The 61,642-nt window shown below is 39.5% G+C and overlaps 4 protein-coding genes across 4 annotated transcripts; 2 read left to right on the forward strand and 2 right to left on the reverse strand.

The window, feature by feature from the left end:
* Window positions 1–1,972: 1,972 nt before the first annotated feature.
* LOC148726667 (uncharacterized) lies at window positions 1,973–3,675 on the forward strand. Its single transcript, XM_088726351.1, has 2 exons — window positions 1,973–2,356; window positions 2,989–3,675. Exons 1-2 carry the CDS (start codon window positions 1,982–1,984, stop codon window positions 3,673–3,675), a joined length of 1,062 nt encoding a protein of 353 aa, XP_088582477.1. The 5' UTR covers window positions 1,973–1,981.
* A 10,349-nt stretch (window positions 3,676–14,024) lies between these two features.
* LOC111344374 (uncharacterized) lies at window positions 14,025–34,013 on the forward strand. The gene is made up of 16 exons (XM_022951601.2): window positions 14,025–14,197; window positions 17,437–17,826; window positions 23,978–24,343; window positions 24,920–25,186; window positions 25,652–25,888; window positions 26,333–26,433; window positions 26,570–26,625; window positions 26,924–27,135; window positions 27,624–27,791; window positions 27,981–28,011; window positions 28,567–28,727; window positions 29,340–29,613; window positions 30,013–30,176; window positions 30,445–30,624; window positions 31,015–31,127; window positions 31,732–34,013. The coding sequence occupies exons 1-16, from the start codon at window positions 14,101–14,103 to the stop codon at window positions 31,900–31,902; spliced, it is 2,988 nt and encodes a 995-aa protein (XP_022807336.2). The 5' UTR covers window positions 14,025–14,100; the 3' UTR covers window positions 31,903–34,013.
* Window positions 34,014–36,606: 2,593 nt separating this feature from the next.
* Window positions 36,607–51,441, reverse strand: LOC111344375 (uncharacterized). Its single transcript, XM_088727888.1, has 8 exons — window positions 51,174–51,441; window positions 49,497–49,615; window positions 47,452–47,510; window positions 46,805–46,998; window positions 45,727–45,828; window positions 44,077–44,112; window positions 43,736–43,834; window positions 36,607–39,408 (listed from the first exon to the last, which is right to left on the reverse strand). The coding sequence occupies exons 1-8, from the start codon at window positions 51,265–51,267 to the stop codon at window positions 39,275–39,277; spliced, it is 837 nt and encodes a 278-aa protein (XP_088584014.1). The 5' UTR covers window positions 51,268–51,441; the 3' UTR covers window positions 36,607–39,274.
* A 3,242-nt stretch (window positions 51,442–54,683) lies between these two features.
* On the reverse strand, window positions 54,684–55,603 carry LOC148726668 (uncharacterized). Its single transcript, XM_088727949.1, has one exon. The coding sequence runs from the start codon at window positions 55,407–55,409 to the stop codon at window positions 54,744–54,746; it is 666 nt and encodes a 221-aa protein (XP_088584075.1). The 5' UTR covers window positions 55,410–55,603; the 3' UTR covers window positions 54,684–54,743.
* Between the last annotated feature and the right edge of the window lie 6,039 nt (window positions 55,604–61,642).

Below are 61,642 nucleotides of genomic sequence, written 5' to 3' on the forward strand. Positions count from 1 at the left end.
GTGCGTTTTGAAACTATGTACATTTCTTAGCCGCCCTATGCAAAACAACAACGTGAAATCGCCAAAATTTGCGTCGTCTGCGAACCGAAACCGCGACGGCAAATCAATTTAATTTCCATTTGGAACTCAACGCTACTTCTATACGTCATGCTGAAGTTGAGCTGTGGCGCCTTATGAGACAGTAAGCTCATGCAGCCATTTTTGAAATTCTGACTAAGAGTAGAAATTAATTTTTGATCGAAGTCTTCCTTGGCGTTGACGTCCTGACTGCTTGAGATCCCTCTTAAGAGCGACTTTCTGTAAATACAACAGATAGGTGTGCAAGATGGAAAAATCGAAATCTCCTAAACTTTGTCACTTTAAAGCCTTTATGAAACTATTGTAGAAAATGTAAGATTCAGTTTCTTGCGATTGATATTTTCCGAAAAAATTTTTTTTTTTTAATTTCACCTCCGAGAGGCCCTTAAACCACCGAAAATTGTGCTTCGCATCCTCGCGTGGTGGAAAGAAACGGAATCGAATACCATGACTATTGCGATATAAGATGATTTTATGACCCTTCCTTTGTATGAAAACGTTGATGTAATTTCAAAAGATTCCAATCCGAATTTTTAATTTTTTTCTCAAAATTACCCTCTAAAACAGTTTCATCGCGACGATAAATTTTGCCATTTTTCAACGGCAAAAAATCTTTCCTGGTACATGGCTTTCGTCGTACAAATGCTATTCCAGAGAAAGAGCAATCCTTTTTCTTTCAACTTATGAGAAAAAATCTGGGGGCAATTCAAACGGCAAGTTTTGAGAACTGAAAATATCAACGGTACTTGCGTGAAATTTACAACTTTTGAACTTGCCGTTGCAATGACGATTGCAAGCAGTACAAGAGTGAACTTGGACAGCAGTTTAAATACTTCGAGAATTCGATCCTTTTCCACTAGTTAAAAAACTAAACAAACGATTATGACCTCGTAGTGGCAATTATCTGAAAGAAAAAGCATTTTTGCGCGAAATTGAGCTGTAAACCTCTTGTCAACATTTCCAGTACCTGCGCGTTTGTTTACTTTGAAGCCTGACTTGAGCCAGTTATCTAAATATGAAAAATATTCACCAAAATGTTCGCATTTCGTCAGAAAGAAGTCATACAAGCAACGATGGAGGAATATGACAAACATTTACTCACCTCTTATACATATATTGTTGAAAAAAGACCAAGATCTCTCAGCTAAACTAGACTGGGTAACATCCTCTTTGACTAAACCCGGGTAGGAGGGTGGGGGTGGGGGGCCTTGGGCTTGGGTCCAAAGCAGACTAAAACATTCCCTAGTAAATCCCGTAATCGCTAAAAAGAAAAGAAAATAGCTGTGTACGGTTTTCGAATAAAAAAAAACCAAAAAAATCAATCTTGGGAAAGGAGCCGATCGATCTCCTGTTGGGAATTAAAATAGTGACGCTGATTCATCTTTACGCAAACCCTCGTGCGAACAGGAAAACAGCGCCAAGGTCTCAGTCCTTTTCCTTCTCAGGAATATCTAAACGATTAAAACATCTACAAATTACTGCTCTTCAACATTTAGAGAGAAGAACAAAGGTTCCACCGCATTCTTCGAAAGGTGTAAATTTGAATGATTTAAGTCATGTCGAGGGCGGACAAGAAGAGCATTTATATGGATTTAATGTACCTAGAAATTTCTTTGAAAGAATTAATCATATTCCATTTCATATTACTGCCAAGGCAGTTCGATCAAATTATTTACGGACTAGGTGTTTGGGGAATTTAACCAAAGTTAACATTCAAAGACAGCAAGAAGGGTTGGTTTTGGACCAACCTTGTTTTGATGGCTATCCTAATGTACATGCTAATGTACACGCTATTCCACAAATCCCTACAGAGACCATCCCTAATTCTTCCAGAGCTCGCTTTGAAATTGATTCTTATACGGTAAAACAACAGTCAGAAAGCACCCATTACGTCCCAAAGTTTATGGTCTGCAATGTTATGTCCCTCGCGCCCAAGATTGATGAAGTACAAGAGTTTCTCCTAAGATCCGATATCTCCTTGCCATTCATTACGGAAACCTGGCTGAAGAAAACTATCCCTGATAGTGCAGTCCATATCCCTGGCTACACGATAATACGGAAGGATAGGATGACAAATAATCATGGAGGTGTCTGCCTTTATCTAAGAGACCGAAGTTTTAAATACCAACGACTTAATGATCTGTCGTGCTGTGCGGATCATGAGATTCTGTGGGTCCACCTAAAACCTGCACGTCTTCCAAGAGGGCTTTCCTGTTTGATAGTGGTTGTATTATATCATCCTCCGGTAGCAAATGACAATTTTGAGCATTTGTTTAAAGTGCACCTACACCCAAAAAATTTTTTTCGCTTAACGAAGTAAGCTTATTATTTTGAGTATTTCTTCGCAAAAATTTTTTTATTTGCTCAAATCATCAATTTTCTATGCCCAGTCAAAATACGGAAAATCGGCCGCCATCTTGCCCCACGACCGAGTTTAAAGAGGAATGGCTCTAGTGGGTAATGTGACGTCAAATCGAGAACACGAAAGTCTGCATTTCACACATTTTCACTTGTTTGGGAAGGTTGTAGTCGATAATTGTCCGAAAATATGCCGACTAAGTGTGTTGTAGAAGGATGTAGCAACGTGCGAAATTTGCAAGAGGGTATCGCGCTTCATACATTCTTCATACAACACACCTAGTCGGCATATTTCGGACAATATCGACGACAATCTTCCCAAACAAGTGAAAATGTGTGAAATGCAGACTTTCGTGTTCTCGATTTGACGTCACATTACCCGCTAGAGCCATTCTTCTTTAAACTTGGTCGTGGGGCAAGATGGCGGCCGATTTTCCGTATTTTGACTGGGCATAGAAAATTAAAGATTTGACCAAATTAAAAAATTTTTGCACAGAAATACTCCAAAAAATAAACTTATTTCGTTAAGCGAAAAAAGAATTTTGGGTCTAGGTGCACTTTAACTCTCTGGCCGCGGCGGAGTCAATTTACCCCAACTGGGCATTCATTATAGCCGGCGATTTCAATCGGCTTGACGTCACACGGCTTAAAAGTCACTTTCAACTAAAACAAATTGTGAAAACACCAACGACAAAGGATGCCATCCTGGACTTAGTACTAACTAATTTGCAAGATTACTACGATAAACCACAAATATATCCACCGTTTGGTCTGTCTGACCACAAGACTATATCTGTCTCAGCTTTGGCGAGAAAATCAGGCTCTGCTCCCGACAAATTCATTCTCAAGCGTAATCTACGACCCAGCCGAAAAGCGAAGATGGGAAGATATCTATCCACTTTAGATTTTCCCTTGTTATTCGGCTCCCTTGAAAGCTGTGATGCTTTACTTGGTGTTTTCGAGAAGGTTATACATACGGGCTTTGACCATTTAATGCTTGTGAGCAAAGTTCGATTAATTACACGTGATGCTCCCTGGATTACACAACACTTGAAAGTTTTGATCCAGAAAAGGCAACAGGCTTTCCACAAAAAAGGTGCAGATTCAGTTCAATTCAAATTTTATAGGAATCTTGTTAAGCAAGAGAGAAAGCTTTGTAGATCAAAGTTTTACGAGTCACGTGTAGTGCATATGAAGAAAGAAGACCCCAAAGCTTGGTGGAAAGAGATGAAACGTTAATTTAAGCGGTGGAAAAATGTTCTCAGGCGATCTCATCGATCATATAAATGCTAAGGAAGTTGAGAACTTACCCCCACATGAATTGGCGAACTCCATAAATAAGCATTCCTCGAGCCTCTTGAAGAGTATCGTCTGTTGTGCCCCATTACTCGTTTGGCACTAGAAAAAAATCTCCCGGAGTTCCTAGAAGTATCCGAAGAACTTGTTTGGAAAACACTATCAAAACTTAATCCATTTAAATCATGTGGTCCTGACAGGATTCCTAATTGGTTACTGCGCGAATACGCCGATCTTTTTGCTTTTCCTGTATGCAAAATTCTCAACGCATCGTTTAAAGAGCAACGTCTACCTCTTTCGGGAAAATTGGCTGATGTAGCCCCGCTTCCTAAGAAAAAAACCGTGCAAATCTGAAAGAAAGATCTTAGACCCATCTCACTCACTCCATGTATCTCGAAGGTGGCAGAGGAGTTCGTGGTACGTGATTACATCATGCCTGCCGTTCTTGATAATCTCGATATGAATCAGTATCGCACAGCACCAAGGTCTTCCACCACCTTCGCTTTACTGGACATGCTTCATGTTTGTTCTGAGGGCACCAACGGGAATGGTGCTACTATAAGAACTATTTTGTTCGATTATCGTAAGGCCTTTGATTTAATTGACCATAGCATTCTTATAAAGAGATTATGTAAGTTAAACGTGCCAAATAGCGCAGTTAATTGGGTTATAGACTTTTTGTCAGACAGATATCAAAGAATCAAACTTAGTGAGGGATGTTTATCTGAGTGGGGATCAGTACCATCGGGCGTCCCCCAGGGAACCAGACTAGGACCTTGGCTTTTCTTAATTATGATCAACGATCTACTAGTCGGAAATGCTCCCTTATGGAAATATGTAGATGACACCACCATCTCCGAGACGGTTGCAAAAGGGGAGCTTAGTAACGCACAGCGTCATACAGATAGAGTAATACAATGGTCCCTGGAAAATAGAGCCTAATTAAACCATGAAAAGTGTAAAGAGATGCGAATATCCTTTTCAAAGTTCCAGCAAGAATTGGAGCCCATTCTCATCAATCGCGATGCTTTAGAAGTGGTAGAAAATGTAAAGCTTTTGGGTCTTAATATCTCAAGTAATTTGACCTAGAATACCCATATTAATGAAATTGTTAAAAAAGCCTCTAAGAGATTATAGATCTTGATTCAACTTAAGAGAGCCAAGGTTGCTCGTAGTGATCTAGGGCTCTTTTATTCTAGTTGTATTGTACAATCATGGACTATGCAGCACCGGCTTTTCACTATAGTTTGCCTAAATATCTAAGCGAGAATTAGAACACGTAAAGAAGAGAGCAATGTCCATGATCTGTCCTGGTCATAGCTATCATGAGGCCCTGGATAATATGAAATTTAAAGAATTAGCCATCCATCACGACGAAATATGTGAGTCACCTTTCGACAAAATTGTCAATGACATCAATCACCGTCTTCAAAAGTTAATACCAGCAGCACATTAAACTATCTACTTGTTAAGGCGTGCGCGACCTTTTAATGTACAACGCTTCAAAACCAGTCGTTTTAAGAATAGTTTTATTATTTTCTCATGTCTTAAAGCGAACTCATTTTAGCTTTCCTTTTATTTAGTCGATCGAACGCTTTTTAATAACTAAGTAGTTCATAGGTAAATTAGTTTAATTTTACTATCTGTATCATGTGAGTAAATACACAATTCAGTTTTTTAACTGCTATGTATTTATGAATAAATAAACTTCAAACTGCACTTCAAACCTCATGGGTTTTGGCTTATCGACCTTCTCAGATACGTCTGTGAAGTCCCCTGAGGAAAACTTGCACTCAAAGCTGAGTGGCTGTGAATGATCCGGAACTAAAAGACCAAATGAAAATGTAATAAAATGACGCAAGTTTCGGCTCCACAAATGTCTCCCGCCTCCCGGTTAGCTCAATGGGTAGAGCGCTGGACTGTTGTGCGGGAGGTCGAGGGTTCGAGCCCCGGCCGGACCAACACTCAGGGTCTTAAAATAATTGAGAAGAATTTGATACCTTTCTATAACATCAAGAAATGGTTAGATATTCTAGTCTTCTCGGATAGGGACGAATAAATGGAGGTCCCGTCTCCTGCAGGGTTGGGGCAGGAGACGTTAATTTCCCACACACGAGATTACTGTGTGATGGATGTCCTCCCCTGGGGTGGGATGGGTGGGATATAGGGCGCACTTAATTTGGAGCCTCGCTCTGTTGTGCGACCCTCACCACACTCTGGTGAAAGTGATTAAATAAATAAAGTTTGTTCTTTTTTTTTTTTGGTTGTTGTTTAGGGTTAATTCCCACGAAGGATAAGTAATAGGTGGTAAACTAGACTGTAGAGCATGAGTATAACTTCAATAAGAGAAAAAGAGTTTCTTTTCTTGTCCACTGTTTTTCTCTTCTTTTAAAAAAATTTCATGCCGTAGACACAGCATGACGGCAGCATAGAACAGTGTACTCGACATTTTTATAACGTCTCTATTCTTTGCAAAATCCCTTATTGTATGGGAAATGTGAGTTTCTGCCGGTCAGAGAAAGCTCAAATCCCCCCACCATCACCCCATTACCTAGTCAAAGAGGATGTCACGCAATCTAGTTTAGCTGCGTGATTTTGGTCTTAGGTTTGGGCTTGGACTTGGGTCCAAAGCAGACAAAAACATTCCCAGGTAAATCCCATAATAAGCTGTGTAGGCTTTTCGAAAAAAACAAACAAACAAACAAACAAAATCGATGTTGGGACAGGAGCCGATCTCCTGTTGGGAATTAAAAACAGACAAAAAAAAAAAAAAAAAAGATGAGAATCCTTCCGTCTCACCAAATCCCAAACCTCAGGTACTTATTACCCGGGAAGAAAACCTTAAGCCTCCGTGATGAAATAAAAAAAATATTCATAGTTAAAAACCAGACTGAGCCAAGGATCTGAAGGATTTTGCCGGCATGGGATCCTGGCAGGTACAATTTTGGCATCGGGCATAATGTTTTATACTTCAGTGAGAATCATGCAAGGTTGATAAAAGTCGAAGGCCTGATTTCCCTCATTAAGCCGTATTTCCGAGTCAATTATACGTTTTTTGGTTCCAAACGTAAAATCAAAGAATGTTGATGTTGGAATGTTCATTTAATTAGTCGGTATAGACCCTAACTGTTACTACAACTGCATGCTACCCGACGTTCTCCAGTAGGGACAAGTAAGGAGCTTTGCGTCGTCCTTTGATGTTCATCACCTCAAAGTCAAAATGTTTGCAAATGGAATGCAGCATGGAAACACTTAGCTGTCGCGATTTACCTGCCTTGTGCGTGTCACATAAGTTGAAAGTGTCGAAAGCAATTGGGTGCCTTAGTCCCACCTCTTCTAACCACAGGCAGCCCAAGCTCACTACTAGAAAAGCGGACGTGACTCTTACCGTGTTGCGCAACGTTTTATATTTATAAAGGTTTGTATGGGATGTTACGGTTTGCCTTAAAAGAGAGAAAAAATTGTCTTGTTTTGAAATAAAATGGGCTTACCTTATTGCTTGGTTGTTTTCTTTGTTGATTCCGAGCGTCTGAGGCCATTTTGAAGCGTTTTCGGCGAGTTAGCGCTATGTTGGTGTTCAACTGCTTAAAGAAAGACAAGGTTGGAACCTATTTTAGAAGTGTCCGTCGCCCGAAGCAAATAATTCCGCCAAAAAATTACCAGCAGTCTCGATTCCTCCAGAAAATCAAAGCAGAGATGTTGCAGTTTCATTTCCATTCACTCGATTCCCAATTCCTCCCACAGATCCTTCACTAGCGATGCTTTTATCTCCAGATCGATCGGCTTTCCAATTTCGAATTTGCCTGCTTGAAGCATTTGCGGCCCGTTGGCCGATCGCACAGTATGTTGGGTAACAAAAATAAGCCCGGCGAGGGTAGCCAGCGACCTGCAGTCGACAAACAAACCAGTTAGCTCCCCTAGTCCCCTCGAGAGGTTTTGTCAAGACCGCACTGTTTTGATCACACATTTCCATTCGATGTTGATTGGTCGGTCAAAACAATGTGGTCTTGACAAAACCTCTCGAGGGGACCCGGGGAGCTAACTGGTTTTTTTGTCGACTGCAGGTCGCTGGCTACCCTCGCCGGGCTTATTTTTGTTACCCAACATACTGTGCGATTGGCCAATGGGCCCGGAAATGTTTCAAGCAGCCAAATTCGAAATTGGAAAGCCGATCGATCTGGAGATAAAAGCATCGCTAGTGAAAGATCTGTGGGAGGAATTGGGAATCGAGTGAATGGAAATGAAACTGCAACATCTCTGCTTTGATTTTCTGGAGGAATCGAGACTGCTGGTAATTTTTTGGCGGAATTATTTGCTTCGGGCGACGGACACTTCTAAAATAGGTTGCGGCCTTGTCTTTCTTTTAGCAGTTGAACACCAACATAGCGCTAATTCGCCGAGAACGCTTCAAAATGGCCTCAGACGTTCGGAATCAACAAAGAAAACAACAAAACAATAAGGTAAGCCCATTTTATTTCAAAACAAGGCATTTTTTCTCTCTTTTAAGGCAAACCGATAACATCCCATACAAACCTTTATAAATATAGAACGTTGCGCAACGTGTTAAGAGTCACGTCCGATTTTCTAGAAGTGAGCTTGGGCTGCCTGTGATTCCAGCGGCAAAAGTTTCCAAATTCCGCTGCATCGATCCGAGAGCCGCTCCGTTTAATTTTACAATCTGGCTAAATTGCTTTCTAGGTACGCGTAATCCTTTTGCCCTTACTACCGGATTCAAATATCAAAGCGCATCTAACCAAATAAAAGACTCTCCTGGGGATCGCTTGGAAAGTTGTGAAGTTTGCCCTATTAATAATTAGTGACTATTATGGAAGACCATAACTGTCTTATGATATATATTTTTTTTTATCCGTGGTGCTCTTCTTATCATCTTCGGTGTTTGTATCATGATATTCGGTGCTCTGGCTGCTATAATCGTTGCCAGTCACCTTCTACTCGGCTCTTTATCTAAGGTACTCGGTACTTTCCAAATTATACTTGGTGTGAAAGCCGAATGGTATTCGCTGAGCCAGTACATTTGGTCATCTAAACTACTCCAAAGCACATGCTCGTATCGTGTTCGTGAGACTGGTCCCCAGAGCCCACCGTAATCGATTGATCACGTGGTCAGCGAGCGGCTCTCGGACGAGAATTGGCGATATCTGCGGTCAGCGAACATGACTTATATACACCAATCACAAAATGTCGACCATGTCGACTATGTCTTTGGTGTTGAAAAAATTGAAAATGGACGGTTTGACAGATCGGTTTGAAGAAGAAAAAATGTCGCCTGACATTGTTTGTACTGCCCCTGCATGAACTCAAGGAACTTGGTGTACAAAATCGGAGCGGCATAAAGACTTTAAGAATAGCCTTTGTAACGTTTGGTGCGGAACAACCGATGAAATTTCCAAGTGCTCTCGGACTTCCTGCTTTCGATATTCCAAAGTCAGTACTTGAATGTTATTTGGAAGAAGACTTCCCTATCTCAGAAATTGCTAATATGATGCATGAAGCCTGAAAGTCAGTAATCACTGTGTCAGTAATCGCTGAAAGTCAGTAATCGCTGTGTAGCATTCAAAGAATCGAGTGATACAAGACAGATGTAGGGGGCCAAAGTGGAAAGTCTAAAAGCAACTGTAGCTATATTCAGTGCAGGCCAAGGCAGGAAATAAGCATGGCAAATGGAGTTAGAGGGTTTCTAGAGTCGAGGGAGAGTGGTGTGGTATTGGAATAGCGAGTTGCTTTTAGACTTAACCCAAAATCAAACTTAGGCACAGGTTCTGTGGGTGCTCGCAAATTTTTTTTTAATATGCAAATCAGGTCAGTAATATATAAAGCAGATTACTGTACTTTAAATCAGGCAAGTAAGTAGTGTACAAGGTATTTCCACAAAGCAAAAAAGGAGACGACTTGAAAGCAACAGAAAACAGATATTTTTCAAAAGCAGCAAAGTAGATGATTGATCGATACACAAAACAGATGAAATCTCAAAAAATATCGATTCTCGCCCAAAGGCTGGTACATTGAAGTTTAACAGTAGTTTCTACGGAGAAAGGAAATAAGGTAATAGCTGTAAAGTATAAGCAGGAGAACTGCAAAGTAGAAAAAAAAAAAGAAAAAAAGGCGGTTAAGAGAAAATTTCGGTAAGGTACTCGCGGCTGCTGGGCCTCGAACACGGACCGTTAGACTATCAATCCAGTGCTTTACTACTGTACCATGAGATTCGCCACGTCTCGCTAGTGAAAACTTTCAATAAAAATAGGTAAGGTGCATTTCAAAATGGGTTAGAGGAGTGATCAAAAGAGCGTGTGTCTGAAACAATTTGGAAATAGAGATTTCATCGAGTGCTCCTCATCCTGGTACCTCAAATACAACAAAAAAATCATTCGAGACAAATTTTCCGATCACTTTTTTATCGTGCTTTAAATATTCACCTCTTCACCCGTATATTAGGATGTGTCAGGAGAGCACGGGTGGCTGCTTTCTTGACTTAAAGATTGCGAAGACATATACGTTCGCCGATGGTACAAACACCAAGTCGAGCTAACTCGCTGTCTGAAGTTGAATTTACGGTGTAAACTTCCACTTTCTCATCATTAAATCTGTCAACTAGAGTTCCCAAATTCAGTTCTCGAGATATATCATCCATAAATTTAATAGATAAAAAATGACCTGTAAGGTTACGGTTTATACGAAGGAGGGAAGAAATTGCTCTTGGCGCGTTATCGGTCTGTACGTCATGTATCGTACATGTTCACTGACCGTAGCCGCTCGCTGACCACGTGATCAATCTCAACGATGGGCTCTGGGGACCAGTCTCACGAATACGATACGAGCATGTGCTTTGGAGTGGTTTAGATGACCAGATATACTGGCTCAGCGAATACCATGTTTCAAAGGCACCGAATATAATGCTCTATGAACCGAATCGCTGAGCACCGAGTAGCAAGTTGTTTGCACCGAGTAGCAAGATGTTCGCACCAAACTAGATGCTAAACTGACCACAAATCAGGTGCAAACTGACTATGGAAAAATTAAGCACAGAGCATGACAAACTAGCTACCGAATATAAAGAAAGCTGCACAGCTAAAATTGATCCAAGCACCGAGTATAAAGCGGTTAGCGGTGAGTATAATGGCTTTCACACCAGGTATAATGCGGAAAGTACCAAGTACCTTAGATAAAGAGCCGAGTATAAGGTGACTGGCACCGATTATAGCCACCAGAACACCGAATATCATGATTCAAGCACCGAAAATGATAAGAAAAGCACCGCGGATAAGAAAACAAAATATCATAAGACAGTTATGGCGTTCCATAGACTTTAAGCAAACCACGACGGCTACGGCAACGAGAACGTGGTAAAACAATAGATCTAATCGGCAGAACAATAGCCCAGCACGTGCGTTTTAAAACTTTCTACATTTCTTAGCCGTCCTTTGCAAAACAACAACGTGAAATCACCAAAATTTGCGTCGTCTGCGAAGCGAAATCGCGGCAGCAAATTATTTAAATTTACATTTGGAACTCAAAGCTACTTTGATGCGTTATGTTGAGTTTGAGGTCTAGCGCCCAATGAGACGGTAAACTCATGCAGCCATTTTGGAAATTCTAACTAAAAGTAGAAACTAGATTTTTAATCGACGTCTTCCGTGGCGTTGCCGTCCTGACTGCTTAAAGTCCCTATTGTCAAACAACACCGTCTTGGGAGTCGTGTGTGTAATTCGAACCGACGCGCTTTGGGGAAATTTGTCAAAATGGTGTAGATTAGAGGTAAACACTCAGTTGGAGAGAAAAGGGCTTCAAAGTCTGAAAATCGACAATGACAACAGTCCCAACAATGGATATGGAAATATTTTGTCGGATCGTAAGCTAAAATCACTAAGGTAGTTTTTAATTTTTTTCGATCCCTCTATTCTTTATAAATATGCACCTTTGTGGACCTCACACACGTCAGAAACGGACTTAAAATGTCAAAAATCAAGTGAGTTTTTTGTACACAGTTGACCGGTAGAACCAGACGCGTTGCACAGAAGGTCGCTAAAACAGCGTTAAAAGGACAGTAAACGACAAAGAAGCAACGGAAAAAAGGAAAGGAGACTAAATACGTTATATTCTTAGCTCTTATTTTCTTCTTTGATTTTTTTCTTAATTTTTTAAATTTTTTCTATTATACAGTTGACTGGTGACACCGCATGCGTTACAAAGCAAGTCGCCAAAACAGCATAAAAACGAACGTTTGGCAACAAAGTGGCTACGGAAAAAAGGTAAGGAGACTCTACATCAATTTTATTCTCCGCGTTTATTATCCTTTGAAATTTTTTCTTATTTTTTTTTAATAATTTTTCCTATTTTTGACGGCCCTCACGAACTCTTGAAATTTGATCTCAATATGTTAGTTATTGCCGTTAATGAATTTTACACTCAAGTCACACACAGTACGCTTGGGCCGCCTGTGTTACAATTTATATGGAATGATCAGATAAAGGACAAAGGAGAATATGATTGTTAAGTGTCATTTTCCAGTCGTGTCCCTTCTCTGATCAAATATATACTTCTGAACTGATTTTGGTTGGTAACTTCCTGAACCAATGTAACTGACTATATTTATTACGTATTTTGCAGCTGAATACATAACATTATGCTTGAAATCGAAAACTCGACCGTTTATTTTCACAAATGTTGCCATAATCGAACCGGTAAGGGAGGTTTTCTGCGAACAGAGGGTGCACTTTAGCAAGTGAAATTACAAGTTATATGAAATACAACAAAAACTTACCGACCGTTTCGAGCTGAGAGTATCCAATGATAACAATTTACGGTAACAAAAACATGCTAGTACGAATACGACAGTTCTCCTTCGAAGACTACATGGTAGCTTCCCCGTATGTTTACGGGAAAATCTAGGCACGCAATGGGAACTACAATATTTGTGCTCCAGATGTTTTCATGGTTTGAAAATGTTTTGAGCAAAGGACAAATTTGAACCTTAATATTTTAACCCTTTTGATTGGTAATAAAGAAATATTTTGTAACAATTAAAAACATAGTTTTCCTTAGCTAAGCGATAAATCTCTTTGGAAGAACGATACTTCGCGAGGAGCTCAAAAATATATCGGCGATATATTACGGCTGTTGGAACAATTGCCCTGCGATATAGCGTTCCAACTGACATTTCGCTCAAATATCGCCCATATATCGCGATAATCGACGGTTATATATATCTTATTAACCAAGCGCGAGGGCCGTACTGGGAGAATATCGGCCCGAGGTCTTGACAGTACGGACCGAGCGCAGCGAGGTCCGTACAAAAAAGACCGAGGGCTGATATTCTTCCAGTACGGTCCCGAGCAAACTTGGTTAATAAGAGATTTCTTATACGACTGAAGTTCAAAGGGACACAGGTAAGGTATCGGGACCATTCGGGACAGTGCCCGGTCCAATACTGGAGAATATTGGACCGGCAATAGGGCATTTTGATTGGTTGATTTTAGTTATTGGCCCTCTGACTGCCCGAGTCGTGTAATAAAACGTGGTTATAGTTTGCATTACTTTTGCACACTTCTGTAGATTCAATCCAAGTATTGCACCAGTTCTGTTGGCCGTACCAAAGTAGATAGGGGTCCGAGATAAAATCAACCCGAGGACAATATGGGCGAAAAGATTAGGAAATCCGGATAATTTTTTTTTTAGTATGTGCCACGAAACAGCCAATTTTCGTTATAGACTTTGGACCTTTTGGACTGCTGATGGTCGCTGATGGTCTTCACAAAAAAAGACACGTGTGTAAAATTAAATCCTGAGTACAAGAATTGATTACAAAAGATTTCCGGTTTCACTCTCATCTCTCTATTGAAAAAGAATGACTTTTCCCTATGATTGCTTAACATGACACAGCTTCGTCTCCCCTTCGCTTTGTCACTCGTCCCAAATCTTCCACCACTTCACTTGGATGTTTTTTGCTCCTTTTCCTTACATTACATATGCAAAAATGATCTTGAAGATCCTCTTTTTTTTAAGTAATTATTTGTACATTTTGAATTTTAGGTACCACAAGAAAGTTGTATCAATACTGCGACGGCTATTCTTGTTAATGAGGCATTCGGTCACGCGAGATATGCTCTGAGTATCATTATATTCTACGTACAGTCTTTGCCAAGCTAGGCTTTCTGCTAAGATGCAGCGGGCGAAAAAGTGGCGGGAATTTAGCTGTTTTCCATGACAACCGCCAAGCATCGTTCGACCAAGCATCTATAAAAGCTAAATCGCTGTGACAGTTGCCTGGCAGCTAAGCTGGCGTAAGGTAAATGTGATACCCTGCACGACATTGAACGTCATTCGTCTTTTCGTCTGGGTTTCCCTCCAAACATGGCTGCGGTTAATATTACTTCGCCCCTTACCAAAATTGGATTAACAAGGTTTGGAGGAATATTTCTCCTGCTGATTCTTCATTTTCAGTTTGTCGGTGAGCTCAAATCTTTCAATACTTTGTTTATCACTTAACACAATTTTCGTATCTGTAAGTGTTTGTGATGCAGGATCCTTTGGCCTTGATATGTTAAACATTCAACGCGGGGATCATGCTACCAACAACGTCTTAGGCGTATAGCTGTTGATAAGGCGAAAAAACAGGCAATTCTGTTGCTTGTGCAGTTTACTCTTACAGGGGATCTTGAATATTCGTAGACCAAATGTACTTGCGATTCATAGTTTCCCGTTAAGTAAGCGGAGATAGATTCCGTCGAGGCTTTGTATATGCCTTAATGCAAGGTCCAATATATTTATTACAACTTGAATTGTTTAAGGCCGAAGAAAATTTTCTCACTTTTAAAACGCTTTTTCCATTAATGATATGATCGTTAAGTCGTAAAGGCTGGTTTCATGTTTATGTTATCGGATTTCACCCGTGAAAGTCATGTTTTTGTGGAGTTGAAATATAACACAAACATACTGGGAGATAATCTGTTTTATTTAACGGAATAAGGAAACCGAGAAAACCAAAGCAGTAGGAGGTAGGAGCCGTGGACTTTGGTAATGCTTGGCGTCCGCATTTGCAAGTGCTTTTCAACCGAATAATCGATGATTCGAAATGACAACAATTTCACGAAACATTTCAGGTTTCGTTGTGCAAATTATAATGCCATCTGTGTATGTATACATTAATTTAGGCGAAGATAAGCGCATACAAGTCATGTATTCTTAAATTGTGCGACCAAGATATGACACAATCCGCTGTCTGTATGGATCAATACAAAATAAAAGAAGGAAAAGCAATGATTTCACACATTAGCGTGTTAAGTCTTGCGTGACTGGCGTTGTGTTACACGTGATTGTTGTCATGCTTTTAGCTTCAACACGACATAGTTTCCATGATCTGTCAGTCTTCTTGTCGCCAATTGGGCGAATTGTTATCGTGCTCAAGATGATATGTACTCTTAATGGCATCGCACGCGATTTTGAAAGACAGAGAATAATGTTTGCTGACGCTTTCACGTTTTTTAAATGTTTATTTATGTTGTGGTTCTGCTTTCAATTAGTGTTTAATTGTTGCCATAAATAGAGGAAAGCTTAAATATCAACCACAGCTTTTCTGTGCTCAGCACTGCAAATACTAAATGAGCCTAAAATATTTTTTTTTCCGTGTTACGAAGAAGAAAATTGATTACGTAACGCACTCTATTTTCTAGCGAGTACCATGCACTCGCCTAAGGGAAGATTCAAGTCGGAAATGGTTCATTGGCTTTTAAGAGCTTGACAACAATGTGTTGATAACGGCTTCAGATTATTGTTTGAGGTTTCCTACTTAATTGGAGATGTAAACTTTGCAATTATTTCTTAGCATCATTGTGGTCGACGTACAATTTACAATTTAGTTCTCCCACATCTTAACGTCGACCACATTGTTGTCCGGAGCGATTATTGTGGCACTTTCTCACAAAAGTGGAATGGGAAGACATTTCGCCGCCAGCAATGTTTTAATGTGTCTGCCGTTATTGTTTAGTTTGAAAAGATCCGAAGCTGTTCTTAATCACACTGATAAGAACTTCTTAAAGGCACAAGGAACTGAATTGCTCTTTGTACTCTTTATAAAACAAGACGCTGTCTATGTAAAAAGTGTTCCTTCTTTCGAATTTTCAGAGCCGCAATGAAATTTTTATGAACTTTTGTTGGCTTCTTCGACGGCCTAAGGGCGAAAGACCATACAGAATACTGAGTGCTCAGAATTTCAGCCTTAATGTCTTTATTTCAACTCAGAGATGTATCAATTTATGCAACGTCACTCTTTAAGTGTGCCTAATCAAAGAAAACCGGCTATTTTAATTTTCTGTTTATAAAAGACTCTTTGTCATTATCTAAGTGTTCTAGAGTCGACTGGTTGCCCCTCAATCGACACACCTTACAGACTAAGATAATCGCACGCGATAAACGTCGAATAACTTGCTTACATTACTCCAGCCGTAACTCTTCAGTTTGAGACAAGTTGAATTCGATGTCGTCACTGTTATTTGTAAAGCAAAGTTTCAATTATATCACACTTGTAAGAAAAAAAAAAAAAAGCCCAGAAAACAACAAAATCGCCAACCGAATCATTCTTCTGTTTAATAAAACTATCGTTGTCACGAACGAGAAGCCGTTTGATTTTGTTTTGATCTTAAAAGTGCAAAATGAGTCCTTGCTGATAAAAAATTTTTACTAAGTGTTTTTCTTATCAACTCCTGTCCATCTTCCAACATTCTTTCAGTAACGGCATTATATTTCTCTTCTTGCGATACCTTTTTTTAAAGTCAATAATTTAAATTTGGGGATTTTTTTAAATTATTTAAAATGAAATAAGTTGCCGAACAGGCAAAACATCTCATATTAGTGTGGGTCTTGTGGTGAGAAGTTAAATTAAATATAGTTCTCAAAATGGAAAATAAAATTATGGACATGCAGTGATGTTACGTAACATCATAAAAATGTCTGGTGTACTTTGGAAAACAAAAGGAAGACAATTGATAGTTCAATAAATTCAGCACCCCTTCGTGAAACAAGACTCATAGAAACCAAAATAAAACATTCTAGAAATCTCATGAACGATTAGTTTAGCATGAGTAACAAGAAGTGACTGAATTTTTGCAAAACATAATGATTTAATATTGTTCAGTGTAAGTCCAATCTTGAAACAATAATTTCTTATGTGATTTTCTTGAGTGAATGAACCGTTATATTTTTCGGAATGTTCTCACTGTAATTGTCAATTAAATCGACCTTTGCTGTTCATGCAGCTGAAACAGTTAAAACGAGTGTTTAGAGGGAAAAGAAAGGATGACTTTGGCACTGAGATATTCATAGGCAATTCTTAATGTATCTGTCAGCTTGGCTAGCATAGCGCTGGGATGTCCTCTGGCTACTTTGCACCCTTAAACCTCCAGGAGTGACCAAGAAAGAATTTCTCCTTACAATATCAATACAATATCAAGCTGACAAGTGACGAGAATACAGTAAAATATCAATTAGGACATTTTTAAGTAATTGATCCAATACCAAATTCTCCGAACTGACTTTGCAAGAATGATAATTGTATTGCAGACAGTAAGAACGATTCAGAACGAATAAGATTGGGAATGAAATGTTTGATTAGGAGGGTAACCCCCTAAGCAAGGTAACCGTTACCCTTCACCGTACAGTGAATTACCAATTTCTTACTTGAAAATGTTGTAGCTACTACAGTGCTATGGACAAAACCAGCCCCAAGTTGGAGCCAAAGGGATTCAAATATCATTAGAACAGTTGATATTAACGTGTTGGAGGGCAGCACCAAGGTTCACCTGAGCTGGAATTACGCCCTGTCAGATGGCTCAGATCTAAGGACAACAACTTTTTCCATTAACGATGGTACTGGTTGGAATGATATTGGAGTTATATACCATTCTGACAATAGCACTACGATATATGACAGAAATAATTACAAGACAAGATTTAATATCAGCGAAGGTGATGTCGCCACCCTGATATTGCAAAAAGTGACTGAAAATGAACGAGCGATTTTCCAATGCAAGCTCTCCACGCAAAGAAACTATTGGACCTACAGGATTCACGTGAATTTTACAAGTAAGTATCAGTTAGGCAATTTTGTGTAAAACTCCAGTCTTGTGCGTCAGTTCATCGTTCTCGTTACTTTTGTTTACTTTCCATTTTATAGCCTTCGTTTCATAAAAGGCAATTTTATTTCTCATAAGTTTTATAATAGCCATCCACAACTATGGCCTTTTGACAAAAATTGATGAAGTGGAACCTCGATTTAAAGAACCTCTGTATAACGAAGTCCTCGGTATAACGAACGATACTTCAGTTTCAGCCCGGCTAAAGTTACAGTAAAATGTATGCCACAGAACCTCGATATAGCGTACCTAATATGACGAACCAATTTCACAAGTCCCTGGGACTTCGTTAAGTCGAGGCTTCACCGTATCCACTTGTGTTATCTGGACTTCACCTCTGTGCTCAACTAGTCCTAACTTAATAAAGGGTGAAAGTTTCTAAAGAAACTGTGATGCTGCTTCGGTGGGGGTAACAGGGTAATTTGGTACATCAACTAAGTTGAAATTGTGAATTGGCCACCCACCGTAAAGAGTTGAAAAACTGACGTTGCGAGCGTTAGCCCTTCGTCAGAGCGAGTGGAGGAATTGTGAGTTGTGTGTGGGTTTATATGCAGAAAGTGGAGCTACGCTATTGGTGGAAGCATGGCGAGGAGAAAAAACACGAATAAATTATTAGAATGAAAAGCATTCGTTGATACCTATAGGATTAAGAGTGCCGATTTGAAAGGTAAACTTTTGTTTAAGAGTTTTGCAGCTTTCTGAGCTACCTAAACGCAAGGAAAGACCGCAGTTTACCATATGTTGCTTAGAATGATTAGGTAAATTAAAGATTCTAGCGACTGGTTTTGATGCGTCCTTTTCATTCCTTTTTGCGTCGTGAAGGTGTTCTCGGAATCGTTCACCTAGTCGTCTTCCTTTTTCGCCGATGTATATCTTTTTGCAATAAGTGCAAGTTATGCAATAGATGACGTTGACGGAGGTGCACGTGAAGTGATCAGTGATCTTGATGGATCGTTTGAGTCTCGATATTTTCTCAGCGTTGTGAATGAAAGGACAAGTTTTGCACGAGCGCATTTAAAAGTACCGGGTTGGTCATTAGTTTGGAATGAAGAAATTGCCTATGTTTTTGTCGCGTTTGAATGAAATGAGTAGAGGTTACGAAAAGATAGTGCCAGTCTCTAGAACGTTTTGAAGTAATTTAAAGTTTTAAAGAATAATGAATTTAACTGAGTGGTTGTGAGGGAGAAACGTGAGAGTGAATGGAATGTGGTCGGAATTTTCCTTCTGTGACGTTTGTAGTGCTGACTGTTGATCAATAAGTTGGGCGCGGTAGTGACCCGCTTGAACGACAGGCACATTGACTCTGAGTTGTGGAAAAAAATCAGATTCATCACTATATAAACGACGAGGTCTTAGAAACTGAGAAAAGGGATGAATGGAATTCTTAACATGAGATGGATGCGAAGATGAATATAACAAGTAACTATGTGAGTCTGTTGGTTTGTAATACACATTAGTACATAAACCGTTACCTTCAATTGAAACTTTGACGTCTAAAAAGAATAAAGAATTCTCGGAAATCTCCCCGGTATATTTTAGAGCCGGGTGAAAGGAATTGACTGCGGTTATGAATTGAGTTAGCTCCTCTCTGGTAGAGGAGGTAGCGCCGATACAGTCGTCGATGTAGCGACCGTAGAGTTCAGGTTTGGGGCCATTGCATTGGCTAAAAAATTAGTAAAAACCAGGAAAGATTTATTACTCGACGTTTCGGGGTCATCATGACTCCATTATCAAGAGACTAGTTTAAAAACATGCAAATAAGGAAAGGTACAAGAATAGCATAAATTAGACTGAACGGCTTAAACAAACACCTTGGCGCGGATGGAATCCGTTTGCACGTTCAGTGTTGGCTTACGCATGCGAATATACAACATTTCATTAACAAGGCAATCAAATTTGCCGTTACATTTCGTGATGACGTTGAATTGCTCGATCAAGCGTTCAGGCATTTCACTATTGTGCTGGAGGTGGTAGTGTTTGTAGATAGAAGATGATTTCCTTTTGTGCCCTTCTACGCGCTCGTGTAAGTGACCACGAGTATAGCCCACATACCCTGCATCACACAGGTTACATTTAAATTCATAAACGATACATTGTTGGTTAACAATAGGGGGCTTAATTTCGTGTTGCTTAAGCTGTTGATCGAGCTTAGGGCTAACGAACACTGGTTGGACAGTCACGCTTAACTTCGAGCTTAGACTGTTCAGTTGTTGTTTAACATGATTAGCTGACGACTGGTCCTTGAAGGGTAACACTAATCTCACAGTCTCCGATGGTACGTCTGGTGATGGACAGGGTTCTGCAGATGAAATCCTTCTCTCAACGAACCGCTTGATTGTAGTTTCAACCAGTGGCTTTGGGTATTTCAAGTTATGAAAAACCCCTCTAAGGCGGTCACATTCCTCGGAGAAGAAAGACCAGTTAGAAGATAATCGATAAGCGCGATCCACCATGGTGTTAACTAGGCTGCGCTTGTACTTAATGTCAACATGACTCTGGAAATGCAGAAGGAGACCCGTGTTGGTTCTTTTGATGTAGACCTTGCTCTCAATCTTTGGTGCACGGTTAAGCAGTTCAGTTCCTAGAAAGGGAAGGGATCCTTCCCGTTCGACTTCCATGGTAAACTGGAGGGAGGGATGGGTAGAGACACCCTTAACTCTACCCATCCCTCCCTCCAGTTTACCATGGAAGTCGAACGGGAAGGATCCCTTCCCTTTCTAGGAACTGAACTGCTTAACCGTGCACCAAAGATTGAGAGCAAGGTCTACATCAAAAGAACCAACACGGGTCTCCTTCTGCATTTCCAGAGTCATGTTGACATTAAGTACAAGCGCAGCCTAGTTAACACCATGGTGGATCGCGCTTATCGATTATCTTCTAACTGGTCTTTCGTCTCCGAGGAATGTGACCGCCTTAGAGGGGTTTTTCATAACTTGAAATACCCAAAGCCACTGGTTGAAACTACAATCAAGCGGTTCGTTGAGAGAAGGATTTCATCTGCAGAACCCTGTCCATCACCAGACGTACCATCGGAGACTGTGAGATTAGTGTTACCCTTCAAGGACCAGTCGTCAGCTAATCATGTTAAACAACAACTGAACAGTCTAAGCTCGAAGTTAAGCGTGACTGTCCAACCAGTGTTCGTTAGCCCTAAGCTCGATCAACAGCTTAAGCAACACGAAATTAAGCCCCCTATTGTTAACCAACAATGTATCGTTTATGAATTTAAATGTAACCTGTGTGATGCAGGGTATGTGGGCTATACTCGTGGTCACTTACACGAGCGCGTAGAAGGGCACAAAAGGAAATCATCTTCTATCTACAAACACTACCACCTCCAGCACAATAGTGAAATGCCTGAACGCTTGATCGAGCAATTCAACGTCATCACGAAATGTAACGGCAAATTTGATTGCCTTGTTAATGAAATGTTGTATATTCGCATGCGTAAGCCAACACTGAACGTGCAAACGGATTCCATCCGCGCCAAGGTGTTTGTTTAAGCCGTTCAGTCTAATTTATGCTATTCTTGTACCTTTCCTTATTTGCATGTTTTTAAACTAGTCTCTTGATAATGGAGTCATGATGACCCCGAAACGTCGAGTAATAAATCTTTCCTGGTTTTTTCTATGCCTTTGCTTTAGCAAATCCCTGCTGATCAAGTGTAAAAAATTAGTGTTCGACAAAACCTACAAAAAGATTGGCATTGCTAGGTCCCATTTTGGTACCCGTGGCTACGCCATGGGTTTGTTTGAAAATGTTGTCCCCGAAGGAAAAACAATTAAGTGTGAGCACTAGTTCAGCGAAGCGAAGTAGTTTTTCAGATTGATAGTAATAATAAATAATAATAATATCGGTTTATTCACATTATATCCACATGAAAGGTGTGGCTCTTTATCTGTGAAGGCCTACGATACTAATATTTGATATTAAAACTAAATTGTAACTACTAACTAAATTGTAATAAAAACTATACGTGAAAGTAAATATGTAGAATGTATTGGTTAGTGGTGATGGTTGGTTGTTTCTGTCTTTACAAGGAAGACAAAGCGCGCGCCTTTAAGAACGCCTTGCAGGGCCTGAAGTATTCTTTGAAATCTTTGCAATTCCTTATATTTGCTGGCAATTCATTAAAAATCATGGCTGCTGAATGCTGAAAGGTTCCTTGTACAAATGGAACATAAAGCCTTGGAGCAACACTGGAACGGAGATGCCTAACGGGTTTAACAACTTGCAAATTTAAATGGGAGGGCCAGTTATCAGAATACAGTGCTTTAAAAATAGTCTTTCGTAGGGAGTAGTCCCTTAGCTCTAGGATAGGTAGCCAGCCAAGATCCAAAATGTTAGATATACTGTTTACATATTAACAAGTGACGAAAGTAGCCATAGCGAACTGGAGCCTTTGTAGTTTAGCTGAGAAGAACTTTGGTAGTGGATAAAAAAACAATGTCATAGTAGCTTATTTTAGACAGAATTAATGTTTTTACCAAATGTTTCCGTAGTTTAAAATTAGTAAAGTTCCTTATTTTTCTTAAGGTTCTCAGAGTCGCATAACAAGATTTAAGTATAGAACTGATATGAAATTCCCATTTACGATTCGAGTCAATGTGTACTTCTAGGAGTTTTGTAACATTTATACGTTCCAGTGGTCTACCAGAGATTACTAATCCCAACTCCAGATTTCCGAGAGAATGTACATGAGCCATCTGTGGAGTTGAGATAAGAATGGCCCTGGTTTTCTTAGAATTCAGGGCCAAGTTTGAATCATTTGACCAGACGCCGAGGCCTTCCAGGGCTGCATTCATGCTTTCCGCTTGAGATATGATCTGCGGTGTAGATTTTGGTTCCTTAACAGTGCGTTGATCAAAAAAATGTTTGAGAGCCAGGAAACCTTCGCCATTAGGAATGACAGTATAAAGAGATATAATGTTCATGGTGAAAAGATGTTTGTCTTTGCCAAGGAAATTAAAGTCGCGAAAAATTTGTAGAGCGTGTTGGCTGTCTTTGATATATGATGGTAAAGTTTTGACGATGGGAGCCATAATTTTGTCTGAATAGCTGGAAATAAGTTCGGTAGGGTAGCTGAAAATTCTCAGTTCAACAAAACGTAGGAAACTGATTTCCAGCTATTTAGACAAAATTATCACTTCACGTGCACCTCCGCCAACGTCATCATGTATTGCATAACTTGCCCTTATTGCATAAAGAAATAATGCATCAGCGAAACAGGAAGACGACTAGGCGACCGATTCTGAAAACACCCTCGCGACGAAGAAAGGAATGACAAGGACGCATCAAAACCAGTCGCTAGACACTTTATATTACCTAATTATTCTAAGCAACAAATGGCAATCTGCGGCCTTTCCTTACACTTAGGTAGCTCGGAAAGCTGCAGAACTGTTGAACAAAAGTTTATCTTTCAAATCGGCACTCCTAATCCCATAGGTATCAACGAACGCTTTTCCATTCTACTAATTTATTCATGTTTTTCTGGTCGCCATGTTTCCACCAATAGCGTAGCTTCACTTTCTGTATACAAACCCACACACAACCCACAATTCCTCATTCGTTCTGACGAAGAGCTAACGCTCGAAACGTCAGCTTTTTAACTCGTTATGGTGACCAATTTACTATTTGAACTTAGTTAATATACCAAATTACCTAGTCTAAGTTATATTGCCACTATGGCCCAACCTTTAAACCCAGTATCGAACTTTGGAAGGATTCGCCATTTTGCATCTTCAGTCAAGACCCTTTTAACTCAAAGTGGCTGGGTAGCCTCAAAAAAAATGTCGTGGGGTCGAGTGATCAGCAAGCTCCGGTTATAGCAGGCATAGCTGTTCGCCTAGTGGGGAGAGTTAACTGAGAAAGTGCTTTGATTCTCTATCCAAAACAACATAAACCAAAAACCAGCTTTAGGACTTTTCTCATAACCGCGCTGGTTAGGAAATGGTCATTATCTCAATTCCTGTAGAGTCAGCGAGTTTTGATTAGGAGTGTGTGTCACTTTAAAAGCAGAGCCATTTACAATCACCGATTGAAGGTGTACGGGTCAGACGAATTAATTTAGAATTGACGATTTTGGTTTACTTTTTGGTCAGAGCGCCATCTGAACTGGGTGGAACGATCGTTGTCGGTTGTTGGTGTTGAACAGCACAACATCACCTTTCAGTGGACTTATATGAAAACACTTGGCATATCTTCAACGTTTCGAGAGGCAAAACTCATTGATCTTAGTCGCGGAGAAACAACCATTTTAGAGAAAGCGGTGACCACTGCGCCACATGTAAATGAAGCGTACAGACCTCGGTTTCACGTGGATTATATACAAGATACTAAAGCGTCCATAACCATTGTTGGTCTACAAAGATCAGACAGGGGAAGATATAGATTTGATGTTAAAACCCACAGGAAGGACATCGACCAACTTAACACGCTCTCCAGTATCATGGAACTCTCAGTGCAGTGTAAGTAATGCCACAAACAAAAGCTGTGTCTGTTCTTGTAAAAGGTAGCTTATATCTCTAGAACCATGGTGTTTTTTTCTTGTTTCCTTGTATAATGCTCATCCCAACCACTGTACATACCTTACAACTTCAGAGGGACAGATTGTCAGTATTTTGATCATCGTTATCATTTTTTCTTTATCACCATCGTAATCGTAATTGTTGTCGTTTTGTCGTCATTGTCACTATCCTCAACATTCTTTCGCTGTTTCAGACAAAAGCCATTTAGGTTGTTTCGCCTTCAATTCTCTTTTGCATCCCTTATGTTTTGGTGAATTCTTTGTCTTCCTCCTACAAAAAGATGAGAACTTTAACATTCAAGTTGATACTTGACGCTTTTACACTATGACTTAAGGATCATTGCATTTATAAGTAGCTTTTGCCAGACACATATAACTTTCTCTTGTGGTGTTTTTTCATTTCTTTTGTTAAATTAGCGCGGTTGCAACTTGTAAAACAATGCGTGGATTTGACTTTCACAATAGGTTACACGTTCTCTCTATACTTTTCCCACTCAGTTAAATGTGTTATTTTTAGATGCGGCGAACTCGACCAATGTTAGCGACCACCAAACTTTGCAAGAAGGATCCTACCTTCAACTATTCTGTCAAGCCTCTGGCAATCCAACCCCAAATATAACATGGACCAAAGTGCTTGAAAACAGTAACGATAGTAGAGTGCTGCATCAAGGAACCAACTGGAATTTAACAAAAATTAACAGAACTTTTTCAGGAATATACAACTGTACAGCTGACAATGGAATTGGAAATCCCATGTGGCGTCTAATAAAAGTCAATGTTACCTGTAAGTGTATCATACCTTGTCACCGCTATATATGGCACCGAGAATTTTAATTTCCACTGTATTTTTCCATCTCCCAAAACGACTGGTAAAGAAAAGTATCCCTAGGTTCACGCTCCAGAAGTATGAGTGATATATATGTTTGAGAGTGTATTTCAAAAACCTTCTGATTTGAGTCTAACCTCAAACTGTATTTCAGAATTTTGTTTAAACTTGGGGAAATTAGTTTGTTACGTTGAAAAGTCAATCGGGTGAAAGAAATTTTTTAAAGAACTCTTGTTAGCGTCCAGGACCGACGTTTTGACCTGGATAGAAAGCATCATTAGTGTAACTGAAAAAGTTGCGTAACATGCTAAAGCTACGAGCAATGTTTAAGACAAGTTCGGTAACGTTGGCAATACTTCCCAGCAGCAGACGCCGGCTGCAAAAGGTTATTTTTAATCCTCTCTGTTTTTTTTTATCACTTAGATCCTACTAAAGTTGTTAAGCTTTTTAGTGAACATCAAGTTGCAGTACAGGGAAGTGTATCTCTTCACTGCGAAGCCGATGGAAATCCTCGGCCTGTTTACACGTGGTCTCCATGTGATCCACAGACCCAAGCATGCCACGAGAGCTCACTAAATATTTCCAACGTTCTCAATGAGGCTGTATACTCCTGCAATGTGGCAAATATTTTGGGTAATGATACAAAAAAGACCAAAGTTGGTAGGTTGAATTTAATGATGCTAACTTGGAGCTTTTCATAGCTTCTTTCGTTTCGACAATTTAAGAACAACTTGATTGGTTTCCTTTTGTATAACTATGACCACTGTACGCAACTTGCCCTTACATGAACTTAAACCTGTTCTTCACATGCAAATAATAACCAACAGTTAAGGAAACTTGAATTATTCCAGACGAAGCATTACCAAAGTATGATGAAATATGTAAGAGTTCACTGAATCACTGTTAGTCATATCTTCCTTTGTGGAAACCTATAAGTCATCATGCTAACCATACCGTGCTGACGAAGCCATGGAAGGCTGCTCAATCTTTCCCGATGTTTTCTGTGAAGACGACCTCGTGAGACTTCTATTGTCGCCCCAGTGATGTCTCCCGTGAAATATCGCAATTTTAGACTAATTTTGCTGGTTTGGTTTTCTTAAACAGTCATAGCGGGCACTGTGATAAATGTGACACTTTTCATCAGTGAACAGTGTCCTCAAGAAACTTTATCTGAGTCCGCGTTGTGGAAGAACCTGAAACAAAAGGTAATTATTGTACCAGGTACGCATGAGACGCAACCATACACGCGAATGAATTTATTTCATCGTCAGAATTGTGCTTCTTAAGTGTCGATACACACATGGGATTCGCACTGTATAATTTTCCTTTCGTGTCTTGTAGATAGAAGACCTATTAACAGATGAAGGACACACAAGCACAGAATTAACAAATTACAGGTATGGACGCTAAACGAATTATTAGCTGGGTAAACTGTTCTGCATGTTTCTTGAAGAAAGGTGTTGATGGGAACTTACTGTGACTACAATGACTAGCATTCCATGCCCTACTCTCTAGAATAGGTGTGCCATTTATTTAAGTCCCCTCAGTCCTGGACATATTACAAAGAAGATACGAGAGACTGGGCCTAAGACCTAAAGTCATTACTCTGAAAAACTAGAACGTCTCAGGATTTACGGCTGGTCTCACAGGTAGACAAACTGTTTGAAATTGTTGTTTTTGTACTAACCCGCCTAGGTGTGGTAGTGTAATTGTTGATTTGGCTTTGGAGTTCAATTCCTCTGTGAAAGAAGAGAAGGTACTTTCAATGCTAAAAGATTCGGCAGAGAATGGAGGACTGAAAGACTTGGGGGTGAAAGCTTCCGAAATAGTAGGTTGGCGACCTGGAAGGCCAACTGAAGCACCTAAAAGCTCAACACAAAGCATTAAAAGTACAGAGAGTAGTACATGTAAGTACCAATGAAAAGCAAGTGTATGACCAGGACTAGTCCTGGACAACAGTTACTGCTGTAAGTTTACGTTATTCCTGACTTTTCACATTTATGTGGTAAGATGGAAATTTTTTAATCACTCTTTAGAATTGATAACGTACAATTACAAATAAATCGATGCTATGGTTATTCGGAGGAGAGCCATCAATTTTTTGGCAATGCAAGCTCCTGACAATTGGCCAGGTTATTGTGAAGTGTAGCCAAGAATATCGATAAAAAGACTGCAGGATGTACGATTTTTTTCTGCCAGTTATTTTTATGGCAAAATAGAAAGCACGACAAACAGCCATTTAACGCCTTGACTAGTTGACTTCTTTCAGCATTTTGATTTGCTTGACTTATGAAGACAAATTCGTTAACAGTTAATCAAAGCTTGTGTATGTATTAAATCGACAAAGGGCACTTTAATAGGAGTCATTTCATTTTTTCTTGCCTCTTTTCCTCAGTATCTGCTATACCTTCCGTATACCCTGCTCAGACGGAAGGTGACGATGGTCTTAAGGATTGGATGATTGCTGTTATTGGCGCTGTTTCCGGTCTTGTCCTCCTTTTCATCGTTATTTTCTTACTTTGTTGGATCAACAAGACTCATAAAAAGAAGAATAGCTCTGGAGGTAAAAAAATGTCAAGTTCTAATATCCCCTTTTATATAACACTGACACACCGTGAACTTCATGTCGAATGTCTTCAGTTCTTTTATGAATGTTAAACGATGTAACCTAGCTAAATCTGATAATAGGGATGGGTCTCATGTCATGTCATGTCAACAAATACTGATGTATTTATTTTTGCTCTCTATTAAGTTGCAAACGTTGACATGTCGACGACATCAAGGTAAATTTTTCTTTTTTGTTTCTATTGCGATACTTTTCATACAAAACAGCGCTTTTAAATCTACTCAGGTTTTTTACAGATGAAGTGAAATTGGTTGCAGTATCTGATCGATCCGTTTGATCGATTCTTAAGACGTGCACCAAATCGCGGTAACTACATCGCTCTTGTCACAAACAACTGCTGCTGTAACTGTCGCTTCTTATTTGAGTAAAAAATGATTACGTTTGTGTAACTCTTAATTAGTGATCAAACATCAAACAGATCGCTAAGAAATGGAAAGTATGACCGGGTCGCAGGGCTAGAGTGAAATTTGCGGCATTAGATGGGTATTTTTCCAAATTTTCGGAGGCAAATTTCATTAGGTTAGGAGGATTACACCGATAAATATGCGCTTTAGACTATGTTAGTATCATGGTGATTTACTTTCTACAAATTGACATTGGCGGTATGCAATGTTGGATATCAATCATTGTGGGTATTTGATACTGTAGAAAGCCTTTTGGTTGGAATCAAACATTCTCCAGGTTTTGTGATTGGACGTTTTTTCCTTTTTAGTTATGTAAAGAGTGGCCCCCATCATTCCGATAAGCCTTACTACAGCAGGGAATCTATTGAAGATGATCCATTCATTGCTGCGTCCACTTATTCCCTGAATTCAGTCGATAGAAGAGACCGGGAGAGAGATTCTAGCGTCAACTATGGATACCAACCAGACGGTAGAAAACTTAGACTTTCAGCAAATACTCTTGCTCTTTGTGATGCCTTGTTCAGCTAACCATAGAGGATTTTCTTGATGATGTTATTTGTGACTGTAATTGACGTAAAATGTTTTCACAGGAGCATGAATCAGATTGCAGTCAGGTGTTATTCCGCTTTCCGAGATGTGAAGCGAGTTTGGCTAGTTTGCTTGTTTCTGTAAATGAGATGTTAACTCACTGAAGTTATCCCCACCTTCTGATCTTCCCTACGTCCAATACTTCGTCAGGTTTGCGTGCCTATTCACGGGCTGTTCAGTAGTGCTCATGTACACAACTACTTTAAGAGGGGTGCTGCATGAAAAACGTTCCGTAGCTTAGAATTCAACACAGTTACCCAGACCATACTTTTAACTCGAACCAGTTGATCCGGTTTCCAATATTCTAAGGGTTTTTTCACCCCTTTTCTTGCCTGCCTAATGTGAACCAAAATTGGTCCGCCTGATCAAGCTTATGAAGTCTCTTCACCAACACTCTCGTAAACACAGAAATCCGGTTGATGCTAATTATCAAATCCAGCAAGCAGCTAAAATTTATGTTTTTATTTATATGTGTACTTTTGATCTTTTTCAGATTCTGATCAGCCGCCAGGTGAAATGCTGCTAAAATCAGGCACCCGCCTCCCCAAGAATGACCGTCTCACTCAAAGTGCCGGGGAGCTTGATGTGACCTCCACATATTTAGCTAAGGGACCACAGCGAGATTGCAGTACACTTCCCTCTCACCACAGACCACCCTCTTATGAGGAAGCTTCGAAACAGAAAGATAGAATAATGATGACAGAACCAAGGCCAAGTAGATCCACAGGCGGCAGGCAGAGGCAACGGCAAAGGCCTTCGGAAGACAGGTCTCATTATCACCATTTACTACATTCATGGGCTTTTTATAAGTACCACCATTCATGCAACTCTCCCATCCAAAACCACTCTATTTTATTGCGACATAATAAGTGGCGCTGTTCCTCCATGCTGTGCTGTTTAGTGCTTTGTTATACTTTGCTCTGTTGTGTTGTGCCCAGCTGAGCTGTGTTGTGCGGTGTCGCGCATTCTTGTGCTTTGCTCCGTTGGGCTGTGGTAGGCTTTACCAGTGTAAGCCAACCTTTTTTACACCGAGACGCCCATTAATCTCTCATCACACCTTTCCACTGGCCTTCTCTCTTTTTCCTTCACAGACTTTAGGACAACATCTAACATTTCTGAGAATCTTTTATGTGCATGTTGAATTGTGATTATTATATTTTACACAGGGCGGGAGAAGCTAGTGTAGCACCAAGTGAAGTGAGGCCCAATCAAGATGAACATAGAGATACCAAAAAGAAAGGACCGCTTGATCCCACGGCAATTTATGCAGTACCAGACAAGAAAAAGAAATTTAGTCAACAAAGTCCTGAATCCCACGGAGCGGCTCTAGGTAAGATAAATTGAAAACAAAAAAAGTATTGAGATTAAATTGAAAATTAAATATCGTAGTAGCGCTGCTAGCATGGCTTTCAATTCAAAGGTGTAAGGTCTTCTTATATGCATTAAAAATTTTACTTAGCTTGATTTCATTTACTTTAACATTCTTTTTTCTTGGGTAATATTACTTAAACATTTTCCTCAAGGAACTCAAGATGTTCTCATGTTGATTGCGAAATCGGATTCATGATCTTTTCCACAATATTTTATTTCTTGGCTAGACCCATCCCAAGCGAATCCTACGAAGAAAGAACCAACCAAAGGACCAATTCTCCAAAATCCTGGAAATTTGGACCTGGATGATTCCTCTTGTGTATGTTCAAGTGAGGGGCCAAGAAACTTAATTATCCCCATCGAAATGTTACCTAGCAACCGCCCAGCCCCCAAAAGAGACGATAAAGGTAGGTAAATAAATGTTGAATCAACTGATGTCGATTGAAGAACTGAAAGAACTGATAGGGTCAAGATTGAAATTCTTGCATCTGGAAAGATCTTGTGATTACCTCTGGTTTCCGCACTTAGGAGATATTTTCCACACCCCATTTTTCTCTCCAAGAGTCTCTTGCGGTCACGTTGAGGGCTCATGACTAACAATGTTCAAATCGTGCAAGTATCACGGGTACTTATGACTCAAGAATGGAGCAGATACATTTAGTACCACTCCTACATTTACAACCATTTCCGACACTGTAACAAAGAAGACTCTGTATTATAACTCACTGAGTGTTATTTTGTTGTTTGCACCTTCACATATGAAAACTTTACTTACAGCTAGTGTTTTGTACACACAGAAAATGGAAAATCAGAACCTTTGTCACAGCCTAATTCGACTTTGGAAAAACTACAGCGTCCACCGAACAGTTCAAGCGGTGCTGCACGTTATATGCCGGAGCGGAGTAAATTGGTAAAGCTCATGGAAAGAGATATTTTCTTTATTCCAAACGTAAATTTGCAACTACATTCTTTAAAATAGTCGAAAAATCTGATCAACTGAGATACGGCCTCTTGATGAACCGTTATGATGCGCTTCACATAGGCACTCTCACGTTTTCCTTAAAAAATTCGAATTGTGACTAACCGGTTTCCAGTAAATGCCCATATTGAAGAATCCTTATCAAACTTGCAAAAAGGCCTAACGCGTTAAAGTCTGCACCAAAAAACGAGGTGTTGATTCTCGAACAAAGAACGATAAAGCTCGGATATATGATGTTCGGATATAAATATACGAGCCAAACAAGAGGAAAGAAAGTTGAACTATTTTTTTCGCCCACTGCACCGTTAACCGTGACCTCAATGTTAGATTCAGGGTGGTATCGTAAGGTGAAATTAAAAGCTAGTCACTCTTTTGGTGAAAAGGTTAAAGAATGGTCGAGAATGGTAATTGCTCATCCCAGTTATTCCTCGATAAAGGGCATAAAAGTAAACGCCTTTTGTATTGCTTTTTAAGGCCAGTTATCATTGACATGTTGTTGTCGTGCATCATAATCACTTTCCCTTTTATACTGTAGCCGTATAGGAATGTCCGTGGACAACTTGTGAGACCAGACGCACTATCACAATCTTCACAAGACTCGCTCGACAAAAAACCGGAAGCACCTCAAAACCAGTGGAAGCCCGTCGGGTCCCAGACCCTTAGCAGGGAATCATCGGATGTTGGTTACGTCACGTACGTGGTCTGATGGCATGGTAATCTGTCTTCCAAACAGGTCTCTATTACTGATTTGAGCCCAAGGCATGTAAACTACATACAAATATCAAGTACAGCTGTTCGCTTCCAACCGAATAAATAATGTGTAGAGCTTTAGAATGGCTTCATTCAAAGAAGGCAACTGACTTTCACATTGCCAGCTTAGAAAATTCCATCTTTGGGACTAAATCACTCAACCGGCCCGATCCCCTGATGATGATACATTTCACTGAGGTAATTGGTGAACTTTGTGCATTCTGAGTGGCTAACCCAACGTAGAATGACAAAGTGATTGTTAACTCTAAACATGTCGAGTATTTGCCGTTACACCGTCGAATATAGCGGCCATCTTAGGGTTTATAACATGTTTTGACTAGTCTAAGAGGGATATAATGCATGTTGACCTTTCCGTAAGTAAAAAATGTCTTTATTCGTAAAAACTGATTTGTGCTGCACATAAAAGCGTTGCAACATCAAAATATATAGTTAAGAAGGAAACCAACTATTGGTTTTCCAAATAAAAAAACGTCAACGGAATAAAGGCAACACACAGTAACTACATCAGTTTGTGATACTTTCGGTTTCTTTCGTACAAACATTTCTGTTTACCATTAGCTTTTTAGTTAATACTAAAATAGAATTCCTAAATATTATTTCTCGGACCGTTTTACACGAATTTGGTACACAGGCGTAGAGAGGTGATTAACTGAACTTCCTTTTTATTGAAGGGAGGGTGGGGGTGGGGGCAGTTGGTATCCGTTTTATAGGCCGCTGTGAAGAGGAGGCACTTGAAAAAAATTCGACCAACTCCCCTTTTTTGTTTGGGGGGGGGGGGGGCAGTTGATATCCGCTTTCGAGGCCGTTGTGGAGAGGAGGCACTTGAAACAAATGCGACTCGCTTTTTATTAGTGAGCAGTTGCAATGTATATTAAAACAGTTTAGTCACCTTGATGTTGGTTAGATATTTTCTCCGCTTTTGGTGTATGTAATTTGTGATATTTATTACATCTACTTGTGATCTTTGCAATCTTTGGCTCTTACCGGTGCAATATATTCACAAATCACACCAATTTATGCAGTGTCGTGCAATTTTGGTCAAAAATCGTACTTGTGATTTCAAATCAAATTCATACTATGCTCGTTTGACTTTGAAACCACACGTATGTTTTCAGACAATATTGCGCTCCACTCAGTTCAATTTTATGAAGTGTTCGATGGAAAATGTTTCAGTGATATTCTGTCATCTGCCGTTTAAGTTGGTTTCAATCACATTGTCAGATATTCATTAGTTTTTTTGTGGGACTATATTGTTAATTAAAAAACTCATTAATAATTCATGAGCTGATTAGCCTATCACACGAGGCAAATCGATCACGTGTATGAACCTTTATAGCCGGTAGAGAATATTCATTCTGAAAAGCCCGGAGAGGGTTTTGATTTCGGTCTCGGGGGAAATCGGGGTACAATTCATAAACAACGAAATCATCACTGAATTATTAATGAAAATATGATTACTGTGATCTTTCTATAAAGATCACGTTCATTATAATACCAAATTATTCCCCAAAAGGCAGCATACAAAAACATTAACCGCAGTAAACAACAAAGTTTATTTTCCTGATAAACTCTTGTTAGAACAGAAATTCGTTCTTTTACGATTTCCCATTCACAAAATTAATTGTACAGTTTTGAATACTCTCAACTTCAACTCTAAATCCTATTTCCTCCAAGTTGGCGTCTTGAATTCTTCTTAAACTTTGGCACTCGCCAAAAATTTTGTAAGCCCACTTTGCGGCATACCGAGTAGCCCTTGGAACACAACTATCCAAGTAACCTTCTCTTCCTTCGCATTTTTTGGTTCTCGAATCACGCGTTTGGGCTACGCCTCGTGTTTTTAAAGCCGATAAAACACTGCTGCGCGGTTTTTAAATAGTACATAGAAATATATATATATTTAAAAGATTTATAGTTAAAAAAATGCTCACCAGATTCTTTTTATTATCTCTTTATCATCTTGAAAAGTGTTATGAAGTGTTTTAGTGAGTTCAGTATGGGTTAGTCATCTGTTTATAAGTAGTAAAAAGTTGCAATTTGAATTCAAAATATGAAGTCATTTGCGATTGATTTCCCGATTGCGACAGTCTTGTTACGATCTGCGTAGGGAACGCAGACCTTTTTTCAGTCCCGTGGGTTTTACGATTTCCTGCGGATATCGATCCGAAGCCAGACCGTATAGCTGTTCATTCATTCATTTATTCATTCATTCATTCATTCATTCATTCATTCATTCATTCATTCATTCATTCATTCATTCATTCATTCATTCATTCATTCATTCATTCATTCCTACATTCATTCATTCATTCAATCTTTATTTAACCACGGTGTTAAAAATTCATCAGGCATAAAACATATTGTTATGTGAAAATAAATAATCTAGGTTACGTTGTTCAACTAAATTGCAGTATAAAAATTATTCAATTATATACAAAGCAATAAGCCTGTTTTCCATGAATGCCGGGCCTTACATGCTATTACAATAACTGTATAAAAGAGACTTAATATTACATAGAGATTCTGCTTGCCTTAATGTTTCAGGAAGACTATTTCACAAAACAGCACCACTGTAGCGAAAATTATTATGGAGATAATTTGTGTGTGGCGGTGGAATAGTTAACTTGTTTACAGAATCTCGAAGAGTGTTTGAAGTAGTGTGAGATCAAGCAATAAATTTCGAACTTAGGTACTCAGGAGCAAAGCCATCAAGAAATTTTAAAACCATAAAGCTTTTTGGATATTTCGCTGAGTACCAAGATTTTTCCAGTTTAAATTTTGGAGCAGGTGTGGTGCATCTGTGTCGTAGCTTGAACAAGTTAGAGCCCGTGCTGCACAAGTTTGGAGATTTTGAAGTTTGTCTGCTAGTTTTACGCCAGAGCTTCCCTAAACAACACTGCAATAATCAAAATGCGGCTAAATCAAGGCTTTGCAGATAAGATGCAGTGTGGCTGGGGGAACAAATTGTCCGACTCCTTTGATAGCTGCAATACCAGAGGCAACTTTTTTAGCCAACTCTCCGATATGACTACCCCATGTACGGTTTGCATCAATGAGTACACCCAGCGATTTTGACTTTGATACCTGGTTTATAGGAGTACCATTGATGTTCAATACGGGAGAAGCTGTTAGGGTGTTTAGCTTTTGTCTCGAGCCGATTAGCATAAATTCAGTCTTAGTCATATTGAGTGTAAGTTTGTTGGCGATTAGCCATTTGCTGATATTTAGTAAGTCTTCGTTCAAGCAGAACTGAATGATATTCACATCTTTATCATCGTAGGTAAGATGCGAATCATCGGCATACATTCTAGGATAAGAGTTAGTTAAGCAATTTGGTAAGTCATTTATGTATAGCAAAAACAATAGAGGACCCAATACAGTCCCTTGGGGGTACCACATTGGAGAGAGCAAGTTTTGGAAAGTGAACCACTAACAGAACATATTTGAGTTCGGTTTTCTAAGTATGATCTAAACCAATTGAAAGCATTTTCTTGAATTCCGTAGGCGCTTAAATTAGAGAGTAATATCGTGTGATCTACTGTATCAAAGGCCTTTTTTAAATCTAAAACTACGACAGCATTAACGTTTCCACGATCAATATCAAAAGCTCAGCTATCGGTCGCCTCTAGTCAAGAGCAGTGACCGTAGAATGGATAGAGCGAAATCCAGATTGACTTTTCGAGAGAATGTCATGTTCAGATAAGTACGCGTATATTTGGTCATATATTATTCCATACCATTTTGTACTGACTGAATCCATGGCCTTGATCTTCAACGGGTATCTAGAGTGGTTATGTGACGTCCAGTGGGTTGATTCGCTTCCGTCTGAATGCCGTGGGAAGATATGTAGATAGATTGCACCCAATTTGATCAAACGACACGAGTTATAAGAGATAGTTCGTTTTGTTCCTAGCTAATGCTGCAGAATCTGGCAAGGGCGACTTGATGAAAGAATTGGACACAATGTAGCAGCTAAAAGAAGTACATTTTCACGTCATCAAACTTCTAAGACGTCTTTCAGATTCTGACATTGCTCACCCACATTAGTGCATCTTAACTCATGTAGAGATGTAAAATATTTCTATCATGTATTTTTACTATAAGAAAATAGTTCTCCTGAAAGGAACTGTTTCGCTGAAAATGAGTGACTTTTGGACAAGTAAAACAGATGTCATTATGGAAATAAATTATTTTTAATCGATGTTTGATAATGTCATTCACTGCAACACTGATGTGTAATTTGTAAGTTTCGATTTGTAAGTTTCTATCTGAGAAATGGCAGCACACGGAACGATTACCAGATTTTAATTTATTTAAGGCTTTTGGTTTCGAGGGAACGAAGGGGACGCTTTAAAGGCAGAAAAAACGAGAAATATTTTATGTTATTAACATTCGATCAATTTTTTATTTGAAAGTTTGATCAACCTGTTGTACTTTTCAAAGCCTTCATTGCTCGCAGTGCGGTAAAAGTGAAGAAACTTAAAAAATTCTCAACTAGAAATCCCCAAACTACTCGCCGAGTCGAAACGAAAACCCCATTCAAATTCACCCCTCTACGCCCTGTACAAAACAGATATTACCAAACAGGTTTTGTCGTTTTGAAGAAAATGGCTGGAGTTATATAAAGCAAGCCAACAACTCGTTCACTGATAACTCTTTATTGCAAGGTTACAACTAACTTCTGTTCTTAACGCTAAGGCCAACTAATATTTAAGACGGAGAAGTTTACTTTAACTCCACTTGTTGCATTGGGTGCATTTGTTATTCATAGGTAGGTGATTTCAGCTGGGCGGAGTACTTAGTCAAAGGAAACCCCAATTTTTATTTAAATGGAGGAAATTTGACTAGGATGCAACCGGTCAGTGAATGGATAAACGGTTTTTCCTAAACCTTTGCGAAAAGAAAGATAAGTTTGGATCAGCTTAAGTATATAAATCTGCCTCTTGAAGACAAAAACGGAGAAGAGAGGATTTAAAATGGTGCCAGGGCTGAAGCAGGAAACAAAGTCTTCATGAGTTCAGAAAATTCGTCTATATGCTAATCGGGGAAACAAGGTGCGATTTTTTCACAGCCAAAAAGAAACCGAGCTTCTATCTATCGGAAGCAAGTGAGCTGAGATCCCCCTATGGTACCAATTACACTGATGCAAGCTACATCATCCCTTTTCGCAGTTTAGAGTAAAACTAAAATTAATTGTTCCTTGCACGAATGTTCGTGCAAAAGTCCAGTTTTCTATTTGCGATCTAGCAGTGGAGTAAATTTTGATCTTATTAAGAAGAGAATCAGCGAACAACTTATTTTTTTTAAAACTATCATGATTAAATGCATTCCTTGCGTGATTATATGTATCCCTTGCCACAGTGTGTGACTGTTAGTTAAAAATAAAATGAATAACATAAGTAAAGCATACCCAACACCCTTAAGTAAACCCCTAAAGTACATGATGAATACTCTCAATTTGTAACCTCTGGCCCCAAATGAACTAGGGTAGTATTTTGTGCTTTTCAGTCGCAGGGAGGGGAGGGCGAGGCGGCGCAAAGTCCGAGTCACACGCAAGGGGAGGAGCGCTTTAGGCGTTAAATTTTCGTGCTCCTTTCCTCCCTCTGTTACTCTCGCTTTACATCCTCCCAGCGCTTGTCTCTGTTCGCCCGTAAAAGACAAAAACTTACACCTGTTTTGCAGTCTACAATTAAACCCTAAAGAATATGTCCATCGATATAACTACTAACCCTAAATAACCCTTCGCTAAGTAAAGGTATGTTTTTCTTCTTTCTTTTATACTCCTACACAGAGATCGAATCTCATGACCATTTGTTTTTTTTTTTTGCAAGGTAACAAAAGAAAATGTTGATAGTCTTTTTGGTCTTGCCTAAGTGAGAAAATTTGAGTAATACCGTCTTTATCATTAGAAAAAATTCTACATTAAGACTACATTATCCTAAATCTTTTTATAGTATTGGCTAAATTTTATGGATATAACTAAAAACTAATTAATATTTATCCGTCTTGAAAAGAACTTCTAGCCAATATAAAAGCAGTCTGCCCGATAGAAAATTACAGTGGATAGGACTTTGTTTTTCAGGATACTCCTTTATTCGAAAGTTATGGTAGCATCTTAAGTACGTTTAGTGTTATCTTTCAATCGATTGCTACATTTAATTTAGTATGTTGGCACTTTTAGGATTCCACTTAGTACGACTAGAAGGTTAGTATTTTTCGCATTTTTAGTTTTTTCTTCTATTGGATTGCTACAGAAGTATCAAGTGAACTTTTAGGATTGTCTTTCGTTGGATTTTAACGGTTAGTTTGGTAGCTTGTCCACTTTTAGTATTTTCTTTCTTTGGATTGTTGCTTTGGTATCTCGTGCACTCTTAAGATTTTCTTTCAATCGATTATACATTAGTTTCCACCCATTATTATCATTATTTTCAATTGATTGTTGCTTAGTGTTTTTCACGTCTTTTAGGATGCTCCTTGATTTGGGAGTTATTATCTCAAATTTTCATGCTTCTCTTACAATCAATTTCTAAATTGGTATCTTGGGCACTTTTAGGATTTCTTTTTACTGTTATCTTGCGTGCATTTGGTCTTGTACTGAATTTCAATCAATTGTTATGTTGATATCATGGACACATTTAGGATTTTCTTTCATTCGATTGTCTGGAACAGTTTTAGGATTCTATTTCATTCCATTTGATGGTTAATCTTTCGCCTACTTTTATGATTTTAAACATAGATCAAAGATACAAACGTCTTTAATCTCGAGAGAATCGTTAATATGTTAGCGAAAGCTACTAGTTAGGAGTTTTATGATGAAAGCTTTAGACAGCTTTCAGGACGCTCGACATTTGACAAGATCCCAGTCGTGATCTTGGCGAACGGCGGGAACGGTGCAGAGTGGTGTGTACAAAGACAAGATATCAATGAATTCAACTATTTTTTCACTGTTTAAGTATTAAGTTATCAAAATATTTTCAAACTTTTGGTTCTATGGGCGAACATCAGTGAAAATGACGATACACTGAGCATTATTTGAAACCTGTAGACTAGTTGGCCTTTTCAAAGATTCTTCTAGATCTAAATTTTTCGTTGGCAAGCAGTTACAATCGTACCTATAACTATGTTATAAAAAAATTAACCACTCTTTCTATCGCCGGCGTAATAAACCTAGCTGGATGTTTTGGAGAATAGGAGAGGAGCTGGTAAACCTCGATCCGGAGGCGAGTGGATCATTAGCTTTTGGAGTGAACTCCAAACATCCAGCGGGGCTCTACACACCGGCAGAATAGTAGAAAGTAGTAATAAATCGCTTACTTATTGTCCGATGCTAAATATTTTGACCCTTCAGGGAACTTAGCGACATCGTCACCTCGAACTCCAATTGCCCTTATCCGAGTTCCATCCGGCTTTTCCCGAGTAATGTCATACGCTTCATTATTTCCGTCTGCAAAAGGCAAAACAGAGGAGAATTTATTAGACTTACAGGATAGTCGCAGAACTTTTTCATGGGCCAAAGGAAACGAAGTTTGGCGTCTGAATCAATTTAACGCTGTTCTTGAAGGAACTGTTACTTCACTTTGTATCGGCTCGGCCATTCGTCCACCTTTCTTGGAGGGGAATTTCGACTGTGGAACGGTTTCAGGATGGCTATGATCCAGCGCCGACTTTTCATGAGCCAAATGCACAGATTAGCATTGCTTAATTTTAGCAGTTTTCCTTGAACAGCATTGTTCAGCGTCTGGATGAAAGGAATTACGTAACAGTTTTGGCTCATTCAAAGTTGGGTTTCTGAACTGGGACAAAGTATACATAATTTATACCCGAGAAAAACTAGGGATTATCAATTGTTAGCCCCCTCGTGATGGTCCCCAATTTTCTAATCATGCGTGCGATGTAATGACATCTGACCTTTAAAAGTTGATCCATGGTGAAAATAAGAGGAAGGCGGATTCTGAGAAGATTGCGGTGTTGTGTTAGTAGGGGTATTAAGAGATCGGTTTTATCTGATGAATTGATAGTGTCAAATGGCTACTAAAAGAGATTCTAAAGCTGACGTTGGGAACATTACCTCTCCATTAAATTTGGGAGAGTGTGTGAGTTGAAGAAAAAACGAAAAAGTTGTTCGTCCATTAGCTCACTTTGTAAGGTCAGCATCCGTTTTCGAAAATAAGATTTGGATCTGCACGCTTTAAAACATCAACACAAACTCCGCAATTGCTTCGTGTATTCGTCCCTGATCACTGACCATTCTCGAAAACCCAGTTCCCTTGAGACTCGTCTTGCAGAACAATAATTGTCGCTTAGAATATCTGCGCATATTTTTGCTCCAGGTGGAGGCTATAGTCGTATTTTTTTAACTCAGGTCGGTTTCTTCAGTTTGATAGAAATATATCACGCGTTAAACAAGTTTTGTTTTATGCACTCATGAGCCGGTTATTGTTAATAAAGTCGGTAGTATAAGCTATCAAAAATATCTCACTCATCTCGCGCTAAGCAAATTGGCTGCTTTAGTTGAAAAGGTCACAAGTGTACACTTACTTGTTTGAGTCTTAACTAACTTGTCGTACCCAGCAATCGACATCTTTTCACGTGCTCGCACTTGACGAAGTTATTAACAATAATAATAATAATAATAATAATAATAACGGTTTATTGCAGTTTATCTACAGAGTAGTTATACATCTGCATAAAAAGAAAAGATAAAAATAAGCATAAACAAAAGAATCAACAGGATAAAATTTATGTACAATAAGTATATTCTAGTCTGTAATCACTACTAATGCGAATCGAAGCTTTAGTTCTTAAAATGCGAGAGAATTCTCTCTTGAATGTATCAAAAACTGAACAAAGTCTTAAATGGGCAAGCAGCTTATTGAAGAGGTCAGCTGCTGAGTCTTGGAATGTTCCCTTGACAAGTGAGATTTGAAAGAGGGAAGCTTTACTTGATCGTGGGTGTCTCTGCATAAAGTGTCTCGTTAGTTTAAGATTTTCAGACCACGAGCCACTGTACAGGGCTCGGTGCACAAGCTTGAGAATGTTGAGCTCAGTATTCTCTAACGTTGGTGGCCAGCCGAGTCTCATTACGTCACTCTCTTTACAAAAACGGTTCAGGAAAAACCCTGTAGCAGCGTTCTGCACCCGCTGAACTTTTTTCTGCAGGAACGCCAGAAGTGGGTACGTCACGCTGTCATTAAAGTTAAGCTTGGATAGAACGAGACTTTGCGCTGAAGATTTCTTGATGTCTTGTGTGGCATATTTTTTATCTTGCGCAAAGTGGACAATACCTTGTAGCACGAAGACGTGACCTGACTCGCATGGTGTGTCCATTTAAGATCTTCCCCCAACCAGGTGCCTAACAACTTAAACTTTTCTGCTCTATCTAAAATTTGGTCCTTCAACCTAAGCGTGGGGGTAGATGTTCCTAGCTCGTGGAAGCGCCACATTTGAGGAGTGGTAACTAGCATCTGCTTGGTCTTTTTCTCGTTCAGCAATTGATTGCACATGCAGGCCCAGGATTCGAGGCTTTGCAAATTCTCATTCATAGCCTGAATGCAGCTATTCAGGTTCTTGGATATGCTATGTAGATTGTGGTGTCACCGGCGTATTGCAGGCAGTTACAACTCTCATGTAAGCAGCCCTTGAGATCGTTGACATACAGTTTAAACAGCACTGGTCGCATGATAGAATCCTGGGGGACTCCAAATCAAACACCCGCCGCGTTGGATTGTTTGTCATTAACCTGAACAAACTGCCTTCGCGAGCAGAGGTAGCATAAGATCCACTACAATGCTTCGTTAGAGACCCCAATGCGATGCAACTTGCGTATCACAACTGAATAATCAACGGAGTCAAACGCCCTATACAAACTCAGCAAAAGCTAAGAGTGTAACCTTACCCTTCTTCATTGCATTTATGATATCTCGAATGCGCAAGAGGACTGTGGAAGTTGAGTGACCTTTACGATAGCTACTGATTCTCCCTCTATAAATCTGACACATCTCCATGTATTCAAGAAGCTGACACAGTACAAACCTTTCATAAACTTTAGAAAGGGCAGGAACAATTGAAATTGGGCTGAAATCATCGTTCTGCACCGGGTTGTCGACTTTTGGGATCGGTGATACACGTGCGATCTTCCAGGCCTCTGGGAAAGAGTGCTCAGAGATGAAGTTATTTAGGACGTGAGTCAGTGGAGAGGCGATGACTTCAGCACTCATTTTGATGTATTTCGCAGGAATCTGGTCAGCTCCTGTTGAACAGTCAGATCTCATAGATTTCAAAGACTTCAGCACTTCACAATAAGTGACAGGTCGAGATGGAATTTAGATGGATCGCTTACATTCCCAAAAGAGTTTGTAAGCTCTGAGAGCATATCCGCACTGATTGTTGCTGAACCAAGCAAACGTTGCGAGGTCGAACTGAAGTGTTTATTGAGTGTGTCTGGGTCAGCTTCAATAGGCTGTGGGCTGGGATTCAGGATTCGATGAATAGTATTTCAAAGTTCTTTTGGTTTCTTGGAAGACAAGGCTTTCTGGAGAAATTCGCTCTTAACTTTCTTGATTTTAGTTCTAATTTTGTTACGTACTTAGCGGAACTTGTCCCATACTGAAGGAGAACTAGTTTGATGCGCTAGATACCTCAATTTATTTCGCTCTTTCTGCATTTCTAGATTTTCATATAGTTAGTAGAGGTTCCCCTCTACTAACTATGATTTTCATCCTCATTTAGCCAGGGTGCAGGTGGACGTGTGATTTTTGTTCGTCGAAGCGGGGCATGTTGGTCGATGCACGATTTCAATAGCGTACTGAACACATGAAGTTTATCGTAGGTATCATCGACACTATACACTAGGTTGAAAGGAAGAGCCGCTAGATCCTCTTTGAAAGAAGCTTCGTCAAACTGCTTCTCGCTACGCAGAAATTTAAAACGCGCTTGAATGCGATTAACCCTGATGTTGATGCATGCATACGGAGATTCATGATCACCTATCGTCTCACAAGGAAGCAGGTCACAATAAGTAATGCGGTTGGGCGCATTACAAATTATGTGGTCGATGAGTGCACGGGACGTGCGGGTTATCCGAGAGGGTTTAATGAAGTGCTGATGCAGATTAAGAGAATCTAACATCCCACGGTATTTACTTGTCTCCAGATTCTCTGGCTGGAGCATGTCAATGTTTGTATCGCCAGTCACCAGTAGGAGACCATCCCATAAAGTATTTAACTGACTAAACAAGTTCTCAGCCTTATCCAATCATGTCTGAAAGGTATGTAGCCGCTCTGAACGATATAGAATACCCAGTAGCATGTCGCTATGTTTATTTCGTCCCGCAATTTCGAGCCAAAGATGTTCTAACTCGCGCGGGTTCTATTATTTCGATATCAGATCGCCGTTTGAAGGATATACCCTCTCTCAGGTAGGCCCCAACACCTCCCCCACGGATAGTATCGCGGTTCCGGAAAACATTTACATAGCCTGAAATGGAGACATACTGCAACAGATGGGGATTGTTTTTTAGCCATGTCTTGCTCATTGTAACGATGTCAAACGGATAAAATTTTATAGTAACAACAAGCTCGTCAAATGTAGAGACCATGCTGAGTATTGAAATGAATAAGCCTGAGCTGTTCTGATCTTTTTTTAGATCTCCTGGGTTTTGATCGTCTTTGGATGTTAGGAACTTGGGTACAAATCAACGGGGTAGGAAACATCAGTGGGTACGAGACGACTGGATACCGTTTACATATAATTGAATGGGGTACTATACTTACGTCTAAAAATCTTTTCTTTTATTTTGGTGTTATCCGGTTTTTCGCACCATAACGTATATTTGTCTTGAAGTGGACGTTTGTCCTCGAAAAACAGACCAGCTACGTACGAAAAGTAAAGTAAAAGGGAATTTATTAGACTAATAGGATCAGACAACTATGTATAATTGTACATACATACTTCATGTTTGTCTTTCTCTCCTTGTCTACTTCCTTCATGTTGTTAAACCTCCCCGATTCCTTTTTCACTTTTGGCCTCTCCCCTTTCCTGTATTCCTTACACTCACGTTTTAGCACCTTAATGTGATTGATCATGACCTGCTAAATTGATTTGCCACACCTACCTCCAGAAGCAGGAATAACGGATCTTGTATTTTCTCCTGCGTAAGAAAATGGTAAGTATGGACATCAACAATATGACATTCTCCTTCCTCAATTTTCTACACAACAACGATGGGCCGATACCAGTCCCTACTTCTCTCCTGTGTGAGGAATGGCCCAGCGCATATTCGAGCAGATGAAGAGAAAATCTCCTAAAGCGCTTGTATAGTTACAATGTAAATGATAACTAGGAGAAAAAGATCAATCATCTAGTTAAGAAAATATTTGACTGTTGTATTCATAGGGTGATGTGAGCCGGGAATCAATGCAGAAATCACCCATCATAAGTCTTCTTTTTCTACCATTTAACTAGTTTTGTTCATCACGCGACTTTGCTAATACTGGGCTCAGAATAAATGCCGGGATTGGCCGAGCCAGTACCAATTAATATTAAGCTCCAAAAGGTCTACCTTAATCGGGATGGAACAGAATTTTTAATACAATGGTAGGCGATTTTTTGGCTATGAAGTTATGTAAACAATGACGGTCAACATATCGCCAGCGTTGGTTTTGGCCCATCATAGAGCGAGAAAGGGTTTCGAACGTAAATCTTTTTAAAGCCGCTTTTGAAGCTTTTTGAGACTACAACAAAAAGGATCGAGGCCGTGTGAAACGGAATGGAACGGAAGGTGTAAGAATTTAAAACGGACCTCAGCACGAACCCACACATTGGAAGCAAAAGGTTTCCGTTAAAATTTTGTAACTTTAGGGATGCCTGCGGTCATTTTCACATTCCCACATAGATAAATGATCACCTCGATCCATCATAAAAAGCAAAAAGGTTTGCAAACAGACAAATCCAAAGGAATGTGCGAAGCTTCAGTTCGGGCTCTGCATCTCATACAAGAACGACAAAGATAGAGGCCGTGCGAAGCAACATGCCCCTTGAGCGACCTGGTACTGGCTCGGCCAATCCCGGTATTCATTTGACCCCAGTATTAGTAAAGTCGCGTATAGGTTGTTTGCAACCAATCTCTAGAGACACAGGTAAAAATGGCGGAAGGAAAAAATTCTGGTGGACGAACACAAGAAATTAATGAGATATCTATTGTTAGCGTCCACCAACATGGCGGAAATGACGTAACGTGCAAACCACCTATTGCTCTGAGTTATTCGTTTCGAAGATTTTCAAAGTTGCAAACAGTTCTCAGAAGGTACGGGGTTACCATTTGACAATCATCAAAAGAAAGAAATAAACCGGTTTAAGTCTGCCCACAGAGGTTTAAGACTGTGCCAGGTACATTTATCGAGACTAAATTTTACAATATGAAAGTTTTGCAGCTTTTGATTTTCATGAATTTTCTGGGAAATCACAGGTATCCAAGCGATTTTGGAAAGTGATAATTCATACATTTAGTGCATAATGACACTGTTCCATGATTAAAAGCACGTGAAAAATGGCACGTCATGCACATGGTCGTATAGCCACCACCGCGTGCACTGCCTTACATGCGTTTGCGAAAAGGTAGCTAGAGTAACATTAATACACGACAAAATAGAACTAAAAATGGGAGGAAATCAGCAAATGAAACACTAGCGTCATTAGCAGGACAAAAATATGACTTACTCATCTTCATAACCATTTTTCTGAAATTATCAAGGAGAGTACTTACCATGTTTCCTTTGTATCTCCTTTGTTTGTAGCCCGGGGAGGCACACAAAAACTATTACGACGAAAACGACCAGTATGCAGACAAAAAAAATCCACTGTAAAACTGAAAAAAATGGGCAATTTGATTGTAGCTTATGGTTATCATGGGAAAATGCTAAACATTTCAGGCTAACAAATTGTTTAACATAGATCACATTTTTTGCTCCACAATTTACTCATGCTTTCAGTACTTTTATTCAGCATGGATCTTACTTGAGGCATATTATGAAGTATTTTTTTCTTCACTCTCTTGATGTTATTTGTTTCATGACTTTTCTGGAGACGGTTTAAGTTATTGTAAATATATGCAAAATTTTTTAATCATTCGGCTGCTATTAAAGTTTCTAGGGTATGTATCCTCTACAGAAGGATTCTTCCATATCAGGAATGAATATGAGGAACGCCTGGTCTCTGATATATTGACCTTATGACTGTTTTTCCATAGACTGTTACACCACCGTGATATACAGAAAAAAGAGGCAGAATACATTGATATTGCTTTCGCGTTGTTTTTAGGGTTATTCACACTCACAACACAAATTCGAGTTTCAAGTAAACGTAATTTATGGTGATTACCGCGAAAAAAATCTGTTTACGTTTGGGACAGCACTGACAGTCATGAAGTCAAACAAGCTAAGGTTCCATCTGAAATCTCGCACAAGAAGCCACGTAAGCAATTTCTCTAGGTTAGGATTAGGTGGATAAGGAACGTTGACAAGGGAAAAGATAATACGTTGTTATGCAGAGTGAGTCCGCATAGCTTGCTTAAGGATAAGGAGCTCAAAAGCGCCTCGATTAGAAATGCATAAAGAAAATGCTGGTTTCGTACGCTATTAAATGAGAAGACAATCAATAATCATTACAAAGAAAACGAGATTTTTGTTGGAAAAGATGATAGGTCCTTTCGCGGTAAGAACCTTAAACCTTATCGATCCTCCTATATATTTTTTTTTTTACTGTTGATTTATTTGCACCTGGTTGCCATGTAATTCTACGGGCGAATTTACGATTCACGGGTCAGATAAAGTGAGTGAACATACTTCTGTCATCTCCTGTACTTTTCTCCGAACTTGATGCAGGCGTCTCGTCTTGCAATACTGTGATTGATGACGGATCAACATTAAAACTCCCAAACTTCCCATCCACCGCAGCATATTTTAGAGTGGAGATTATGATGCTAGCTCGAACTATTCTCTTAAATTCCAACTCGAAATATACCTTCACACTGTCCCTTCTACCGAAATGAAAACAAAATATGAATTAACGTTTATTTTCACGGCATCTTTTTAAAAACATCTTTTTACCAAGTGAATTACATTTTCATCTACCAATGAACATTTGTGTGTTTGACAGTTTGTCTGCTTGTTTATAGGGGCTCAGTTTCTAAAGAAACGTTAGTTCTGCGTCGGTTAGGGTGTAACGAGGTAATTAATTTGAATGTATCAGCTAAGTTAATAAATAAACGCAATTTGGCAATCGTAAAGAGTTTGTAAAGCTATCGTAGCACGCGTTAGCCCTCTGTCAGAGCCTTTCAACTCAGTAGATGAAACCGAGTTATCTTGTCTGCTTGTCCGTCTTCCGAGTTGGTTGACTGGCTGGTTGAAGTGTCATAATTAACGTAGGTGATTTCAATTCACTCGTATATTTTTAATGAATTATAAAGTAAACGCTAATCAACGCCACCTACTCGGGTTGTATCACTTTGGTTGCATAATACTTGATATCATCTTTAAAGAGATCCTCAACCTGTCAAGAAATTAATGGCAGTTTAAGGAAAAAGCTTAGTTAGTTGGTGCAAATTTAGTTGATAGATGGCAGTAGTAGAAACGTTCTTTATGGTGAGTAGCTAGTGTCCCTTTTCTTTTTCGAATAATCCATTTTATATGAACTTTTTTCTCAGACCACAACTCTTTATGTACGTGTAAGATTTTCCTACCCACCAATTCTTATCGATAGTTGTCTCGCTGTCACCACGGTTAGTATAGCCGCACTGTAATTAAATAATGGATGGCTAAATGCCCGCAATCTTGCTCTTACTAGGTCGAGAATGTATTTTACTTTGATCGGTCTGACCAAACGTTAAAAATCCCGTCCCTATTAAATTCTAGTGCCTCAGCGATGAGAGCTTCATGGGATTTACAATTTGAACATTCTCGAAGCAAAATTTGCATGTAGCGTGAGTATCGTAAATAGAATACATACACACATACATACTTTCTTGCATAGCTCCCCCTTAGGCTCTTCCGCCATACATGAGTGATAAAATATTTAGTTACAAAATTAAAATAAAACTATTTACAGATAAAAATATGGATTATAAAAACAGCTTACATTTCAATAATAAAATACAAAACAATACAATAGAATACAATTTATCATCGCGGCTCTCCTATACGAGGCTATTCTGTCGTAATACACAATGATATATACAATAATAAGTTAGAGTGGGTAAAAGAATATATATATGTGTTGCCAAAAAAAACAAAAAAAAAACAGGATAGAATAAAAATAAGTGAGCTTGTCGTCCCCCTCAACTACACGACAGTACTCCTGTTTTGACCCTCTCTTTTTACAGTGCCAGTGTTAAAGATCCTTTTAGGATGGTAAAGCTAAGGACTAAACCAAAATATCGAACAAAAGCTATATTCAATAGAGTACTTCGTGGCTTCAATCTGCATAGGTCACTTGACAATTGGTTCATACGTCAGCATGCGTTCATCGAGATATAAAGCACGCGGGAAGTTTGGAGAGCACGAAAGATGCGTAAGAGTTGCTCAAGGCGTAGCCTCGAGCAACTCTAGCTTCTTGGGTGCTCTCCAAACTTCCCGCGTGCTTCATATCTCGATGAACGCACAGCTGATGCATGAACCAATCGTTTTATAATATTTTCAACGCTATAGTTTATGCATAAAGGACAGAAATTCACTATCCTACCCTTCAATGCGTTGTTTATTTCGTTTCGGAAAAGTACTTCGCTATGCTTCAATGATCTTATCTCAGATTAGTCAAAAACTGACAGGTTAATTCATGCTTGGAAATAAAATTAGAGTTGCGAAACGAGATGAAACCGTTGATTGTTTTGTTTTCCCTTTCTCTGGGTTCTTTCTCGGGAGTTAAAAACTCCATTCCCAAAGAAAAAGTAGGCAGATCTTCATCGGCTTGTGCGCTTATTGCCATGTCTAGTTTAACTTTTATGCGGAAGTTTTTCCCGTTTTTTAACGAAAAATGCTGAAGTCACTCGCAAGAAAAAAATTTTTTGCTAGCCATTAGTTGGCTGACGTCACCAGCGTGCACGATGGAAAATTGAAGCACGCTCGCGCAATTGAATTTGATTGCAAGAATTTACAAGCTATGTTATAAATTGTTTTATAACAACCAATTCCCACAAAAATATCGATTTATGGGGGCTCAGTGGATTGGAATAGTTCAGAATATTCAGCGGAGATCAAACTTTCCTCCTTCTTATACAACCACTGTGACTTCTTTTTCCAAAATACCACGATTATCGTTTGAGGGTACGGCATTCAGGGAAAACGCAGGCAGTCACCCGTCTAACCTATTGATTAACTTCTTAGGTTTGTCATGAGCATCATTTAATTAATTCCTACCACCATTGTGGAAATGAGGTACTATGCTTTCTTATAGGTGTTCCGAAGAAAAATATAATGTACAATTGGATGGTATGATTAAAATTTAATTATAGTGTTATAGCAACCATAATATACAACTCACCACCTGAGCAATACGCTTGGAGAAACTCTGATATTTCTCACTTTCCTTATTCATTAAACTATTGTCAAATTTCTCATTCAAGATCACCATCTTTCCACTGATGAGCCTGCTTTCACTTCCTAGCAAAAGAAAAGAAAAAGTCCATTTCATTTATTAAAATGTCTACTCAACGAATATTGTTCCAAAGGGTTTAACAGTGTATATATGGATGTGCAACGGAAAAATCAAAAGAAATGTCAAAAAGTGACTTTTTTCTCCTAGAATATACAATGCCATTGTTCCGAACAAATAAAAACCAACATGAGCTTTTAGTTAATCCCGTCCATAACGGTTACATAGACATAAATCGGACTGATCAGTCTATATATATCAGCCTATATCATCCTCTAAAACTTGGCAAATGCTAGTGTAAAGTGTATATGAATTATGCAAGATAGGCCATAGTCTCCCTCGCAGCCGTTTGTTTTGGATGTCACGCACCGCTCCCCAACTACTTTTATTTTCTGAGAGTGGATAATAGAAATTCATGCGCTGTTATTGTGACAGGCATGCCTGTTAATCTTGGCGACGGTGAAGGGATGCAAGTGCCATGCAAACTTTTGTTTGAAGGAGAGAAGAAATACGTCAGTATTCTTGAAAGAGAGTTCATAAAGCCGAAAGACTAAAATTGGATTTTTCGTCAACTCTTTAGGCACATGAATTTCCCTCACATCGAGATGTTAACAACTTCTATAAAGCACCGCACATACAGTATAGGGATTAATGCACAGAGAACTGTTTTACACAATATAAAGGGATTAACGAACTGGGAAATGTTCGAAACTGTTATTACATAAATATATACTCTAATTTCCGACAGCGTTTATTCTTTTTCATTCAGCTGGTAACTTAACTTCGAATTATCGGGGTAAAATCCGAGCTAAGGGAACAAAAATTACTTCGAATTATCCGAGGTAAAATGACTGAGAAAAGTGGGGCAAAACCAAGGGAAATGAGATTCTACTTCGAATTAGCGGGTACTTAGAACTATCCGAGTTCGAATTATCGGGGTCCAACTGTAATAGCATCGAGGTTTCGCATAACAGCCCACGGACACGAATAATGACATCGAGGTTTCCAATAACAGCATACAGACACGAATAATAGCATCGAGGTTTTGGCGAACATCATTGCGAACACCCAAAACGCCAGCGAAAATAATAAAAACCGCATCGGCATAAATTTGGAGGTAAAAACCTCTCATAACAACTGGGCCCAGATGGACAAATGTACACTTTCGTAGCTAATGGAAGTAGGATCATCGAAATGGCGGAGTGCGCCGGATCAGACAATGCAAAACAACACTGTTAAGCATTTCGCCCATATCTCGCTTCGGAACGTAGATTCTTCAAGAGACAAACAATGCAATGAATGTAAGAACTGTTCACTATGCACAATCAACTACTAGTGAGGTAAAATGAAGGTTGAGAGAAAGGAGAGCACAGGATTTCAAAAATTAAATGTAGTTTTTATCAATGATCGTTTTAACGGAATTGAATGAAAGTTCACGGGTTAGACGTTGAATTTCAAAACTATTAATCTTAAAAGTTTCAAAAAAGTGCCAAAGGTCTATTGCAACGGCTTCCAGCTTATGCACAGCATAAACTTAGAAAAAGCAGATTGCACATGGAAACTCACCTGCTTCGTCCAGAATCATTAATGTTAGTATCCAGAATAGTATTATTGTTGAAAAGGGCGATTTCACTCTCACTGCTCGAAGAAAGCTTCCCATTCTTTAGCTTTCGACGTCTCTTGATGAGTAGAATTTGGAACAAATAGCGAGGTCTTTGATATATTAGAGAGCTGAGCGAATTGGGCTTACGAAAACGAAACTGGAACTGATAGCCAGTGCAGGAAAAGTCCACAATTCATATCGGTTAGAAGCAGGGCGCGGATCGTGTTGTTATTATGCATATTATGTCTGCCGTTGTTATTTTAAATTTCAAATATTTCACAGGAATAGTTAATTTGATCTATGATTGGTTCAGGTGTGTCTTTTCCTTTTGTTATTCAAACTTTCTTTTTTAGGAATTAGCATATATATAATAGTGTATTTTGTCATAAACCCGTAGATGATAAATCAAACAACAAACATTTGAAATACATATATATGAACTGCGGTTATGAAACGTATATGTGCACGATCCTTCGCAGTAAAGCACTATTTAAGCAATTGTAATCTTTATTTAGACACGATCAATTCATCAGCCTATAAAAATACATATCACATAAGCTAAGATATTTAAAATTAAAACTACATACTATAACACTAAAGCTGTTTTCCGTGAATGCCGTGCGTTAGACTTAAAAAATGTCATTGATCTTACGTTTAAATAACCCCAGAGACTCTGTGTTCCTTATATCGCGTGGTAAACTGTTCCATAATATGGCGCCATTGTAGCTAAAGCTTTTTCTGTAATAATTAGTGCGCGGTAGTGGAACATTAAGCTTATTTTCAGAGTCCCTGAGGTCATAAGCAGAGTCACGCCACGTAAACTTTGAATATAGATACCTTGGAGCTAGCCCGTGCAGACATCTAAACATCATGGTGGCTTTATGGATTTCCTGCTGGCGTGCAAGATTTTTCCACCCTAAAAACTCGAGTAGCTCAGTTGCATCAGCATCATAGTTAGAGAATGTCAACACACGGGCTGCTCTATTCTGCAATTTCTGCAGTTTGTCTCGTAGCGTTTTCCCACAGCTACCCCAAACAATGTCACAGTAATCAAAGTGAGGTTTTACTAAAGCTTGGTAGATGAGATGTAAGGTTGATGCTGGGATCAGGTGCCTAATTCGCTTTAGGGCCCCGATACCAGAGGCGATCTTTTTCGTTAGTTTTTCGATGTGACTATGCCAATCGAGTTTATCGTCTATTATTACACCAAGCGATTTTGTAGCTGAAACCTGGCTCACTTGAGTATTGTTCATTCTAATTGTTGGTGAAGCTGTGAGAGTATTCAGTCTCTGCCTCGACCCTATTAGCATGAATTCGGTTTTAGTCATGTTCAACGTGAGTTTGTTCGCTTGTAGCCAGTTGAAGACGTTTTCTAGGTCTTCATTTAGACAAAACTGAACGTTCTCAAGATTGCTTCCCGCATATGTGAGGTGCGTGTCATCGGCATACATTCTCGGTTTACAATTTGATAAGCAATTTGGAAGATCGTTGATATATGATAAGAACAATAATGGACCGAGAATGGTCCCTTGAGGGACGCCGCAAGTCAACGAGTAGCTACTGGATAGCGACCCGTTGACAGAGCATTTTTGTGTTCGGTTTTCCAAATATGACTGAAACCATCTGAAAGATTTTCCATGTACACCATAATAGTTTAGTTTCGATAGAAGGATCTGATGATCAACAGTGTCAAAAGCTTTTTTCAAATCTAGAAAAATGACTCCATTGATTTTCTCGTTATCAATATTATATGCCCAAGAATCTGTCGCTTCCAACAAAGCTGTTACAGTTGAATGATTAGCACGAAACCCTGATTGGTTTTGACATAAAATATCGTGCTCTTCCAAATAGGCATATAACTGTTCATAAACTATCCTTTCAAACACCTTCGCCATTATTGGAATCAACGATATTGGGCGGTAATTGTTAGCATCACCGCGGTCACCTTGTTTATAAAGAGGGGTAATCCTTGCATATTTCCAGTCGTCTGGGAACGTCCCTTGGCTAATAGATTGATTGAAAATATCACATATCGGCACACAAATGAGATCAGCACATTCCCTGATAAGCCTAGCAGATATTTTGTCAAGGCCTGTTGCCTTTGACTTGTCTAGTTTATTTAAAAGTGAAAATACTTTAGTTGGATTGGTGGGTTGGAGCTTAAACCGTTTATCTGTTGCGGTAAGATATCTTTGATAGCTACCACTATCACAATTTATCTCACTGGCAAGTTTTGGACCAATATTAGCAAAGTGGTTATTGAATTCGTTTGATAGCTCAAACGGATTAGTTATCGTTAATCCGTTCACTTTTAGTGACGCCACTGGCGTTTTCCCAGATTTTCGAGAAGTTAGCTCGTTTATAGTCTGCCATGTCTTTCGGGAGTCGCTGGTTTGCTTATTAAAACTATTTTGGTGATAAGCTTGCTTAGCTGAGCGTATTTGCTTATTGACTATATTTCTTTGTTTCTTAAATAATGCCCAATCGTTAGGATCATTTGTCTTGCCAGCTTTGATTTTTAATATGTCTCTATTATGCATAAGGTCTTTCAATACAGAGGTAATCTACGGAGAACTCCGTGAACGAACGCGCATCGTTTTCAGTTGGGCATGTTTGTCAGCGATAGCCAGAAATGTACATTTCCATTGCTGCCACATCACGTTTGGGTTGGAAGACTCGTATACATTATCCCAACATTGAGATAGAATATCATAACGAAACTTTTGGCGATCGAAATTTCGGAAATTTCTGTATGTAATAGAATTATGTCCGTTAGACATCCCATTCAGGGAAAGTTTTCTGTATACATACACCATGCTATGATCACTTATTCCGATATGACAAACTCCCGAACATGCAATCTTATCCGAGCAGTTGGTATAGATTAAATCAATTAGAGTTGATGAGGTGGGTGTTATCCTCGTCGGTTCAGAGATAAGCTGCTCGAGTCCGTAGACATCAGCAATACTCCTTAATTTGGATGTGTTATTGTCATATCGAGTCGTGATCATGTCACAGTTCATGTCTCCCAGTACAAAAAATTCTACATTTTCACTATCCAATCTCCCAATTAGGGATTCAAAAGGTGAAAAAATGCCAATAGGAGAGTCAGGTGGTCTGTACCAAGTAACAATCACAAAAGATTTTGAATTTGGCTTATGGATTTCCAAGCAAAGATTTTCTAGTGTATCCATGTGTAGGTCATTTCGTACTGTAAAGTTGATTGAAGTTTTTACATAGAAGCATACCCCTCCGCCGCATTTTGTTAGTCTATCGCGGCGAACTATTTCGTATCCCGGAATATGAACTTCTTGATCTCGAATACTCTCGTTCAGTTTCGTTTCATTTATGGAAACAATATCGATATCATTATTTGCTAATATGATTCTTAATTCGTCTATATGAGTAATTAATTGATTAATATTGAGTGATGCCATTCTAAAACCGCGCAAAGGAGGCAATATTGAGACAGATTTTTCGGCCTTTTGGTTGTTTAATTGATCCCGCACGGCATTGACGGACAGCACATTATCTCATTCTAGGTGCGATTTAAAATTATTATAAAACTGCTCATTACCTTTAAAATTTAGGTGCAGTCCACCTTTGTTGAGTCCACTATGAGATATGTTCTCATGATGGATTAATTTCCATCCATTTTGATGGCAGAACTTCTTTAGATGCTTGTTGGCTGTTTTCACTGCCTGGTCCAGCTTATCTTTTCTGCATACAAGCTCCGACAGCGTAACTGTAGTATCGCAGGTGCTCTCGATCTGTCTCGCGAGATCCACCATCGATTCCGCAACAGCCTTTGGTTCCCTGGTTTTAAGATCATTAGTCCCAATGTGTAAAATCACTTCATTGGGCGAAGATTCCAGATTTGGCTTGAGATAGTGATTCATGGCCATTGTCGTAGCGCCCGAGAAAGGCTTGACTATAACCCTGTGGCCAACTGCTTTTCCCAGATCTTTTCCAGGTATTCTTGAGATCATCGAATCTCCTATGAGCAGGGTTGTGCGCTCTTTTGGTTGTTTTTCGGGTTCGGATTCTTTTCCTGTCAGGGTGTTATTAGGACCTCCTTTACCTTTCGATTTCTTTCTTTTGTTCTTTGATTTCACAATGAAGCCTTGTTCTTTGTTGGCGCAAGGTGTTGACTCATCCATATTTTGGACAATGGTATGTTCGTTAGAGGTGTTACTCATTGAACGGCATTGAGTAGCTGCTTCTCTGGATACGATTTGCAATGCAAAACTTAAAGAATCGCCTTCTTGGACTAACTTTTTATTCTCTTCCTTCAAAGATAGAATTATCTCCCTAAGTCGAGAATTTTCGGATCTCAGGTCTTCCTCATTAGGTTTCTCTTTTATATGAGCCCATATGTTCAGCACTTCAGATTTCAGACAGCAATAGTTCAGATTTCAGACAGCAATAGTTTTTTTCAGGTCTGATTTTTTTTTTCAGGTCTGATTTTCACTATTGCTTAAATAGTGCTTTACTGCGAAGGATCGTGCACATATACGTTTCATAACCGCAGTTCATATATATGTATTTCATATGTTTGTTGTTTGGTTTATCATCTACGGGTTTATGTGGAATTAATTTGATGGCCTGCTCCCAGTTGGCTTGTTAGCTCAAGTGGTAGAGCGCTGCACTAGTATCGCAGAGGTCAGTGGTTCGAATCCCGTACAGGCCTGAATTTTTTTCAGGTCTGATTTTCACTATTGCTTAAATAGTGCTTTACTGCGAAGGATCGTGCACATATAAGTGTATTTTGTTTTCTCTCTCTGTTGTTGTAACCGTTTATTTGGACGTGATCGGAATAAAAGAAGCAGAAGTTTGTTTTAAACGTGCAAAAATCTTTAGATCGAAACAAACAGATAAAGATTTATGCATGAGTTCTGATCTTATCAGCGTGCTATATAAGACGCGTTTATTGGTAGCTCAGGGTGACCTTTTCAAGTGCTTGGAAGCAACCCCCTACAGTACGAGCCCTGAGCCATGGCGAACCGCATAGACGTCTTTTGCTTTCCCGCAGGGTATTTCCCTTTCTGAGACTCTTTCTAGAAGGTGATAATTCTAAAACCATCTCCTGCATTGAAAGAAAATCAGCTGTCTCGCCTCTTGAATTCAATCAGACTTTCGACGAAATATGACAAAACGTTACCTTCATCAACACTTTTAGGAAGTGTTGAACTACTCGTCAAGGAAATTCTAATTACTCATGAAACGGCATGCTGGTCTTTTCGGCTTTAATATATTTTCAATAGAAATGATTTCAAATGGATATTAAGAGCAAATCCGTGCAAAAATCAAACATTGCATGGCAAAGTTAAAAAACTAAAATTCGTTGTTATTTTGCATACAAGTAACCTTTCGAAGGTACACAATTACTGTGCATTTTTTTCCTTAAAGAAAATTTATTTGTTTCCGAAAAAACGAGAACATGTCGAATTCAGTCCAGGAATCGATTTGGCGACACCGAACAGGTTTAAAATAGATCATGATTCCCTCGGCTCGCGTATATATATAAAAAAAAAAAAAAACTGCGCTAGAAAAAGCTGGTTCTGTCCGGCTGCTCCTGGTAACGTCAAAGGAGGATTAGGATCACTCACAGTTTCTGGGAAACCAGTCGATTTTGAATCGTCACGATTTATAAGTCACTCGATAAACGATTTAAAGCGAGACTCGTTTGTTTGTGAATAAAAACGAGACTCGTTTATAGCGCTTCTAGCATAAATTTCAGCACATAAAGTAGCACTGGATATTTGTGTCGAAGTAAGGTGGCTCAATAGGGTTTTTTGGCCGGGCGAAGAATGGGCATCAAATATGTAAACAAACATGGCGGCTTCACGCGAGTGCACAATTTTTGTCATCTAATCGCGAAGTTTACTGGACGAGAGTGAAACGGCATCGATACTTTCCAGTAACGAGCACAATATTGACAGTGAAAGATCAGAAGTTTACACAACGCCTACACAACATCCTTAATGCGTCAGGTCGCTTTCGGAAAGTGGAAGCGATCGAAACCAGAAAAGAAGCAAAAATAAAAAGGTTACACTGAGGGTTCAAAACGTGGAATGCCAAAAGGAAGCTCCAGTATGATAACATATCCAAGGAAAACGAACCCCCAGTAAAACGAATGACACGAGCACGTGAGGTGAGTACATTTTTCTTTATTCGGAAGTCTTAAGTTTTGGTAAGATTTTCCTGTCAAGCTTGTCCTAATTATCGGCCTACCTGTTCTGTTGACTCCAGCCCTGATTCTCATCAGCAGAATAAAGCTAGGAGGAAGGCGAACCTGCCACAAGGATCCAGACTGGTGGACTTAGAAACCTTTAGAGATGGTCTGAAGGAATGCTTATTTTGTCATTACGGTAAATTCTCACTATTTTTAACTGCACTATAGCATATTTTACACCAGTATCATATAAAAGAACAACAAATGTTGTGGAGTCTTTTTTCCCTGTTACTTTACAGTGTATTTTACAATATTTCTAGGCCCTTTGTCTCTTGGCAATGTTATTGAACAGCACAGTGGCTTGGCAAGCACGTTTACTGTTACATGCAGCCAATGCAATGCGGAAAACACCATTAAAACATCAAAAGAGCACAGATCTGGTGCACGCGGTCCACTGACCTTTGATGTGAACACGAGAGCTGCCCTTGGCTGTTTACACACAGGAGTGGGCAACACCCATTTAAACAATTTACTTTCAATCCTCAATGTGCCTGCACTGAACTCATCAACTTTTAAAATTCTGGAAAGGGAAGCTGGAAAGGCAATAGAGCTAGTAGCAAAAAATAGTTGCCAGCAATTCCTAAACCTTGAACGAGAGAAGGCAATTGAAAATGGTACCAAGCCTGACCAGAACAATTTGGTACCTATTGCCTGTTCTTATGACATGGGGTGGCAGAAACGGGGGCGAGGTTTCAACTCTAAGACCGGACACAACAAAAAATAAAATGACTACACAACAAAAAATAAAATGTGCCGCTCCTGTGATGAAGCTAAAAAGGCAGGAAAACAACCAAATGACCATGACTGTAGAAAAAATCATTCAGTCTCTTCAAAGTCAATGGAGCCTTTACCTGCAGTTGAACTTTTCAAAAAGGTAACTAAATCAAATGTCAAATTTTCAATTTACACCGGGGATGATGATTCAATGACTGAATCTCACCTAAAGCAAAAGGTACCCTATGGTGTGGAAAAATGGAGTGATACATTTCACATAAAAAGATCTCTTACAACACGCCTATACAACTTGAGCCAACGAAGTAAGTTCCCCAACAGTTCAGTGTTGTCACAGAAAGTCATAAATTACCTTGTCAAAACCTTTACATACTGTATTGCACAAAATAAGGGGGATGCTACAAACATGAAATCTGCAATTCAAAGCATTGTGCCTCATGCATTTGGTGACCATACTGGTTGTAGAGAAACATGGTGTCGATACAAGAAAGACCCTTCTCATTATTGTCACAGAGATCTTCACTATGGCAAAGACCTCCAAGGAGATAGCCTTCCATCAGCCCTGAAATCTCTCTTTGATGAATATAGCACAGACATTGTTATAAACAAACTTGCACCTGCAGCAAACTCTCAACGTAACGAGTCTCTGAACAGTGTGGTGGGCTCGAAGAACCCCAAAATTCGCTTTTACGGGGGAAGTGAAAGCAATGATTATCGAGTGTCCTGCAGTGTCTCTCAAGTACATTTAGGTTACAGGTACATTCCTCAAACTCTAGCGTCACTTAACATAGACCCAGGTCTTCTCTGTGTAGACCATAATACGAAAATGGACATCAAAAGTTCGAAGGACAAACAAAGGAAAATCAACAGTTGCATTCAAGCGACGTCGATCACAATTACACAAACACCAGATTTCAGAAACCTCGAAAAACGAGGGCAAAGAAGGTACCATGTATGAAAGTGGCATTGGCCTGAACCTAAACTCTTCTGCGACAACATTGGAGTTGAACAATTCTGAACTTTCAATCACTGATCTTTATGATATAATCGCTGCTGTCACGAAACAACAACAAGAACAGTACGAAATTGCAGTTCCGAAATACACTTCGAGACCCACAGTTCAAAAGGAAACATTTGATGACAGTAAATTTTACCACTTTGTTTTATTTGACATCGAGACAAATTCAACGGGAAAATCAGCAGAAGTATGTCAGCTCGCTGCCGTGGATAGGTCAGGTAAACAATTCTCATGCTATATTCTACCAACCAGAGACAAATTCTCACGCGTCAAAGGTCAACAAACTTACAGTTAAAACTGTCAATGGAATCCGCCGACTTTTCAGAGATAATCGACTAGTAGAAGCCTTTGAGTTATCGCAAGTACTTAGGCAGTTCTTAAAGTGCTACTGAAACGAAATTTTCGTATGCGAAATATTTGCTCTAACCTGTAGTTTTGAATATGCTGATCATCGTGAGATATTTGCTTTGGCCAAAAAGAAGCTAAAGATATCTTTTTTAACCGTTCAAATCAAAAATTTTACACAAAACCATGTCCGGGCCCTGGTACCGAGCGAAATGGATTGATGACGTCACTGGCTGTGTTCACTCCGATAGCGTGGTTTATTTCACTAACTGTTTGTTTGTATTCGTGAGCGAAGGAGATGGCAGATATTGAAGTTTTGTCAAGTGAATCTTCTTCTGAACGAAGCGAAGTTGTCTCCAGTAGCGAAGAGGAAGATGGTGGCATAAAATGGGGTTGACAGGCCTACACGACTCCCAAGCGTGTGTTTAAAGTAGCCTATTCAAAGTTTAGCCCTCACGAGTATGTCTTTAAGCGACCACCCTCTTTTGTAAGATACGAGCGGCGGATTTTTGTAAAGTTCGCTCAGTAGAGGTTGTGTTTCTATTAAATGCCAGTTTTTCATGAGAATTTGCTTTATGTGAGGCACTTAGTAGGCACATCAGGGATTGCGTCTTTTTCGAATCGTTCGCCTTTGTAGATGTACAGCTATTTCTTTGACTGTCTCGATCGTTAAGTTGTCTTGATTGCTTTCAGCTTGCGCCACGCGCGCTGATTTGATCGCACTACCGTTCTTAGTGTTCAGTGTTCCAGCCGTTTTGGCTCGTTTTCTTTTCTTTATTTCGGTATTAAAACGACCGATTTCACGTTCATAGAAGCACATGATCGCCTTTACTGTTTCTTGCTCCGCGTTGTTAAGGATTTGCTTTATCACATTTTTGAAATCCTCGTCTGCTCTTATTTTGGCCCTCGCCCTATATTGTAGGGATTCTGGGCATGTTTTGCTAGGCATTTGGTACAGAGGGATTTGTTCGTTATCCTCAGACTTGCCGAGTAGATCATCTTCAGTGGCGGTGTCGAATGAGGCTTCCATGTTTTCTTCATTCTCTGAATGGCATTGCTTTGGCCCGGGGCGTTTAGTAGCCCATCTGCCGTTATAATGTCTTTCGACATTTTCTGTAAATGGTCAGGCAAGACCGCGGTTTCGATACTAATCTTGTGGATCTCGTCAGTTGCCGATTAACTAAATAGACTGGTAGAGATTCGTTCTCGATATCAGTCGGGAATTTCGCTCCCTATCCAGGCGAACCTCTCGCAGATAGCCAAGATGCCGATATGGCCGCCGATGAATAAGACGAGGATGGCATTTTGCCCGAAATCCTCTTTTTCGGCCTCCCAACATGCAAGCCACACTCATGCTTTTACCCTTCTTTCACAGAAGTACACAACCAGTGACGTCACAGGGCTGTTTTGGCCGTGCCAAGATGGCCGCCAATTTTGATCTCAGCCAGTCAACTTCGAATGATTAAAAATGTACTTTCCGCTATGCGTTGGCCCAAAAAAAGTACACAGCGTTGGCAAATAACGTTCAAACTCTATTATATTGCAAAAATCTCGGATATGAAAATTACGTTTCAGTAGCACTTTAACTTTTTTGAGGGCCAGCATAGATTCAGCTTCAACACGATCAAAAAAGCCTGTTTGCACAATCTTGGCTGGACACAACGCCGGCACATTTGATATTCCAATACTTCTTCGAAACGGTGGCGAAAATTTTATCGCGGAGCTCAGTTGCATTAGTTCCATCCGATTTGCAGACACTGATGAAATCACTCATCAAAAGCAAGCACTCTTCCATCCAAAACGCAGAAGGTAAATTTCCAAAGCCTGGGCAGAGTTCTGTTTACGAACATTTATTTTAAACCACCTTTGATGCCCACGACGCCCTAGAGGACGTGATCGCTCTTCGAAGAATCTAGCTTTCGCCTAGGTTGGCTTTGTCTGATGAAATGCTGGTGAACAGAAGTTCTGTAATCTCTGTGAAGGACGCCACCGAAGACCTGAAATATCTTGACAACCGTCATCAGAGACTTGTCTTTTCGAGGAAAGCTGTACAACCCAGGTTATGCGGATAACCCAATAAAGCAAAGCATTGCCGAAAACAT

The sequence above is a fragment of the Stylophora pistillata genome, chromosome 7 (assembly GCF_964205215.1).
Source record: "Stylophora pistillata chromosome 7, jaStyPist1.2, whole genome shotgun sequence".
Taxonomy (NCBI): Eukaryota; Metazoa; Cnidaria; class Anthozoa; order Scleractinia; family Pocilloporidae; genus Stylophora; species Stylophora pistillata.

Coding starts and splice junctions, on each gene's coding strand:
- LOC148726667 (XM_088726351.1), top strand. CDS start 1,982: ATGGTCTGCAATGTTATGTCCCTCGCGCCCAAGATTGATGAAGTACAA. Junction 2,357..2,988: donor ATTTTGAGCATTTGTTTAAA/GTGCACCTACAC, acceptor TTTTGGGTCTAG/GTGCACTTTAACTCTCTGGC.
- LOC111344374 (XM_022951601.2), top strand. CDS start 14,101: ATGGCTGCGGTTAATATTACTTCGCCCCTTACCAAAATTGGATTAACA. Junction 25,889..26,332: donor TACAAAAAAGACCAAAGTTG/GTAGGTTGAATT, acceptor TTTCTTAAACAG/TCATAGCGGGCACTGTGATA. Junction 28,728..29,339: donor CTATGGATACCAACCAGACG/GTAGAAAACTTA, acceptor GATCTTTTTCAG/ATTCTGATCAGCCGCCAGGT.
- LOC111344375 (XM_088727888.1), bottom strand. CDS start 51,267: ATGGGAAGCTTTCTTCGAGCAGTGAGAGTGAAATCGCCCTTTTCAACA. Junction 43,835..44,076: donor CGTTATTCCTGCTTCTGGAG/GTAGGTGTGGCA, acceptor TTTCGTACGTAG/CTGGTCTGTTTTTCGAGGAC. Junction 39,409..43,735: donor AAAAGAAAAGATTTTTAGAC/GTAAGTATAGTA, acceptor TGCCTTTTGCAG/ACGGAAATAATGAAGCGTAT.
- LOC148726668 (XM_088727949.1), bottom strand. CDS start 55,409: ATGAGTAACACCTCTAACGAACATACCATTGTCCAAAATATGGATGAG.